This window comes from Ochotona princeps, chromosome 23 (assembly GCF_030435755.1).
Source record: "Ochotona princeps isolate mOchPri1 chromosome 23, mOchPri1.hap1, whole genome shotgun sequence".
Taxonomy (NCBI): Eukaryota; Metazoa; Chordata; class Mammalia; order Lagomorpha; family Ochotonidae; genus Ochotona; species Ochotona princeps.
In genome coordinates, this window is record NC_080854.1 from 5374837 (window position 1) to 5446925 (window position 72089).

At 43.3% G+C, this 72089-nt stretch overlaps 1 protein-coding gene and 1 pseudogene across 1 annotated transcript; one reads left to right on the forward strand and one right to left on the reverse strand.

Annotated features, from left to right (window-relative positions):
* Positions 1 to 3703: 3703 nt before the first annotated feature.
* SHISAL2B (shisa like 2B) lies at positions 3704 to 24911 on the reverse strand. Its single transcript, XM_058680085.1, has 3 exons — positions 24575 to 24911; positions 19352 to 19509; positions 3704 to 5481 (listed from the first exon to the last, which is right to left on the reverse strand). Exons 1-3 carry the CDS (start codon positions 24763 to 24765, stop codon positions 5348 to 5350), a joined length of 483 nt encoding a protein of 160 aa, XP_058536068.1. The 5' UTR covers positions 24766 to 24911; the 3' UTR covers positions 3704 to 5347.
* Positions 24912 to 42414: 17503 nt separating this feature from the next.
* On the forward strand, positions 42415 to 42784 carry LOC101531577 (small ribosomal subunit protein eS25-like; annotated as a pseudogene).
* Positions 42785 to 72089: the final 29305 nt, after the last annotated feature.

Genomic DNA, 72089 nt, shown 5'->3' on the forward strand with positions numbered 1-72089 from the left:
ATGTACCAGTGGAAGTTTATATGAGTAAGCATTTTGAAACACCTAAGGTAGCTATAGATGTTTCTCATATTTTGAACTTATTGTTTTGGTAGCCCCTGTGGCCCATAAGTTAGATGCTTCCTGTGCTGTAGCCTTGGCAGCTGTCTGTCCGCTGATTATTCCGGCGTATCACCAGAGACTGCGGGTACCTCGTGTGGTGCTCGCGGACACGTTAGAAGTGTGAACCTGCACACGTGGCTGCGCGGGAGTTCTGATGGTGAGATCAGGTAAGTCCAATTACCTCGCAAGCCGGACGGGTGTACTGAGTTACTGAGTCTTCCTTTGTTGAGCATACCCTCAGTTAAACCTGGAGAGCCTCAGAACTTCTAACATGCTTGCATGTGTGAAGGCCGCACCCACAGCCCTCTCCTGGCATTGCAGCCGTGGAAGCTCTCACGCTCCCTGCTTACCTGTAACCAAGTTTAGTCTTTTGAATTGTGTTTCAACAGTTGTCTGCTCTTAGGAAAGAAACACAGAGCTCCTGGATTTTTATTTTGTCTTGTCTTTGCTACTAATGTTAGGATAGTATAGTTGTTAAGATTGAATACGTTTTTTAAAAAATGACTGTAAGGTGCAACATACAGAAGGATTGCCTCACCTCCCTGAGTCTATAAAATGGTTAAGAATAATAGTAATGGGTCCAGCGCAGTGGCCTGGCAGCTAAGTCCTTGCCTTACACCCGCTGGGATCGCATATGGGTGCCAGTTCATATTGCGGGAGCCCTGCTTCCCATCCAGCTTTCTGCCTGTGGTCTGGGAAGGCAGTCAGGGACGACCCAAGGTCTTGGGACCCTGCACCCACGTGGGAGACCAGGAAGAAACTCCTGGCTCCTGGCTTCAGATCGGCACAGCTCCAGCCATTGCAGCCTCTTGGGTAGTGAATCAGCGAACAGAAGGTCCTCCTCTCTGTCTCTCCTCCCTGTATATCTAACTTTACAATTAAATAAATCTAAAAAAATGATAGTAATTGCAATGAAAGTCCAATTATTTTGTAAATTTTATCGCTGTTAACTATAATTATTTTAAATTGGTTCATTTGTTTTAAGAATGGCAAAAAAAAAAAAAATAAGGATCCACAGATTAAAACCTTCATTTACTAATATTTAAATGGCAAGTGTCAAAGGTCAGTATGTTTTTCCCCAGATATAATTTTGGAATTTGGTTTTTTGAAAGAGATCAAAAGAATTGCCATCTGCTCCAGCACTCCGCAGGTGCCCCCAGCAGCCGGGGTTGGACCAGAAGGCAGCAGGGCAACCTGAGCCTCACATTGTGAGGGGTCACTGCTGCCATCAAGCACCTGACTTAGCAGGACGCGGAGACGAGGAGCCAGAGCCTTGGAGTTATTCCTAAGTAAATTGTCTTTACTGTTACCATAACTGATGATATTATCTGTATATGCCGCATTTTTACTAATCCTCTTAATATCTTATTGGAATTGAATGCAAATTCTGCTGGCATGTTTTAGGATAAAATTCATGAAATTTCATCCCATGCACCGTTTGGGAGGAAAACTGAATGTATTCATAGAAATCTAAGTCCTGTCCATTCCAACCACTGTGACCTGTAACAAAGACATTTAACTGCCCTGGCCTTTTGTCTTTTATCTATAAAATATTGTACAGATTATCTCTGTGCTCGTGTCCAAATATGATCATGTCTCGGAGATCATGTCCATATCACTATATCTGCTTATTGGTGTTTCAGTGAGATTGTACTAATAAACTAATTTTAGAAGTTATAAATAAGCAGCTAACAGTTTATAGTAATAAAGACAGCTTTATATAATATGGAATCTGTTCAACTGCTTGAAACAGATGATAGGCTGTTTTTTGCCCCCTGATGTATTTCGTTTGTGCCAGATGCAGAAAGAATTTGTATTTTGATGTCATCAGATCTGAGCACTTTTGGAGCTGATGGACTTACTCCCATCGGTTTTCCTGCTTCCTTGTTTCTGTATCATCGATTGGCTGAGTCTCAGAGATTCCTGGTTCTCCATAAGCACATCTCCATTTCTATGTTTGGTTATCTAAGGCCAAAACGACAGTGAGAATAAAACAACTGTGTGTGTCTGCACTTGCTCCTTTCTGAAATAAGGTAGCTGTAGGCCAGCTCCAGTGGTAACCAGACTGAAGAGTTGGATAAGACTGTCTCGGAGTCCTAGCCTCACTAAACCAGAAACCAGGGCACTGAGCTCAATTAGACACATTTGTTTCCCCGAAAGAGATCCCAGTTTCATTAGTGGAAGAAATATTGGGACAAGTTGTATTTTTTTTTTTTTTTTAAGACTTGCTTGTTTTCTCTGAGAGAGGCAGGTTTGAGAAGGGGGGGATACATCCTCCATCTGCTGGTTCACTCCCCAAATGGCTGCAATGGCCAGAGCTGAGCTGATCCCAAGCCGGGAGCTTCTTACAGGACTCCTACATGAGTGTAGAGGCCCAGCAAGTTAAGCCATCCTCTGCTCTTTTCCCAGGCCGTAAGCAGGGAGCTGCATCAGCAGTGGAGCAGCCAGGACACACACCAGCTCCCATATGGGATGACACTGCTGCAGCTGGGGGTTTACTTGCTACGCCTCCACATCAGCCCCAGCACAAATGTTGAGATAAGCTCAATACTGACATGCACATGAGTTGGTGGAAGCCTAACCTAGTCTGGAGGCATTGAACGTGATCACCGTGGGGAGTAATGACTGAGTTTTGATTGAAAGTGAGGGTGGAGGTCATGGCAGTTCCAGGCAGAGTACTGGGAACAGAATGCAGCAGAGGCTGTGCTGTGTGCCTGTCAACAATCACGCAGTCCTGCTGCAGGTGCATGACGTCAGGAAGGAGGCGCTCAGAACTGAGGATGCCACCCTAGGTTTAGAGCAAGGGAAAGAAGTCTTGCCTTCCATGTTTGGGAACTTGTGTTTTAATCTGTACTTAGTGAGATGTCATTAACAAGTTTTAAGAGGAGAAATTACTTGTATCAAGATTTTATTTCATCTACTTATCTACAATTCGAAAAATAAAAATCACAGAAATTGTTTAATTCCTAGTTGCTCTTCTTCTGGGTCCACTTTTCCTATGATCTGTTATCAAAGATTAAGGGACTGAAGTGGTCTGAAGCCTCATAAAGGTACTGTCTCTCCTACATCTAAACAGCTGGCGAATGTGTTGCTGTTGACTTACGTCAGATTATTGTTACCTGGCTTCAAACAAACTTGATCACTGTGTTAGTATAAGGCCACACTGTGTCATAATTCAATAATACTCGTTGCTTTTAGTGTGTGTCCTGATCTGTCCCTCACAGAGGGACATGGCAGTGCCCTGGCGAAGCCCTGTGGCTCTTCCCCAGCTCACCTAGGGATGGACTGCCACAGTAGCAGCACTTCAGGGATGCCAGCTGATCTTGGTTCTGGTCTTTGAAGTTTCTGAGAAGTTGGCACCCAAGGACAGTCTTCATAGGCCAGTGTGACAGTACCACAGTTTTGAAGCCTGGCATTTTGTGACCTCCCCTGTCTCCTCCCAACTCCTCTAGAAGTAACTGCGGTGGCAGAAAATTCGGGTACACCTCCTGGTATGCAAACCATGACACATCCAGCCATGGCCAGCTGCATTATCTATGCCTCTCCCACATGTTGGGGAATGGTTTGCAGTAATGAGTATTTTGTTGGCCCTGGATTTTTAATTTTGATTAGTACACAGAGAACAGACTTCATGTGGTTCATACACAATTCTAAGAATTTCTCCCTCTTTTAATGTTTGTGATAATATTTAATTTATAATCATAGGCTTAATGCTTCACTAAATGATGAGTTAAGTAATTATAGTAATGTAAGCAAGCCCTATCAACAGTAATTAAATCGAGAGATGTCAATTTCACTTGTATACATTAGAAGTTTTTGGTCCTGAGTGTTAAGTCCCTTTCTGTTGTCAGATGTTGCAAAGGCTATTGCCTTTCAGGCACAAAAATAGACTCTCGGTGCCTTCATTTCTACAAACCACATTTTGACCTCAGGCAATAGAGTAGTAGAATTATAAATTCCTTTTTATGAAGATAGCAACTTTTCTGTGATCATTTTTTTAAAAACCCAAACTGTATAAAAGATCAAATACCTGCCTAGGCTGTTATGACCACAGAAAATGTCATCTCTCTAACAGTAATTTCTCAGCTTTAACACTTCACAAACACTAAACAATTTTAATGTTTAAACCTTGGCAAATAGTACTCCTTTGAAATGTGGAATCCCACTTAGGCAATAGGACATTGCAGTCATGATCAGATATGAAACATGATTATCTGAATCTAAGGTAAAAGCTGAGTTTTCATTTGCCTTCGCCACATTTGAAGTACCAGTGGACACATGTGGCAGGTGGCTACTGTTCCAGATGAGATGCAGATAAGGAGCATCTCCATCAGAAGGAGTCTTGAGAATGCTGCCCTAGAAGGTACTCACTGTTCTCTGGAGGAATGTGCTGCCTCAGGAAGTTACCTTCCAGGAACTCTGCGTGCCCAACAAGAAAGCCTTCTGCATCAGACCAGGGAAGCTGTGTTCAGCACCTGTGTAGTCCAGAATCCTGACCTCAGGGACTATACCGAACAATGGATATGTCTAGCAGAGTTGGCTCAAAATTACTCCTTGTTTGCTGATGAATTCTATTGAAAACCCTGGCCTAGGTTCTTACAACGGAAATCACATTGTAAGAATAAAAATCTTGGAACAATTTTAGTTTGCAAAAACCTTTTATTTCAAGATGACTAACTGGTATTGATGTGAAAGCAGAAAATGGGACTGAAGAAATTATTTTGTCTTCTAACTTTACAAAAATTCTTTAGGAAACTTATCAGTGAAGAAATTTTGTTGTGATTATCACTTGAAATAATACAAAATATTTATTATGGGAACTATACATGTTTTTTTTTTGTTATTGAATGTCAGCTTTTGTAAATACAGTGGACTGTGTATGGGCTCATGGATCATAAAACAATTCAGCTATCCAAAACCATCTCTTATTAAAAAATAATTGTCTGCCAGTACAAAATATTGCAAAATGCTAGTAGTTTGAGATAAACTCAGATAGGTTTAGTTATATTACTGATCTGTTCTGTAATTTTTCCTGAAGAGTTGGCATAATTTGAGGTAATACAAAACCATTCTAATTAGCAGGTGAGAGTAAACTCACATCCTGAATGAATACTGAAAAATGCAGTTGGGTCTCACTTTCGGGAGTGATGAATGCTTGAAAAGCAATGTGCCGACTATATTTGAAATGTATTTTTTATTGCTGCATCTCTTCCATGAGCCTTAGCTTTTTGAACACAGGGCTTTTTAATTAATACACAATGTTGATTTGTGCTGTATCCATGACTTTTTCTTGAACTACATCATCAGCTTCGTAGGATGTTTCATTGGTTGAATTGGATGCTACGTTTGAGTTGACGGCTTTAATCTCTCTGCTTGGGTTGCCTGCAAATGCACAAACCAGAAATGAGCTGATTATTTGAAAAGATGACAAAATTGGAGTTATGAAAATTTGTGCTTCAGTGATTTTGCAGCCATATTGAAGATATATCCTAAGCATTTTGTGTGGACAACTGAGAACTGAATCATTTCAAAGCTGTTTTTCTTAAACATATCCTGCTGAAGGTTAGATAAGGAAGATAGTCGAGGCGAAATTTCATTGCAATGCTTATCTTTCTTTGTCCATTTTTCAGGAGAAAACTATACATTTGCTAAAGAGGTGACAATTTCTGGATCATTTCATGAAAATGTGATTATATCCATTATTTGCATATTAGTGAATAAGCCACAAATAAGCCAATCACAACAATATGCAACTCTCTTAAGGCTTTGCCATCATAGCCATTTAAAACACACACACGCATCTGTACCACAGGGCCATTCAGTCACTGCGTTGAGAAGAACGTCCAACATGAGCAAAGTACAGGTGTACAGATCTTTGCTTAGCAGAGGCAAAGAAGTGGATTGTTACTCAATTGTATCAGAAAAGTTGAATAATCATGGAAAGAATATCTCATTTCACCAGTGTAAGATTTCAGCTGTAGTTAAGTATCATGTAAACACATAGAATGCAGTGGGAGAAGCCACTGGTGTTGGGTTGCAAAGCCCCTGGATTCGTCTCATCGTGTCAGCAGCCTTTCACCCTGTTCTTTCCTTGGCTTCTGGGATGCCACCCTTCTGCTTCCACTCCTCCCTCGCCGCTGCTGCTTCTCCATCTCATTGGTTGATTTTCTTCTCCCAGACCACCTAGGGAGTGAGTGCCTCCCGGCTCAGCTTCCTGTGCCTGCTCCACTCCCTAACTGGGTCTTTTTTTATTTTTAAAGAAGGTTGCAGTACATTCCCTTTACTCTTATTGCTGAAGAAATACTATGTCTTCATTTGTATGTGTTCCAAGAGATAGAGAAATTGCTGATGGAAGTGGAACTCTACCTCCTACTAACAGAATTCCTCTCCCTGGTCCAAACCTAAGCTAATTATGTTGCAAGAAACTACACCACTTCAGGGTTGTAGTTCTTTTTCACTGTCTTGGGACCCCATTTCTTCCCTATATAAAGTTGTTAGTATCAAGTTTAAAATTGGCAGTCCTTTTGAGTAAGTAAAATTCCAATAATAAGAAAGAGAAAGCCAATTCTCTTTCCAGTAGTGAACAAACGGCTTGGGTGTGAACAGGGTTGGGGGGTGGGGTTCTAGAGTGTGCGATCATGACCACTAACAAAGCTCTGTTTGTCTGGGTTCTCGGTCAGATCATGTGAAAAATGGCAAGTATAACGTGCACGTGACACACACACACACAGGCGTGCACAAAGCCCCCACACTGCCTTTGGTCTCTTTGACCCTCACATGTGTGTGAGCATCTCCAGCCCAGACATCTTCTGACCTCCAGTTGATGTCTCCAGTTTAACCCAAACCTGAAGTTAGGATTATTCCTAGGGAAATTCAGATTAAACAAGACCAAAACTCCACTGCACTTGGAGGCTTCCTCTTCTTAATTGCTGGAAACTCCAGTGCACCAGTAACTTCATTTCTCTTTGACTGCATTTTCCTCTCGCGGCCTACAGCCAATTCTTTAGAAACCCTGCTAATAATGTTCCTATGTATTCCAGAATATTCAGACCACTTCTTAGCCATTCACTGCTGCCACCATCCCATGTCCAATATAACAGACTGATCCTTTGGAAAAGTATAAATCGTGTTCTCCACTCAGAACTCTACGTTTCGCCCAAGCCTTCGCAGTAAGGAGTTGAAAGGATCTCATAACACCGTGTATCTTCTTGATTGCACTTTTTTTCTGCTTTTCTCCCCAGTTTGTTCCAGCTGCTTTGACAAAACATTTCTGGCGCGTTCCAGACACGAGCCCTTTGTACTAGCAATTTACTCTCTCTAGTGTATTCTTTCCCACGAGCCACATGCAAAATATTTCCAAGTTTCTGCTTAGCTTTTTTTTTCCCCTCTAACTTTGTGTATTTAAAAAAAAAAAAAAGATTTTTATGTGAAAACAGAGAGCTTCCGTCTGCTGCCCTCCAAACCCCCTCCCCCACAAAAAAAAAATGGCCACAAGGGCCAGAGCTGAGCCCATCTGAAGCCAGGAGGCTTTATGGGGTCCCTGACACAGGTGCAGGGACTCAAGTGCCTGTGCCATTCTCCGCTGTCCTCTCAGAATATTAGCAAGCAGCCAGACCAGAAGTGGATCATCCAGGATACAAACCAATGCCCCAGTGAGATGCAGGTTTCGCAGGGGAAGCTTAACCGGTACACCACACAGCACCAGCCCTCTGCTGACTTTGTCACTGGGCCCCCCCAAACACTATTCAAAATGGCAACCTACGTTCTCCCAACTCCAATTCCTTCTGCCCTCCATTTTTTTCTCACAGCACCTTCTTCTTAACAAAATTTGCATATTTATCAATCTTATTTATTGCCTGTCTCCACTAAACGTAAGTGCCACACAATAAAGGATTTTTATGGCTGTTTTGTTCGCTGATGATTCTAGAAAAGAAATGCCTTACAGCAAATATTCAACACATTTGTTGAACAAATTAATTAAATGATGTGCTTGACAGTTTGTCTTAGTTTAATATTAGCATCATGGATGACAACAGATAAGATTGACAGTCAACTGGGAAAAAATGTCTCACAACTGACTCAAAAATAGTATGAGATCTTTTTTATTTTTTTAATATATTTTTAAATTTTGTTTTTGATGATGTTTACGTAATTGATCAGGGTAGGAAGGGTCGAGGATCAGAGGAAAGTAGGCAAGACTATTGTTTATACATTTTCTTTTTCTTCTTGTATCTGGGAAAGGGGAGGATACAATGGGAGAGACCACGCCCAGCCTTCCCAGAACCCAATGTCATGCCAGGGTTCCCAATGTGGAGCATGTTCCGAGGATTCTGCTCAAGTGGTTTCGATAGTTCTGAGATACTTTTAATATCGGTGCTCCAAGAATGAGGAAACCCTTCCAACGTCAATTGCCTGACATAGTCCACCTCACAGTCTCCATTTACCCAGAAGTGTGCTGTCAAGCGTCGCTGGGGTAGTTGATCAATTTGTTCTGCCCTCCTTCCTCTGCAAACCAACGGGTGCTGCGGCAGAATGAGATCTTAGATAGCAGTATGTGAAACTTTATCACCTCCTTGTGAGGAAAAAGATGGGGAAAAAATGGTGTATAATAAACATGAGAAAATCCTCAAGCTCCCTAATCAGAGAGAAATAGAAATTCAAAAGGCAAGCTGCTATTTTTCCTTTCCCAACTAGACACAGATAAAATGTTCTTAGTCAATGGCATCAGCTGATGGAAGTATACACAGGTACACCTTTTTTTAAGTCTGAAATATTCCTACTCATAATTTCATCAGAGCATAAAAGGCTGAAGGATACCAACATAGGAAATATCTAAATATTTTATGCATACATAAATATGTTCCCTGGTTGTTTCAACATCAGAAATACATAAGTAACTCAAAATCCCAGTAACAGTGGCATTGCTAAATGATGAATGGGGGTATTTGATAGCCGCTTAATTTTAAAAGCTGATTTCTGAGAAAGTTTTTCATTAACAAAAACTTGATGAAGCAAAGCAATCAACAGCATGATGTAGTAAATACTTACCTTAGCATTTAGCCCTAGTATTTGTCATCAGCCTCTCTCAGCTTTAGGCTCTGCAGGGTCAAATCTGACCTTGATTATGCTGGGGCTCTGGGCCTGCTTGCCTGCCCTAGCTCAGGCCACTGCTCCAGACCTTGCAGGAGGCATTTCTCACACACACACAAATACCCAGCTTCCAAAATGGGCTGCCCCGCACTGTGCCCCAGATTTCTTCCAGGCCCTACCAACTATATCTTATGCTTCAGCCGCCTTTCTTCAACACGGCTACTCGTTCATCGTGTGTTTGACATCTGCCCCAGAACTGCCTGAGTTCTTTGGGCAAGACTACACTTTTGGAGTGATGTCTCTCCTTTTAGCCAAGCAGCCTTTCTCCAACATTTAATTGTTTTTCCCCTCAAAACATGTTCACACACATAGGAGTTTATCCCTTCTCCCCCATCCCTGGTTCCCTTCACTCCCTATATCCCTGTCTTACGACTTGTCCCCAAGTTATTACAATGGCATTGTCATTCATTTCACGATTACAGATCTAATGTTCTGACATATAAGTGTATCATGACAATATAAGTAAAGGAAAAGGGAAAAATAAAGTAACATAAAAGTATGATTAAAATAGTAATTTACATAAATATAGTTTTGTTTTAAAAAAATATTTATTTTTATTGGAAAGTTAGATATACAGAGAGGAGACACAGAGAAAAAGATCTTCTGTCTGCTGGTTCACTCCCCAAGTGGCCGCAACAGCTGGAGCTGAGCTGAGCTGATCTGAAGCCAGGAGCTTCTTCTGGGTCTCCCACATGGGTGCAGGGTCCCAAGGCTTTGGCCATCCTCCACTGTTTTCCCAGGCCACAATCAGGGAGCTGGATATGAACTGGTGCCCAAAAGGGATCCCAGCAGTTGCAAGGCAAGGATTTAGCCACTAAGCTATCATGCCAGGCCTCATACAATGCTTTTCTACAAGTGTACTGCTTTCTTGGGTCAGTTCAGAACATCAGCATTTTGGATCAATTTCATCGGTTGAGTGTAATATTATTTACTAGTTTAGAAGGATGACATCTCACTGCAGCTCTGATCTTGCCCATGTAAACATCCAGTCTTAATGTACAATAGCTGGAAAATAGCTCTTGACCCAATTAGCAAGCAGAGTTGTATGCAAAAAGTTTGCATGAAAACGATATGAAACTGAAAAAAGTTGACTATTATTTACAGGAAACTTTTAAAAATATTTAGCTACCAAGCACTTTAATGCAAAATATTCTATAGTGAGACCTTAAAAAATTCTTGTATAGCATTTGAAAGCCGAAGCGACATTTATAGGTTATTTATTTTTCCCTTGCTTAGTATGGTTTCACTCTTCAATATCATAACTGGTAAAGATGAAAGATAAATAATATGAGATGGAAATCAGTTCTACATTATCTACAATAGATTAGATACCTGTCTCCATTTTCATCTTACATATGCATTGTTTTAAACACCTAAACTTGCAAATAATGTATGGAATTCCTAGACACCTGAAAACAGTAATGTTGAGTTGTTCAAGGTTTTCGTGTTTTTTAAGCCTACCATACTTAAGTTCATCATGTTTTAATTGCACAATAGGCTTTGTCACAGAGTGGTTGGTTGGTTGTTTTATGGAAAACAAATTCTGGAAGTGAAGTGATAACTTAGTTGTTTGGGGGGCTCCTTCCAAGGCATTTCCAGTCTGATAGTCTGAGTTTCCTTTGTGTTTCTCTCCGGCAACTTAAGCAATTTGTCTAACCTGCCTACTCCTTCTGAGGTTTAAATGATAGCAAACTCCGTTCCAATATCGCAGAATTTTCTTCACGTAGGACTTGTAATGACCTTCACTCTCCAGCCCTGACTCTGTAGTTACTTGGCAACTGAGTCTTTCAAATAACCTAAGGACGGAGATAATTTCTTGGATTGACTTCCTATGCCAGAGCAATTCACCTTAAAAAAAATTGCTATGCGAACACAAGATCTGTTGCGAACATCAGTATCACCCATGGAGATGGCTGTAGTTCTGCAGCTTATAAAATTCCAAACGTTTTTTCATGCTTAACCCTGTGGTTGAGACTAGTTGGATCCGTGGAAACCCAGCTGCAATGGGTGGTCAGACCAGATAGCATTTTTGTGAGATACTTTTAAAAGGAGAAAGAAGGAAAAAGTTTTCCTAGAGTTTAATGAATAGAAAACAAATTTCTTAACCAGTAAAGTCAGGTAACATAAAACAAAAACCACCTGCCTCTTTTCTGTCAGAAGGGTTTAACATGGATTTGATTTTAAATAAGAAATCAAGAGTGCCATCCAGCTCCCAAGGGATTTGTTCCTCATGAAGTTTTCCTGATGTAACGCACTTGGTAGCTGACATCCTGTTTCTTTTCGGGGTTGACATCCCTTGCTCTTTCTGCACTTCCTGTTTCTTTTTGGGCCATCTGATATAAAGCTTAACCTTCCTTCAATCCTATTCCTCCCAGGCTAGCATTTAATTTACAGTTTGGCTTTTGCCAAAATTTAAATCCAATTCGTCAAAAAAAAAATTCATTTTCTACTTGTTTTCATCATGGCTTGCCTGATAGCAATTAAAAATTGCACATTTTATGTTCAGAGCCATTCATCATAAATCTATGTATCCTACACGCTTCTGAAGACGCTGCTATAGCCTGCTATCTCAAAATATCAAGACAGTGGGCGAGGGAGCCGTTCTGCAGTTCTTTATCTCCTGGCCATGGGCAGAACCATCTTCAGTAGTTTCTACCTGTGTTGTCCTGGCTTCTGTGTTGCCATTCTGAAGTCTTAGTACATCTTCCTAATACTATGTCTCTGGATCACTTCATTACAGCAGAAAATCCACACGTTACATTCATTACACAAACAATCTTAAATTTGCACCCTGAACATGTGTTTTATTTTGTAAGAAGATGTTTCCCATTCAAGTCCACCTTTCCCTCGAGTGTATATCAGAGAACTTCAAACTATTCATGAGAAATAAAGCTAAAAGATACACTGGGTTTGATGCAATAAAACTTGAGATCCATGCACACGAAGTGTTCTTCAAAAATTTATTAAAATGTGTGTTTGGAAAACACTGCATGGATCTCAAAACTATTTTGCATTAAATACACTTACATTTTAATTCCATACTTTCATGGATTTTTAAAAATTGCTCTTGCGTAAGAATCATAAACACTGAAAAATTCAACATGAAAATAAGAATCTTAGACGTGCCCTTTACCTATCCATCACTGCGTGAGGACCATTCTATTAAGAAAATTTTTCCTACTCTATTTTTTTCCATAATTCATCATTTTCTCCCCTTTCTGCATTGTTAAATTCTTCCCACCACTTAATGACTAACAAAGCTGACAAAGGGAATTTGCTAATACTTTGAGTCATTTCAATGAATACATCACAAGGAAAGCCTGGCTTCTACTATTGGGTCCAACATCAGTTAGGATTGCCTGTCCCTGCACCCTGAGGATTGTGTTAGACATTCAGCAATGCTAAACGTAGCAGGAGCTGTGCTGAGCAATGTGGTTTTTTTCACATTGCAAGAACAAAAGCAGTCACAGGAAAATTGAGGCTCATTATTTTTAAGGAGAAAGTTCCTTTCAGGGTGGACCCAGGTAAACCTTTACGCCACTAAGTTCAAATTCAACCAATTTTCTGGTAGGATCTCAGTAGATTCTTTAAAAGCCATATGAGACATATAATGGTATAGTTAAATAATCTGGCTGCCTAATTAATAATTTTTAAAAGAGTTCATTTAGAGGGTTATTAAGGCATTTACAATTGTACCTCATAGGGCCGAGCGTAGTAACCTAGTGGCTAAATCCTCACTTTGCATCCACCGAGATTTCATATGGGCACCAGTTCTTGTCCTGGCTGTTCCACTTCCCATCCGGGTCCCTGCCTGTGGTCTGGAAAAGTAGTTCAGGATGGCCCAAAGCCTTGGAACCCTGCACCTGTGTGGGAGACCCAGAAGAAGCTCCTGGCTCCTGACTTCAGATGGGCTCAGCTCCAGCCGTAGTGGCCACTTGGGGGGTGAACCAGCAGATGGAAGATCTTTCTCTCTTTCTTTCTCTCTGTAGAGCTGCCTTTCCAATAAAAATAAAACAAAAACCTTTAAAAATGTATCCCATAATATCATCTAGAAGTTGGACTTGAAACATGTTGAAATACTACTTGAATTTTTAAAATCTGACGATATGGTTACAATATTCAGAAAGGTAAGCATTTCAAGAATACCTAACAAGTTTTGAGGAAGAAATATAATGGAAGGGAGAGCTTGGTCTCTTTCCTAATCAGACATTAAAATAAACTATATAGTGATAGTAATTTCAAAGCAGGTTAGTAGCTTGAAATAATCACTGGTCATTTTAAAGGAACAGAAAGTCTATGGGTCAGTGTTGTGTCACAGTAAAGTAGGCTGCCATTCGCAACACTGACCTCTAAGAACAGAATGCAGATTCAAGGTCCAGCTATGCCTCTTGACCTGGCCATATGCTTCCGTTGCTCTGGCCTCACCAGGACATGCAACCCCCTGAGCGTGATCCCTGTGTACTGTGTAGGTGGGACAATGGAGATAGCCATGTTATTTCTGGTCTGTGTGCTGCTGGGAGTTCCAGGAGAGGCAAGGCCTAGCAGTAGAAGAATGTGGGGAGAAAGGCCGGTGGAGGGAGGGGTGAATGTCGCAGCTTTGTGTGTCCGGGTTATTCATTGCTTGTCACTTAGGATAACTTCTATTGTAGGGGAAACTGGGACATAGGTCCTCAGCTTAATGGATGGAATTCAGGGTCATGACCATTTGTTCCTCTTGGAGTTTCCGGATTGCTGTGATTTGCTCTTTCTAGTGGCCCTGTTATTACCAAGCTTAGTTAATAAAGACTGCTTAATATATCTTAGACTTGTTTGGTGTGATCTCGCTTGCACCCCAACAACAAGAAAGACTCCCAGTGGAAAAGAAAAAAAGATTCAGCTATTTCTCTTCTAATCCATTGTTCCTCCTAAGGTATCTGGCAAGACAGTGTGTGATGTTTCAAGTTCTTGGTCCCTGTCACCGACATAGGGGACCAGATGGAGTTCTCAGCTCCTGACTTTGGACTAAGTTATTTGGGGTATTTGGGAAGCAAATCAGCATGTAAAAGATTTTCTTCTTCTTCTTCTTCTCCTTCTCCTGCTCCTTCTTCATCTTCTCCTTCGTCTTCTTCCCTCCCTCATTTCCCTCCCTCCCTCTTTCTCCTGCCCCTGTCCATCTCCCTTTCCTTCCTCTCTGCCTTTCAAATCAATCAATAGATCTATTAGAAAATAGTGTCAAAACAGACCAGCGTCTGTAGTAGTTTACGACAATTGACATTTAGTTTGGCAAGAGAAAGCTGTTGCAATCAATAAATATTTGGACAACTAACTGACTATTTGGGGGAAAAGAAAAAAGGTGAATCTCTACTTCACATTTTACACCAAAATTAAGACTCCAGGAATATTAGAGTCTTACGTGTAAAAATGAATGATCTCTGGCCTTCTAATTTACATCCCAAACTTGTGCTTCTCCCATCAAGCCCCACCGGCTAGAGCTCTAGGTGTGGACATTCAGTGTCACAGGATGACCAAGCTTCCTCTCCCTCTGTTATCACAGGGAGATGTTACTAGATTAAATCAAGGCATTATTTTATGCAAATTAAAACCTCTCCTACATTTTAATATGGGAAGTTTCTGATAATTTTACATTCACAGTCTTAATGCAGGGCTGACCACGCTCCCCCTTTGAATTCTAGGGTCGCAAATTCTCTGCTTTGACACCTTCAAGGAAGCTCTGATGGAAAAGCGTAAGAAGCAGAGCCTCAACACTGCACCCGCTAATTGTGTCTCTACCAGACTTCCATGCTCTCGCAACCTTAAAGTTAGCCCTCACCCCAGGTGGTTAGTGCATAGCAACTGGATGTCCTTATACAGGCCAAATTTATAAGCCCCAGGTTTCCTTTAAACCAGCTTTCGAAATGTGTATAACCCAGAACACAAAAGTTACACAAAAGAAGCAAATGGTTACAGGACCCAATTTTAAAGGTCATTGGTTGTTTAGCAAAGATCTTCTGCACAGAGTGAACCCTGGAGGTAGAGACCAGTTAAGACTGATGGCTGCTACCAGGCTTGGCTTCATCGCACAGTCCAAAATGGGCAAACCTTACACGGTGCACATTTTAAGAAGTGAAATGCAATAAACCTTCACAAAATAATCCTAGCTTTGGTTATTTTAGATTATTTAGACTATTTTTTGTAGAAAAGTATCTAGTGTCTGCTTGGAGTGTGTGGACTGAAAACTTGTTTTCATTTATGCCATTCGAATTGCCAGTGATGCAAGCTGTCTCAATTCTAAAACTTAGTCTAGAGAACTAGCAGGTTTACTCTTAAGAACACATAATTTTGATAGAGAAGAGCCATAACTGGTACAACTAATTTTCCTCTGACATAATGTTTATGTGCTTGACTTATTATGCAAATAGTTACTTACATTCCTAACCTTTAAGACATTCCTCAGATACAATAAAAAAAGAAAAAGCCAGACTTGTTTTCTCAATAGCTTAAATACTAGTGTCTCTAGTCAGGTGGGAGCATGACCGTGACGAAGCGTGCATTTCCAAGGGTACAGCAATGTTTAACGGGCAGACTGAACTATCAATTGTTTTCTCTTTCTATTCCAGTGGCACTTGGGGCGGGGGTGGGCAGGGCAGGTGGGTGGGCATTACTATGTACCAGTGTCTGATTGGGTTAAAATCAACTGAAGGGATGAGAATTACTGCATTTGAAAGCAGCAGGAAGGCACTCATCATGTTGAACCCTACCTTCCTGACAGCAAACACTCAGAAAGCTATATTAAATTAGCTTAGTGACTTGATAAAAATGACATTTTTGAGAGGGACAGAGCGAGACTGTTTCATTGCAAGAGAGCAGTGTCGTCTAACTTTACAAGGAGCACATGAGCACTCTTCCTTAGGTATAAAGCAATAAGGCCGCAAGACACGAATCAACACACTGAGTAATTCTGGTGCTCAGGCTCTCACAGCCAACATGCAATGAGATTTTGCAGCAGTCCTTGAGCTAAATCAGTAAAAAGAGCCAATTCTTATTTAGCACAATGCATTGCCTAGAGGAAGGTTTGCTGACTTATATTGGTGACAGCAATTTGTGTTTCTCAAAATATTACAGACAATGGATACCCAATGCTATTGTGTTCAGTTCATTCAAGGAATACCTGTTAAGTGTTCTAGGCACTGGAGATCGGGTTGTGAACAAACAAGGCAAATCTACTTTCCTGGAGCTTAGTTTATACTCGAGAGAGGAGAAAAACTTAGACATTACGTAAGTAAAATTATGGTATGGTAAATGGGTGAGAAAGAAAGCAGGGAGGGGATATGAACCATCGAAGGGAGGGTGTTGTTAAAACGCAGGTAAGCAGGGTCCCGCGCCATGGCCTAACAGCTAAAATCCTTGCCTTGAATGCGCCGGGATCCCATATGGGTGCTGATTCATGTCCCAACAGCTCCACTTCCCATCCAGCTTCCTGTTTGTGGCCTGGGAAAGCAGCTGAGGATGGCCCAAAGCTTTGGGATCTTGCACCCACATGGGAGATCCAGAAGAGACTCTGGGCTCCTGGCTTCAGATCAGCACCGGCCGTTGCACTCACTTGGGGAGTGAATCATCAGATGGAAGATCTTCTTCTCTGTCTCTCCTCCTCTCTGTATATGTTTGACTTTGCAATGAAAATAAATAAAATCTTAAAAAAAAAAAAAAAAGCAGATAAGTAACCAGAAAAGAGCTCCTGGGGAGATGACTTTTGAGTAAAGATTTGAAGAAACGAGTGTTCGCTTTGGCAGCACATAGACTAAAATTGGAAAATTTGAACAAATGAAAGCTGTACGTCGTGCAGATATCTGAACTAAGAGCAGCCCTGACAGTGGTGACAGCATGTGCAAAATCCCAGAGTCAAGGGCATCAAGGAATCACAATGGGCCAGTACAGTCTGGTATAAGGAGACGAGATAAAAATGAACCAGTAGATGACCAAAGGCTTTGTGAGCGGAGGATGGACTTGACTTGACTCAGGTTTTCAGAGTCTTGCATTGGCTGTAGCAGGAAAAGTACAGAACAAGGCAGCAAGAGCAGAAGCAGGAAGAGCAGCCACCTACTTAAAAATGCAGACTGCATTGGTGTTTTACCACAGTCCCTAAATGATTCTCTGCGCAGTAAAATGTAAGGACTGTGACTTCAATTGATCTAAGCAAGTGAAACGAAATTTGATCTTATGATCGGGTTCTTTGATGATCACTAAGGCACAATTTGCCCGTGGAGAAACCTGTGTAAGTCGCTGTAGCTGAATTCAACCAATGATCTATGGATTCAGCCAAGGAATCTGCAAACACCGCTTCAGGAAGAAAACTGCCAAGGGATTTGGCGCCTGACTCTGTGACAGAGGACATTTTCTGGGAGAGTTGAGCTCCGTAGGGAAGGAAACTTGATGGATGTACAATTGCATGGTGGTGGTATAGTCGGTTATGCACTGTGAGCGTGGTAAGTTTCAGAATTCAACTAAAATATATCATTGGACAAGAATGCTCCGTGGTACCTTAAAGATATATATGTGTGTGTACGTATATATATGTATATATATGTGTGGATATATATATGAAAGGCACAGTTACAGAGGGAGAGAAAAGAGAAAGAGATCTTCCATTCATTGGCTCAGTTCCAGGATGCCAGCTACATTAGCACCAGGCTGAAACCAGGAATCTGGAACTCCACCTGGGTCCCTCGTGTGGGTGCAACTTAGCTCCATGGGCAACAGCACCGTCCTCTAAAATTTGTTAATGTATTTGGGAGGGTGTAGGTGAGAGAGAGAGAGAGAGAGGTTAGTATGCACCCTCACCTAGTGATTCATTCCCCATCTGCCAGGGTCAGGGAGATGGATCCAGGTTGCCCAGTGATTGGCAGGGCAGTTATTGCTGATGGCTCTCAGAATCTGCTGTGGTGGGAAGCTGCACTCAGGGGTCAGAGCTGAGTGTGCAAGCTGAGCACTCCAGGGCTGGAGCCGGGCATCGTAACTGGTGTCTTTCCAAATAGAAGAAGATCAATAATTATGTGTCATTCCTAGTGTGTGTAGATATATTTATATATGTGTATATACATTTATATATTATATACATAGATTCTACACTCTATAAAATTTGATATTTCCATTCTCTATATAAACATATACGTAAGTATCTTACATATACGTACATACCAATACAGAATATTCACAAGCATGAACTAAACATTTACTTTGCTGCAAACTTTTTAAAATACATACATAGTATCTTCATAGTATACATTTTCTGTAAACTTTTACAAGACCCCTGGTATGCATGAAGTCTGAATTTTTTTGCACCAAAATAAATTTATGTTTTAATTTCATTTTCATAAGCTTTTCAAAATGTTTTAATGTTCTATGATGTGTATTCTAAACATATATCAAAATCTGAAAAGTCATATTCATATTAACAATTCTGATTAAATTTCATAATTATGACCACTAACTCTTTATAGTTGAAATAATTAGACCCAGTTCCATAGACCACACATGACAATTACTTTCTAGTTTATAATTATATTACATGTATATACATGCACCACTGTTTTAATTTTGCAAACTATGCAACAGTGGAGAACAAAGACTCTTCTTTTTTTGTTTGTTTTATATGCCTATGAATTATTTTATGTACTTCCTGCAAATTCTGCACACAGTAGACACAAAGGTAAATTCTTAACTGGCCACTGACTAAGCAACCTGAAGACGCGCCACACTGAGAATCAATTATCAGGTACTTTGTTCCTCTACTTGACTTTTTTGCCTCTCTCTAAAAATAAAATTTCAGAATTTGAAGAGGCTAAGCTTTGATAACTGAAACGTACAAATATTAAAAGGAACTTAATGGACCGGCTCTTACAGGCTGCCATTTCATCTGCTTGAACATAGTTTCCCTAAGGTATTTTATCATTGAAGTTTGACTCAATGTGTACATTTACAAAGGCATGTAATAAACAGCATTTTCAGAAAGTGTTTATTGTTAGCAGCATGTTCTGCTGCTCAGGTACTGGTTAGTCTTTGGGCAGAGTTCAGTTAATAGCTGACCAAAATCAAATCAAATGAAATAAAGAAGAATACGGATTACCTTCTCGAAAGGAAAGCGCCTCCAGGTGTTGAAGTTTAAGGCCACTGTCTAACCTCCGAGGCTTTGTATAGAGAAATAAATAGCAGAGGACGCAGACGCTGATGACAAAGGCCAGTAAAACGAGGGCAGCAATTCCCAGTCCAATCAGAGCGCCCACACTGAGGATGGGGAGAAACAGCACATCACGTAAACCAGAACTGCTTTAAACGTCGTTCATTCTTGTTCTCAGTCATCAATAAACAGATTCTATCTTAGCCTAAACCATAAATGATTGAAATATACAGGTCCCCTTTTCTTTCTCTCTCTATTTTTTTCCATTTAAACATTTGATTGACAAAGTGTACATGCCAACAAATGTACACAAGTGCTTAGGTAAGTGAACTTTTTTCTTCTGGTCACAGTCGTAGCCAACCCACAAATGAAATACAACACACTATTAATAGAGTCTTCACTATTGCCCCTGCTCTACATTGCATTTCAAGTGTACTTTGCTATTTAGACAGTATGATTCAGTAAAACAATATAACTAAGTACAAAATGATATGCCCTCCACGTGATTTTAATACTCTTCCTATATATTAGGTTGTCCGCATGGGTCCTAGCATAGTGATCTCTAGTTGCCTCCATTTTGTCCCAGATATCAGGATATCATTCTTTTCTATGGCTCAGTATCCCATGGTGCATATATAAATATTCATCAGTGGACAGACAGCTAGATTGATGTCATGTCTTTGCTATCGTGACTTGAACTGTTATAAACATGGGAGTGCGTGTGTCTCTTTCATAGGAGTAGTACAGCTAGGTCATATGGTAGATTTTTTTCTTAGTTTCCTGAGAAATCTCCATGCTTTTTTCCATAATGGTTGTACCAGTTTGCATTTGTTTGCCTCCACAAGCTCCCCAGCATGAATTGTTTGGGAGTTTTGCACACTAGCCATTCTGACTGGAGTGAAGTGGGACCTCATTGTGGGACCTCATTGTCGTTTTTATTTGTTCTTCCTGGATGGCTACTGATGCTGAGCATGGTTTCATGTCTCTGTTGGCCATGTATATTTCATGCTTTTAAAATGTCTGTTTTTATCCGTGTCCATTTCTTAACTTGATTGTTGGTTTTATTAAGTGCCTTGAACTCCTTCCATAGTCTAAATATTAATCCTTTATCACATTTATATTTTGCAAATATTTCCTCTCATTCTGTTGGTTGCCTCTTCATTTTGTTAATTGTTTCATTCGCTGTGTGGAAGCTTCTTAGCTCGCTGTAAAACTCATGTATCTAATCTTGCTTTTAATATCTGTGCTTCTGGGGTCTTACTCAGCAAGTCTTGACCTAGGCCAATTTCTATTTGTACCATATTTTCCTGGAGGGTCTCAAAGTCCTCTGGAATGTATCCGTTCATAATAATAGGGATAAGTATAAATTCATGTTATACGTGGAAGGTCAGGTGAGCATGAGTGTCTAGAGATACCTCAAAAGAATCTCAAACAAATACATCCATATTATTAATATCTCTTGCAAGGAAATACCACCGTCACCAAACAAGAGTAAACAATAAATATTTGCTTGTGCAAAGGCAATGAAGAAATGTTGAACTTTTCCTTTAGAAATATAGAAGAAAGAGCATTAAAACTTTAGCTTTCTCTTTACTTGAAAGGCAGAGAGAATGAGAGACAGACAGAGGCTTGCCGTCCACAGATTGGCTCTCCAGATGCCCACAATTGCCAGGGAGAGCCCAGGTTGAAGCCAGATGCCTGCAACCCCATCCAGATCTCCCTGCTGAGTGATGGAGATCCATGCTATCTTCCCAGGGTATGCGTTAGCAGGAGGCTAGATGGAAAGTGGAGCTGAGATTTGGATGCAGGCAGCTAGTCCCAGTGTAGGACATGGGCATCCCACATGGCATTTCAGCCACTGATTTCAATGCTCAAAAGACACTGTACGCTGATACTCTAAGCCACAACAAGGCATTACAAAAGAAAATGGACCTCTCGGGCTGGCAGCGTGGCCTAGCGGCCAAGGTCCTCACCTTGAACGCGCCGAGATCCCATATGGGCGCCAGTTCTAATCCCGGCAGCTCCACTTCCCATCCAGCTCCCTGCTTGTGGCCTGGGAAGCAGTTGAGGACAGCCCAAAGCTTTGGGACCCTGCACCCGTGTGGGAGACCTGGAAGAGGTTCCTGGTTCCAGGCTTCAGATCGGCGCGCACCGGCCGTTTCGGCTCACTTGGGGAGTGAATCATTGGACGGATGGAAGATCTTCCTCTCTGTCTCTCCTCCTCTGTGTATATCTGGCTGTAATAAAATGAATAAATCTTAAAAAAAAGTAATGGTTAGAATAGATTAATTTTTTAAAAGTCCTTACATCTAGCAAGGACTCATTTATACTTGTTTGCACCAAAGCTGACTTTTATGGATCACAGCAGAGAATCATTGCACTACACACAAACCCTTGGAAATCGAATCCACTTGGTATTATTGGATGCCCAGGCAGACAGAAGGCTAGCCATCTGGAATGATTCCTGAGATATGAACCTGATTATTTTAAAAATCAGTATAAAAAAGTTTATTCAATTTAAAATTCCTAATTCAGTTGAACATATGAGAAATCTTAATGATGAATGCATATTCTTTTTAAAAAAAAACTATGGATGACTTTGAAAAACCTTTTGCACCAAAATAAACTTACTTTTCAATTCCCTTCTTCCGTGAACTTTTGGATATACCCTTATATACATCGCAAAATTTCAGTGTGCAAATTCAGAAACTAGATCATGCAATGTGAAGGAAAAATAAAACACACTAGTTCTGTTTTCTCATAAAAAGCATGTTCTTCATAATCTTGGCAATCTGTTTCAATGTCACATGGCAACATTGCACGTATAAAAGAGAGCTCTAGAAGTTTCCTAAAATCCTTATCTCAACAAATGTTTATTGGAAATCCACTTATGTGGAGTCCTTTCAAATGGACTCTGGTCTTCCTAGTTTCTGAAGACAGCTACCCAAGAAAATCTTCAGAGCTTAGGAATGCATAGCAAGAGGAAAGATGGGTTGGGCCAGAATCGGAGAAGAGGAATTACGCACCACGTGGCAGGTGCTTTTCACCATGGGCAGCTGCTATCGCACTAACACAGCCGATCTGTTGGTGCCTGTTGGCTCTGCAACTCTCCGGCAGCTGCTGATTCTCAATATAAAGGGTAGCGAGTTCGGAATATTTTTCACAGTTGGACTATTTTAAATTAGAAATGGAAAGCGGAGAATAGGAGGCAAATGAAGCTGTAATAAATGTACTTCCCCCTGCCGTCCCCAGTGCTCGGGAACTCAACTGGGTCTAAGGGCTGACACTGGTACCTGGCACTAGCAGTTACCTTACTTTTCATATTTCCCAGGATTGAGCTGCACCATCCCTTCCGTCAGTGATGAAAGAAGCCCCAAGCAAACCCTGCACTCCTCTGTACCTAGGAAGGGTTTCTGTCCTCTGCTGCTTATCACTTCAGAATCATTCTGGAACGATTGAGAAACTATGCTGAAAATCCCAGGCACATTTTCCAATTGAGTTTGACTTAGGAATTTCCAATCTCTGGCAGAGGTGTTTCTGCCATCATTAATACTTCCAAAGGTTGCACACAGAGAAAGATGATCATGGTTTTCTTTTTCTATCAAAAAGCCAAATCTTCTGCTCCAAATAATCTATTACGGATATGGTGGCATTTTCTTCTGACATCTGCCCCAGCTTGGCACAACTGAATTGAACTTAGTGGGAGATAAACACTCCTTCTGGGCCTTTTTTTATTTTTAAAGAAGGTTGCAGTATATTCCCTTTACTCTTATTGCTGAAGAAATACTATGTCTTCATTTGCATGTGTTCCAAGAGATAGAGAAATTGCTGATGGAAGTGGAACTCTACCTCCTACTAACAGAATTCCTCTCCCTGGTCCAAACCTAAGCTAATTATGTTGCAAGAAACTACCACTTCAGGGTTGTAGTTCTTTTTCACTGTCTTGGGACCCCATTTCTTCCCTATATAAAGTTGTTAGTATCAAGTTTAAAATTGGCAGTCCTTTTGAGTAAGTAAAATTCCAATAATAAGAAAGAGAAAGCCAATTCTCTTTCCAGTAGTGAACAAACGGCTTGGGTGTGAACAGGGGTGGGGGGTGGGGTTCTAGAGTGTGCGATCATGACCACTAACAAAGCTCTGTTTGTCTGGGTTCTCGGTCAGATCATGTGAAAAATGGCAAGTATAGGGCCTGGCGGTGTTGCCTAGTGGCTAAAGTCCTCGCCTTGAACGCGCCAGGAGCGCCAGGATCCCATATGGGCACTGGTTCTAATCCCAGCAGCTCCACTTCCCATCCAGCTCCCTGCTTGTGGCCTGGGAAAGAAGTCAAGGACGGCCCAAAGCTTTGGGACCCTGCATCCGCGTGGGAGACCTGGAAGAAGTTCCAGGTTCCCGGCTTCGGATTGGCACAGCACCACCGGTCTTTGGGCTCACTTGGGGAGTGAATCATTGGACTGAAGATCCTCCTCTCTGTCTCTCCTCTCTGTATATCTGACTTTGTAATAAAATAAATAAATCTTAAAAAAAAAAAAAAGAAAAATGGCCAAGTATAACGTACGCGCGACACAAACACACATACACACACACACACACACACACACACACACACACACTGACACTCAGGCGCGCACAAAGCCCCCACACTGCCTTTAGGCTGTTTTGAAGAACAAACCTAATTCCTTGATATCCACACACACAAAAAAGTGTTAAATTGCTCTGATCTTTGAAAACATCTCAAAGCGGGTCCCAAAAGAGCCTCTTTGCTATTCAACTGCAGCAAATGAGCAAATTAAACCCAAAGAGACATTAAAGCCTGCGCCTTAACTTACATGTTTGTTCCCTGTCTGCCAGCAGAGCCACCTGCCGGGAAGCGAAATGAGAGAGCGACCGGGTCCCACCAGGCGTGCGGGGACCGAGCAGAGCCAGTCCTGGCGGACCCTGCGGTGCGCCCTGGACGTGGAGCCCGCGCTCTTGCAGTGCCCGTCTAGCCGGGGCTCCCGGTTCCCGGGAGGAGTTTCCAGTCAGGCGAGATTGCTTTCCCATGCCCTCACCCATCCTGGGAGGATCCGCGCTTTGCACCAGGGACCCGACCGGGAGGGTCTCGGGGACTCTACCTGGACCCAGCCGTCAGCCGCACAGGCTGGCTCCCCGCCCCGCCTGGCCCGCCCTGCCCACCTGAGGCTCCACATGTAGCTGTGTTTGTAGGGGAAGTAGCTGCCCGGCTCGCTGCAGCAGTACTTGAGGTCGGCGAAGCCACAGCAGTAGCGGAGCGCGGCCCCCTCGCCGCGCCGGGGACACTGGAAAGGCTCCACGAAGCTGTGATTGAGGCTGTAGTAGCCGGAGCACAGGCGACTGGCCTCGCTCATCGTGCGCGCAGGCTGGCAGGGGCACGCCAGGCTCCCCTCCTCTGAGTCGCTCCGTGCCTGCCCGAGCACCCCCAGCGTCTGCTGCGATCCGGGTCCGGCTGCTGAGCGCACAGGCTCCTTGGGCCGGCCGTGCCTTTCCCTCCCCGGGGCACACAGCGCGGTGCGCTCGCCTCTGCCTCGCGCTAGAGAGAGGTCCTTTTATTCAATGCTCTCCGCCCTCCTCCACCTCCCCTCCGGCAGCCCGCGCAGGCTTTCTGCGGGCGCTGCTGACTCCCCGCCAGTTTCCCTCACTTTGTCAACAGCCCGGAAGCCGCAGGCTTGCCCTCTCCTCGCCAGAGACTTGGCGGGAGGCAAAGCGGAGGTGTAGATCAGGTGTGCGATTCCCGTCTCCCCCATCCCTCGGGGCAAGGAGGTCCCGGGTTGTTAACAGAGGGCTGTTAGGAACCTTCAGGGACCCCTTGATCCCAGTAGTGGAAAAGCGGGCGCGACGGAAGGCAGTGGGACCGCTAGATTGCTGTTTTCCTCCTTTCAGAAGTAGGTGTGAGACACTAAGATCAGCCCATTTTAAAATAAAAGAAACAAGAACTTCTCCAAACAGTAGCGGCTGGTGTTTTTCATAGCTGCTTTGGTTGCAGGCCAAGAACCCCGAGAGTAAAGGAAAGGCAGAAAATGAAGGAAAAAATATATATGCTTTTCTAGAAAGGGAGGCACAAAGCAAAGGCGCAGAGTCCAAAGAAAGAATGCTCTAGGCAGTTTAGAAGGGCGGTGTAAACTTCTTGCCCAGTTTCTCACGTTCTTGTTTGATTCATTCACCAATTCTCTTTCCGATGGCCACAGTCAAGGCTTGTAGTGATGAGACAATATCCCTCAGGGTGTAAAGAAGAAAAAAATAACCGCTTTAGAAGGGAGAGAGGGAGGGCCCGGCGCTGTGGCCCAGTGGCTACAGTTCTTGCCTTGAACCCGCTGGGATCCCACAAGGGCACGGGGTTCTAATTCCAGCAGCCCCGCTTCCTCTCTGTCTCTCCTCCTCTTTGTGTATCTGACTTTGCAATAAAAATAAGATACTATAACCTTCTCAGAATACCCACGAATATCCTTCCTCTTGTTTCCCGTGTCTTTCCCTTGATCGTGGGCTTACTGGATGCCGCAGGTCTTGAGTTATACTGTTGTGTGCTGGGCGGTGCCCTTGAATTTGCCTCTGGATGCAGCAAGGTTACCGGGAAGCCGTTCAGATCGTGTCGGGTTCCTGTTGAGCTCTGTTGGGCAGGATCTCAGGATGTCCATTTCCCCCACTTCAAGGCCAGTGGCCTTTGGAGTGTTCCTTCTGGCAGTGCCTTGTGAATGACAAAGCTTACTATTGGGACCGGTGGCACACAAAGGACTCCAAGCCTTGTGAGACACGGCTTCTGGAACTGTTCCCACTCTTTCTTTCAGATGGTTCCTTTCCTGGCCTTGAGTAATTGCCAGCTAGCACACACTGATCAATTCTTTACTGAGGACTGATGAGCTCCCAAACACTCCCTCTCTCTCCTGCCTTCTGCCCTCCCTCATGCTCCTCCCTCCCCTCTCCAGCTCTCCCCTCTCCCTCTGTAATGTCCTGCTGTGCTTCCTCCAGCCCCCACCCTTGTCGCCCTGCACAGATTACTCAACTGCACATGCGCACTCCCTGGCTTGCGGCTGGAAACCCTCCGGCCACAGAACTGAGGTTATTATAGGGCTTGCTCACACCTTTCCCCCTTTTCCAGAGAACACGGTCTTGGGTTCATGGACTTCTCTGTTTCGTTTCAGGTTGTAGGATAACTGACTAGATCTGATCCAAGTGAGGTCGGCTGGGACTGCTGGAATGAGAATGCTAAGACTGGTTGGGAAGCTGTAAGCAACTACAGTGCCAGACAGAGGAACGCGCAGCCGAGTGGAGCAGACTTGTGGCTCCTGCCCAAGTCCCACCCTGAGGCCCACGATGTTCCTATCTGTTTCGTGAGACACCCTGATTCCTTCAAGATTCCTGTTTTGGCTTACGTCACTCCAATCGGAAGGTTCCACTGGCTCAGATGGAACATCTTCAGGCAAAGGTGGGGGTAGAGACAGTTGCAAGGGAAGAAGTGAAGCTCTTTAATCAATGGGGAAAGTGATCTTAGACGAACCAAAGTGGACAGCACACACAGTTTTCCCACCCCCTCCCTCGTTGTACAGGAGAAAAGGAAATCTGAAGATAAGAAGGTAAGGAAATCCTTCGACGCAGTACTGGTTGCCTACATAAAATGTGAAGTGGTCTGTGGCGCAGGAGGCAGCAAGATAGAAGTTGGTACTCGGTGGGAAGCAGGCAGGGTGAAGCAGAGAGACCAGGTGCATCCCTGCAGCCTCTGCCCTAGTTAAGAACTACTCTGGCAATGAATGTACATGTTCCAGGACTGGGGATTTCTAGGGAGGTGAGCTGTAGGGTTTGTGAGGATGACTCTTGGGGCGAGGGGTGGCTATTATGGCCATTCCAACAATAGCTTGCTACTCTCCAACTCTCTCATACACAAAATCACACAGAGAGGCAGCTATACCCACAGTAGACAGCCTCTACCAAGCTTGGAGGATCTGGAGGCCTCTGAAGCCAAAGCCAACAAGAGATTTCTTGGGCTTCTGGCTCCCTGTCTCCAGATAGGAGGAGTGTTCACAGGGAGTGCCTGGGGCTGGTCCGATACCAAAAGACAGCTTCAATTGCATTTTTTTTTTCTTTCCTCACCAAAGTCAATACGCCTCCTTAGAGAGTATTTTGGAAATAGAAATTTTCAGTTGTCACGATAAATAAAGGTGTTGATGGGCCTGGTGCAGTAGCTTAGTGGCTTACGTCCTGGCCTTGCACATGCCAGTGCTGCTCCAGTTCCCATCCAGCTCCCTGCCTGCGGCCTGGGAAAGCAACTGAGGACGGTCCAAAGCCTTGAGACATTGCACCTGCGTGGGACCCAGAAGAGGTTCCTGACTCCTGGCTAGGGATTGGCTCAACTCTGGTTGTTGTAGTCACTTGGGGAGTGAACCAATGGATGGGACATCTTCCTCTGTCTCTCTCTGCTCCTCTCTGTATATCTGCCTTTCCCCCCCTAAAAAATCAATTTGTTAAAAAAGAAATAAAGGTGTTGAGCCATGTGGGCCAGGGATGCTAGACATGCCAATACCCCGAGATGTGCACAACAAATCAAAGAACTGTCAGGGACTTTCTAATGATTTGTGCTTAGAAGCCATCCCTGTGTCGCAAATGAACACAGCATAGTTGGTGACTTTTCCAGGAATGAAGCTACCATGTAAATTGAAGGAAGATTGTTCTTTATTTTGTTTGGAGCTTGTCCAAGAGTTGTTCACTCTTTCAGAAAATCATGGGCCTGTTGTGAGGAACCTTGAGGTCTGCGTCTCTGTTGCTAACCCCACACAGTGTCAGCCTGCGTTCCTACTGTCGCAGCACAAGACACGTGTGGTGCAGGTGCCAGCCTGATTGCCTTCAGGAAAATTGCATTTAAACACTGATTCTTGGAAATACGTGTTTTATTATGAGTTACATTACACTTACTTGTCTGTAATAAAGGTGTTGTATATATTAGTGTGTCCACTAGGGCCACTGTAGTAGGGGAACGCAGCTGGCTTGAACAAAGATCTATCTCGGCTTCAGAGGCTACAAGTCTGAGATTAAGATGCAGACAGGGTTAGAAACTCCTTGAGACCGTGAAGGAGGGGTCTGTGCCAGGTCTGGCTCCTTGGCTTGCGCTTGATTGTTTTATCTGGCTCTCTGTTTCGTCTTCTCGCTGAACTTTTTGTCCGAATCTCCTCTTCTGAAGACGTCAGTTCTGTTGGATCGGGGTCCACTGTAATGAACTCTTCTGGCTCGTTCCTCTCTAAAGCCCTGCCCTCAAATACCATGCGGAGGTGCCAGGGGTACAGGCTGAACATGCAAGTTTGGGAGTAGGGAGCTGTAGGACACGGTGATTGGCAAAGTAGATCTACACCATAGTAAGTATGATTTTTTTTTAATTTCAAGATAGCAAAGAAAGAACTATCAACATAGAAATGTTTCTTATAAAATGGAGATACAGAGCACATTGAGAAGAGCTGGGATCATGTGTTGGGATAGTAGGAAATGATATGCTTCACAAGCAAGTATGGCCCTTTCTACGAATTTTTATTCTAATAAGGTTTGTCCAAAACTGGCATGAGAGGACAGGCAGGCAGAGGCAAAAGTGGTAAGAAATCTCTTTCTATTCGGTAATGGAAGAAGAGGGTTTGAAGGCTTCTGGGGACAGTGGCACCTCTGCCCTCTGAAACACTTTGGGGCTCAATGCCCCTTAGCATGTCTCTCCACAGCTTTCTCATCTTTGCTTTTTGACCATGTGAGTAGGCAGAATTTTCTGAATTGACAAGTTCTGGTTCTTTTGTACTTAACAATTCCTTCTTCAATGTTCTCTCTCTCCTCTCCTATTTTTACTCTAAACACCAAGGAGAAACCAGGAAGCACTTGTAACACATCACTTCAAAATCTCCTAGGTTGTTTAGAAACAGGAGGATGCTTCAAAACTTCATAAAGGCCTGGGCGTTTTTCACAGTGGGAAAGATGGCATTTAGGATGCCCTTAGCTGGACCTCTGCTTCTGGTCCAGCCCTCTCCTGAAGCACAGCCCAGAAGGTGGCGAATGGTGGCTGCAAAACTTGGGCCCATACTACCAGTGTGGGAGATTTGGTGTGTTCCAGGCTCCAGCTTGATCTGGCCGAGCCCTGGTCATTGGGCCGTGAACCTGCTGATGGCAAACATCTTTTGTTTTGTCTCTCTCTGACAAAAACAAAACAAAACAAAACAAAACAAAACAAAAAACTACTTTAAAAAATCCTTAGAAAATGGAATTTAAAAATAAATTTGTTTTTAAAGATGTATTTATGTATTTGGAAGTCAGAGTTACAGAGAAAGAGTTCTTTCATCTGGTGTTTCATAGCCCAAATGGTGACAATTGCCAGGCCTAGACCAAGCCAAAGCTGGGCGCCAAGAGCTTCAACTTCGTCTCCAATGTGGTTGCAGGTGCCCAAGCATCAAAAGTGGAAAGGAGAACTCAAACTGATGCTCATGTGATGCCAGGATGGCAGGCAACTGTGCCACCTGCTATATCATTCTGCTGGCACAAAAACATTTTGAAATACATACACAGTGTTTCCATAACATTCCTTTTTATTGCTCTTGATTTGAAGTTCTCTCACTTAAAGTCGACAAAGTGGTAGAACACAAATTTTCCAGGTGCTTTGAAAAAAAGGTTCAGGGCCAGGTGCTGTGGCTTAGAGGGTAAGACTGCCTGCTGTGACAACTGTAAGCCACGTGGGCATCAGTTCGAGTCCCACCACTCCAATTCTGATCTCTCTCTCTGCCTCCCTCCCTCCTTCTTCCCTTCTTTCTTCTCTTCTCCATCTCCTCCTTCCCTTTCTTCATTCCTGTCTCTGAAAAGGAGGTGATCATTGTCTCCACCTTCCTTTTTCCTTTCTTCATTCTTTGATTGGAGAGGGAACATTTTTTTTCCCATTAATGCTAGCATCTTTTCCTCTCATCTTCTTGTGCAAGGTTATCTTTACTCCATCCAAACCCTAAGCTGAATGACCAACTGCAGTCTTTACTTAAGGGATTAAGAATACGACCTAAGTGTTACCAGAAATGCCCAGTGGGTTCTTTCCTCAGCTTAGTATAAAAATAAGAAGCCGGGAATCTGTTGCAAACAGATAAGTTTATTTGTGAAGGGACCAGGTGAGCAGGGAAGGAAGAAGGGGAAAGCACCTCCAAAGAGCCGGGAGGTGGGGTGCCTCTCGAAAGAGGAGGGAGAGAGAGACACCAAAGGTTTGAGGAAGGGTCTTGGGATTTTATGCCTTCCCTGACCCCTCCTTGTTGGGCGGGGAACCTACAGGTAAGATGTTCCCCATTGGTGGTCTCTTAATTAATTAGAAAATGGGTGGGCAATGCTGGTGCCGCCCATCTGAAGGTGTGGCCAAGACCTCAGAAGACCTGGATGGTCTCATAAGCTTGTGAAATTACAGTGATTTCAAACCCTTGCTTAAAATGCTAGGCTACAAACTGCCTGTCTGCTGCTGGGTATGGATGGACTCACTGACCTGAATATAGGCAGTCAGACATTCTGGAACCATGATGAAAATCCATACACACACACACACACACACACACACACACACACACATTCATTTTTATTGGAAAGGCCACTTTACAAAGAGGAAAGACAGAGAGAAAGATCTTCTATTTGCTAGCTCACTCCCCAAATGGCAGCAATGGATGGAGCTGAGCCGTTTTGAAGCAGTAGCCAGGAATCTCTTCCAGGTGTCTCATGCAGGTACAGGGCTCCATGACCATCCTTCATTGCTTTACCAGGCACATTAGCAGTGATTGGATGGAAAGTGGAGCAGCTGGGGTATGAATTAGTATGCATTTTGGATCCTGGTGCTTGCAGGTAGAAGATTAGCCAGTTGAGATACTGCACTGGCCCAGCAATCCACTTTGGGATGAATAGGACACGGCAGCTGGCAGAGTTGAGAGGCAGGAAGAAGATGGTTTCTCCTTCAATGTTGACTCAAGAGTTCAGGCATCTCCATGAAGTTTCTGCTACGGAAGGCATTAATGACCTTTATTGTTTGAACTTTCTTGAGTTGGAGTTTCTACTGCTTTTCATGGACAAGATCCTGACAAGCCCTGTGTGCCTTTGATGCTCCTCTGTGCCGGTCAGAGAGCAGCCTGTTCCCTGCACACAGTGATTCAGAGAGCTGGGCAGGAAGGGCTGCACAGAGGCTACCATGACCCTGTGCAGGGAAACCTGGGTTGTGAGCTTCACTTGGGAGTCTTACCGCTTTAGTTTCCCTGCAACGGGCAATGGTGACAGTGGCTCTTTTAATCCATCCCACATTAGATTTCAAGCCATGTGCTAAATGTTGGTAGCTGGCACACGGAAGCTGACAACAGCAGCAGAAGAAGAGACATCAGGCTGCGAAGCAGTATTGACACGCACAGGTGGTGTGGAGAATGTCTACAAAGCTCAGATGCATCGAGAGAGATCGGCGGAGTGGCTTAGGAAGTTTCCTGACACTTACTTCCCTGAGTGTCACCTGTGGCCTTACAGTCTTCCTTCACTCCCAGACTCTGGCAAGAGTGATTCTCTGTGCCTTCCCTCCAGGCTGTCCCACCCACATACAGAAAGTAAGTCTAAAGGCAACTGATGATCGCTTACCACGTGCCAGGCGCACTTCCCTCGCCACATCTCGCTCATCTCAACACATCCTTGGGGGCAGGGACTGTGATTGTCTCTGCTTCAGAGACAAGGAAACTGAGGCATACAGGGGTTAAGGTTTTAAGGCCGAGAAGGAATTTAACCTCTGCTATTGGCCTTTCTTTCTTTTGAAAAGATTCATGTAGTTTTATTTGAAAGGCAGATTTACGGGGGACAAAGAGAATCAGAGAGAGAAAGGTATTCTATTCACTGGTTTACTCCACAAATGGCAACAAAAGTCAGAGCTGAGATGGTCTGGAGCCAGGAGCAAGGAACTTCTTCCGGGTCTCCTGAAGGGTCCCAAGGCTTTGGGCCATCCTCAACAGCTTTTCCAAGCCACAAGCCCGGAGCTGGACGGGAAGTAGAGCAGCCACCATACAAGTCGGTGTCCATATGGGATTATCAGCATTTGCACGTGAAGGATTAACCAGTTGAGTCATTGCACTGGCCCTTGACTCTCATTTCTTAAACCTTGATATTTTATGGTCTTACCTTCTGTGTCATAGTTGCTTTTCTTTCTTTTGTTTTGAAGATATTTGTATCTGAAGGGCAGAGTTAGAGAAAGAGAGAGATTGAGAGAGAAAATTTTTTTCTTACACTGGTTCACTCCATAAATGGCCACAATGACTACAGCATTCTACTATCTCTCCAGGCCTAGTAACAGGGAACTGGATTGGAAATGAATAACCCTGGACCCAAAGCAGCATCTGTATGGGGATGCCAGCACCACGGGCGGCAGCTTAACTCACTGTACCACTGCGCCAGCCCCAATATTTGCTTTTCTACTCATAAAACTCTGTAATAATTTATGAGAAACTCTCACTTTTATACTCTGAAATTGGGTGTCTTGCATCTGTGTGTATACTGCAGCTGAGTCTGTGAGTCCTTTGACTGTGGACTTTCCAGTGTCTACAACCGTAACAGGTACATCTCTGTTCTTTCCCACTTGCCCGGGAGCAGTTATTTGTGCAGTAGTCCAGCCACCTCTTGGGACAGCCATCTCCTGGATCAAAGTGCCTGGGTTTGAGTATCAACTCTGCTTCCCTTTCCAGCTTCCTTCTCATGTACACTCAGGGACATAGCAAGTAATGGCTCCAACTATTGGGTCCCTGCCACCCGCAGGGGGCACCCAGGCTGAATTCTGGGCTCCTGGCTTTGTTGTGGCTCAGCATAGCTCTTTCAGGCTCATTTGGGTTATCTGAGAATAGAAGAGATCTCTCTGCTTCTCAAATAAAATAAGCCGAGCCAATTTCAAGTATTCTATTATAGCAGCAATAAAACAGAACATCAATGGAGCCTCACCCATCCAGATATTCAGGTGTGGTTCAAGGAGAGAGCAGTTGCTGTCTGCCAAGGTTCTGCTTGGCATGTATTGCGGGAGAAGTTAGCGTCCACTGGTGTTGACTCATAGATGTTGCCTCTCTCCCTGCTGGATTAAGTGAGTCTGGGAACTCTATGGGTGGATGCAGCTGGCCTGAAAGTGTGACTCCTTCGGGGAGTGCTTCCCCTGCTGAGAGGAACCATCCAGTTGTCCATTCACCCCACGGGGCCTGAGTCATCAGCTGTGCCATCTCTCAGGCCATGGGGAGCATCTTCTGCTGCTCTCCTCCCAGAACAAAATGTCCATGTTCTTAACCCAGTGACGACCTCAGACGCTGCTTCCAATTTTCAAGTGTCTGCAAGGGCCCTAGGAGCTCAGGCTTTTACAAAAACCTCCAGATTGCTAACTTATGGTCACCTGGGGCACGAACCAGCAGATGGAAGATCCCCAACTCTCCCTGTCTGCGATTCTGCCTTTCAGATACAGAAATAAACCATTTTAAAAAAATGAGAATAGGGGATATTTTTATTTAGAAGAAAACAAATGTTTAAGCATGTACTATGTCATTTGTGCTAGCTAGGTTATGGAAATAGGATAAAATATGCAATTTCAAGAACTGGGCAAATGCCCCATGATTCCCAGAAGCAGCCTTGATAGCATCAGCTTTGTGGCGAGCCAGCCATGCGGGCACTGGACCTCAGGGGGGCTCCAAGGGCTTATTTGTTGGCACAAAGTATGTGCCCCCTTCCTTACCCCCTTAATTTATCTCAAGCAAATGCAGGTAATTAGTAAGGTGGAAAGAGACTGGAGTTCTGCAGCAGTGGGTGTGTTAGAACCGAAGAAATGTTTTTAATTACTATTTGTACAACATGATTTTACTCCGAGAATGGTGTAGCTTGGAGAAACATAGGCTGAGTCAAGGCAAGCCTGGAGCGCTCTTAGTGATTATCAAGTTGGTGAAGGAAAACGAATTTTTTAAACCATGCCAATATATAGACTTTTGGTATTAAAATCATCTGGGAAAAATGTACAAAGTTCTATCATTGATTTTTTTTCCATAGGTTTATTTTTATTTATTTATTTATTTTTATTGCAAAGTCAGATATACAGAGAGGAGGAGAGACAGAGACAAAGATCTTCCGTCCGTTGATTCACTCCCCAAGTGAGCCGAAACGGCCGGTGCGCGCCGATCCAAAGTCAGGAGCCTGGAACTTCCTCCGGGTCTCCCACACGGGTGCAGGGTCCCAAGGCTTTGGGCCGTCCTCGACTGCTTTCCCAGGCCACAAGCAGGGAGCTGGATGGGAAGTGGAGCTGCCGGGATTAGAACCTGCGCCCATATGGGATCCTGGCGCGTTCAAGGTGAGGACTTTAGCCACTACGCCATGCTGCCAGGCCCTATACTTGCCATTTTTCATGGATTTTTTTGGGGGGCGGGGGGAGAATTGCTCATCTCTACCCATATTTTGCCAGTGTAAAAAAGAAAAAACAGTCCAAGAATTTTGGGGAGGGAATGGTAATGTGGCCCAAGGGGTTAAGCTGCTGCCTGCAGGGACAGGCATTCCAAGCGAGTGCCAGTTCGAGTCCTGGCTGCTCTGCTTCTGACACAGTTACCTGCTGATGCACCTGGAAACGCAACAGAGGATGCCCAAAGTGCTTGAGGTCTGGCTGGCATTGTGGGAGATTCAGAGGAAGTTCCAGGTTCCAGCTTGTGGCCATGTGGGGAGTGAGCCAGTGGTTGGAAGAGGTCTGACTCTCCATGTCAAAAAAATTGAATAAACCATTTAAAAAAAATACGAGAAGATCGGATTTTTTATTTGGAAAAGAACAAATGCTTAACTTATGACAGCATTGTTAATAACTGACATGAATGGATAATTCCAGCTGAAGAAAAGACACATTAACCATTTTTTAAAATTATATGAAATCTGGACCTGGAGCAGTAGCATAGTGGTTAAATCCTTGCCTTGCATCCACTGGGATCCCATACGGGTGCCTGTTTGTATCCTGGCTGCTTTACTTCCCATCTAGCTCCCTGCTTGTGGCCTGGGAAAGCATTTTAGGATGGCCCAAAGTCTGGGGAATCCTGCACCCTTGTGGGAGACCAAAAGAAACCCCTGGCTCCTGGCTTCATATCAGCTCAGCTCCAGCCATTGTAGCCACCTGGTGAGTGAACCAGCAGACAGAGGGCGTTTCTGCATGTCCTTCTCTCTCTCCTTTGCAATAAAAAAATAAAATATATTGTTAAAAAATGGTATGAGATCTATATAAGTTTGAACTATTTTATCTGAAAAGCAAAAGAAAGCGAGGGAGAAAGAGCTAAAGAAAGAGTTGGAGGAAAGAAGGGAACACAATTATGTTCTTAGGGTTATTTCTGAAAATCACCTTGAATCGATTAAAAACGAATTCAAAATGAACATAAAAGTCAGTACAATTTACAAAAATATGGACTCTTTCACCCACACCAATCTAACACACGTCAAATTCAGCCTCAGTTGTTGAAGGGACATTTGTTCTTCCCCCTGGTCATGCAAGTGTCCTAGAGAGATAACGCAATCCACAACGACTTGTGGGGACTGGGGAGATAGTCCGCCACTGGTGACTAGAACTCATACTGAAGTCAATTTAAAAGTCACTCTGCTTTTTAATTATCACCCAGCACTGGCAATTTTAAACAATGTCAGTCTTAAAATATTCCACCCCGTGGACCTACATTCTAAGCAATTATTGTGAATTCTGTTGAGTTTTAACCAGCACTTTTTTCTTTTAACCTGTTCCTTAGTAGATATTTTCTTCTACATGGACTTGATTTAGAAATGCACTCGTTTATTTAGTTAGCTCTCCCTGCCTTGCCCACGCCCACCCTGGCCATACATGAGTCATGAGCAATTGTTTAGCAGTAATTTCCTAAAAGTTAAGGAGTCATTGGCTTGCACCCCATTATCCTACATACAGATCTTGCCCCCAAACAAGTAAATCCCAAGGGAGCAGCGACAACACAGTGAGTGCGCAGATGGATAATCAGAACTTCCACGGCCTCAACCTTCCTGTTCAGCATGGCAACTTGGAGTTTTTATCTTCATTTGTGTTTCAAACTTGAAACAGTTCACCAGAGGGCAAACTCCCGCACCTGCTGTTTTGGCTTTGGTTGCCATCTTTGAGCTTTACTGAATTTTGCATAACAGTTTTTCCTTGAAATTTTATATTGTGTTTGTCAACTGTTTAAGACTAATAACCAAGAGAGCAGTTATTACCATGTATTAATTCCAAAGGTGATTTTGTTTTGTGAAAATAAAGGTATTGGTAGATAGCAACATTGCCTGCTGGTGTCAAATGTGCCGGCTATGTCCCCGTGGCTCAACAGGTGCCACAGCTCTTGATACTAGGGCCTGTTTTAAGATGGCAGGTCTACACAGCTCTGTCTCTGGGACCATTTCCATGACTCCTGAGCATTCCTGTGGTGCCCATTCATAAAAGCATGTCTTTCTACCTTGCTGAACACTTTTCTTTTTGCCTAGTTTTTTTTTGCAAAACCAAACCAAAACAAAACAAAACAGCTAGCCTGGGGTAAGGAAAGCTCAATTTTTCATTTCTTGTTTGCCATTAGAAGGGATGGATCAGAAAGGGGACAGGAAATTTGCAGTAGTACATCTCGTTTTATGTTGACACCGTAGAAATAGAGTATGGTGGGTATTTTATTAGAATTTTTAAAATCTATTTCAAGGACAAAAGGCAAAACAAAGAAAGACCCCCCTAACTGCTGGTTCACTTTCCAGGTGCCTTCGATAGCCAGGGATGCAACAGACCCAAGCTAGGAGCCGGAAACAATCTGGGATTCCAACGTTGGTGTCAGGGAGCCAAGCTCTCAAGCCATCCTCTTTTGCCTCCACAGTGTGCAATATCAGGAAGTTGGAAGTGGGAGTGAACCTGGGACTCAAACCTTGACATTCCAATATGGGTTATGGGCTTCCTAGGTAGTATTTAAAGGGCTACACCAAACATGCACTCCAGCAATGGTTAAATCTACTTGCCAACTTTACTAAATTAAGTGATGCCTGGATAACTGGCAAAATATTATTTGTGGATATGTTGAAGATGTTTCCAGAAGAGAACAGCATTTGAATTAGAAAGACTGGTTAAGGAAGACTGCTCTCACTAAAGGATGATGGGCAGATGGCCAGGAATATCCACCATCTGTTGAGGACATGAGTGGAATACGAAGGTGTGGTGTGGGGCAGGCATTTGGGGCAGCAGTTAAGTCATCTACATCCTACACTGGAGTTCCTGGCTTCTCTGCTTTTGATCCAGGTTCCTGCTAACGGGCACCCTGGGAGACAGCAATGATGGCTCAAAGACCTGAGTCCCTGTCACCCATGTGGTGGAACTGAGGTTGCATACTCCTAACTTTGGCCTGTTCATCCCTGTCCGTGTGAGCATTTGGTGGAGAGTAAGCCAGTAAATGGAAGAGCTCCCTCTCTCTCTCTCTTCATTTGAAATGCCTGTATGCCTCTTAGGTCCAAAGACTGGACAACGCAAAGCTGCTAAAGTATCGCTGTTGGGAACCCATCGTGTAGGAAGGATGAATTCGCATGCTGCTTGAGTTCAGACAATCATCTTTTCCTTCCCTTGGATGTCAGTGCTCCTGGCTCTTAAACCTTAATGCTTGGACCAGGACATACAGCATTAGCTCCCTTGGTTCTCACATAGCTGGGCTTGCACTGGCCTCCTGGGGCCTCCAGCTGTAACAGGTGACAGGAGTGGTACTCTTCAGCCTCCTTTGTCCTATGAAGCAGTCTCTCGTTGCAGATCTCTTCCTTTTTCTCTGTGTGCATCGTATTGGCTCTGTTTATTAAGAGAAATCTAATACACACAGTTTTTCCTTTTTGTTATTTTCCCATATTAGTCAAGAGTAACATGGACTTGTACTTAAACAGTAATTTGTCTAAGTACAGTTCTATCAATTTTGAGAAGTAAGAGTGATTGCATTTGTAGTGCCCTCAAATTGCTCCAGCTTGGACATATTATACTCCACTTGAGAAACCAAGCTCGTTCCTACAATTTGGTTTTATTTTTTTTTTTTTTGTGGGATATCACAGTACTCATCCCTGATGACATATTGTTCTGTCAGTTTTGTCAGTTTACCGTGTTATTATGTGTGATGTGGTCACCAACCAAGGACCACATTTTTGTTACCTAGAATCCATCAATTAAACCGTGAGGTTCAACCATGAGTGAAGTTCAGGAGCAAGGTGCCAGCCTCAGGATGCTGTCTTCTTCACACTCCCCTCAGAACAGAGTGGTGGTGCACTCCCCATGGTGCATGGAAAACGCGTTGCTAATTCTCAGAAGTTACCGATAGAGGTTCTCTTAGCTCTGCAACATTCAGCAAGAGAAGAAAAATTGCTTTGTTGGTAGGATGGGGGTTCCTAGTTGGATACACCCCCCTCTAAAAATGTCAGCATGGTTCTGCAATCTCTGACTCCAGGTTGTGACACCCTGTTTTGCACACAGTAAACACTATTTGCATGTCAGTTCTCCTTCTATGCCTTTCCCTTCCCCCTCATGAATACATGAGTGAGCAGTTGCAATAATTCCTCACTGTCTGAAGCCCATTTTCTTTCCTCTGTGACTACATGCTGACACACAGGAGCTGGGTGTTTATATTTGGCACCAAGTATATTAGGATTGCCTTATCTTTTTTGCCTTCTTTTGAATTGTTATTATCATAACATTGTAGGCATAAACAGTGGTAGAAAGCCCAGCCTTCTATTGCCAAGGTATATTTAACAGTTCCATTGGCAGTCCATCTTTTATTCAGAACTAGAAACGCACAATGCAGTGTTTCTTCACTTCACGCTCTATTTGCTTCCATTATACACTTCCTCTAGACAAATATATGCATATACATGTTAACCTGCATATATTTTTAACTTGCATTTTGCATGAAGGCTGCCTTATATAACAGAGAACATACAGTATTTGTCCTTTTGAGATTTTTGCTTATTTCACTGAGTGTAATGGTCTCTAGCTGGGACTGTTTCGTTGCAAATGGCTGAGTAGTATTCCATGGAGTAGGTGTACTACAGTTTTTTATGCACGTCTCTTTTGATGGGCATCTGGCTTATTTCCGTGTCGTTGTTATTGTAGATTGTGCTGCTGTAAATTTGGATATAATCCCAAAAGTGGGATAGCTGGGTCACACAGTAGATCAATTTTCAGTTGTCTTAGCACTCTCTATACTTACTTCCATAGTGGTTGCACTAGCCTACACTCCCACTTTTTTTTTTTTTTTTTTGGTAGACATCACCCATTTACAAATAGCAAACCCTCTGCTAATTCACAGGCCACCTGGATCATGAATTGTAGGTTATGCTACAAGCACTGGTGGAGCTCTGTGTTCAAAAACAGACACTCAGAATAGCAAACTCTAAGCCTGCAATAAATAAATGGTAAAACCATTTCTTGGAATTTACCAAAGAGCTGTGCATGCTGGAGTTTGGGTGCAAATGGGAGAAGGATTGCAGGTGGAAGTGACAAAGAACAGCTCCCCAAAACTGACTGGAAGAATTACTTTGTAATTCTTAAAACTGGATCCACTTGCAGCTAATCCTGGACATCACGATGGTGGAAGGAAGCAGCAGGTCAGCTCAGGCTTAATCCCTAGACTCTGGAGGGGTTAAAAGTGAAGACTATATGATGGACAATGTCAATCAGTGGATTCTCCAACGACCGCATCCTGTCTAGAGTGGTGAGACCGGCAACAATACAGTTCTGTAGAACTATCAAAACCACTTTGCCGGCTCTGCCTTTGGACCAGAGATGGTCTCCCCAAGAAACTGATGGACATTTTTGGACGGTGGGATGCGGGACTTCTTGCCTGGTGGATGCGTGCAGTGGGGGAATCCCAGCTGAATTTGGTCCGTGGTGGTGCAACAAGGTTGAGGAATACATTATGGTGGTGGTGGGGGCGAATCTCAGGGCCTATAGAACCATGACACATAATGCAATGTAATCAAAAAAACAAAAACAAAAAATAAAAAATGTAATATGGCAACGGGGTGGGGCGGTCCACCAAGGGGGGAGGGTACAGGGAGGGGTTGGGCAAAAAATAAAAAAATGAATAAAAGAAAAAAAAAAGTGAAGACCTTTTAACTGAATTTGGAATAAGTAGTTCGTGTTCAGCATGTGGCCAAGTTCCCGGTCGGTCAGTGGTACTCACAGCCTTCCTATGATCGGCTGGTGATGCTGTATTCTTCAGGAAATTCTTATGATGGCCAAGTTGGAATTCAGTCACTCTGGAGACCACATGTGGTAACAGTTCATTTCTGCCCCAGACTAGGAATTCCTTGCAAAGAAACCCTGGAAATAGTATAACCAAGATGTTATTTATTGGAGAAGTTGATGATCTGATGCCTCTGGTGATTAGAACTTTATAGATGCTGTGATTTCAGTTTAGGAAGTGATTGTTTTGCTCTCAGAAAGGCAGGACACGAGCATTCTCAGGTGAAGGAAGGATGCTAGAGGCTCGGGCCTGATGGTATCTAGGTGTTTGGTCTCAGGAGGAGGAATGAGGTTCAGGTCTGACATAAACCTTCCTAATTGGGCAAGGCAGAGACTAGGGTGGGGCTCCTTACGGAGCCAGGAAACAGTCACTGCCAGTCACAAACCAGAGGTAAGATAGGGACACCTCAGCACGTAGAGGCTCTGTGATAATGAAGCTAGGGCAGGTGATAGCTGGAAGACACAGCTGCCAACGTCAAGGCATCTGTCAAGGGCTAGGGTTATACTTGCAGCTGTAAGCAGGATATCATGAATGAGGTCTGATCTCCCACGAAAGCCAGTGAGAAGCTGAGTGCTAGGAACTCAGCTGTTTCTGGAGGAGAAAAGAGAATGTATTACAGGGAAGAGATATTTCCTGAGGTACAGTAACCTAGCTATCAGAATAAGACGTCAGGGGAAGGAGCAGCAGCAGCTGCAAACCAGGATCTGGGAAAGAAGCCAGATACTAGTACTTCATTTCCACATTCAGACCAACCCTGCACCTGCCTGCTGAACCGGTCCCCTGAGGACAAGCAATGATTGGCAGGTCTTCTTTATTCCTAGCTCACTGCCAAGACCCAAGCATAAGGCATCCTTGCTTGCCTCCCCGTTGCTTGGCAACAGCCACCTCCTTGATTACCAGAGTTGTCATAGTTTTTCTGAAGACATCTACCCTGAAACCAAGAGCATGGAGCTTGCAAGGAACCAAGCTTGGTTGTTCATCCAATTACTAGCTGACTTGCAGCTAGCAGCAGGCACACTCTCAGGATGACGGGTAAGACTGATTTTACGTGGTATCCAGATGAGGACTAGGAGAGGGAAGGAAGGAAATTCTACTGGCTCTATAAATCCTAGAGTTATCAGAGGTGGGAGATAGAATCAAAGAAATAAGATGTGGGGGCAAATTTTTAATCTCAGAATATGTAAGCTTGCATCCAAGTAAAATGTCTTCATCATATTTATTCTAATATGAAAGTTATTTAATTACATCAAGCACAAAAGAAAAATATGTAGCCTGCCATTCAAAAATTTCCAGAATCAAATGATCATAGAATGTTTCTCAAGAATTACACTAATTACGTGGTGACTTTTAGAGCTGTTGGAAAATTCTGTTCTCTGCAAGACAGGACAAGGACTGGGTCATCAGCCAGAGACATAAAATGCCAGAATCGGTTTTGGAAGGTCAGGAACAAATAGCTAAAAGTTCAATGAGAGATCGTCACCTGGAAAACATCCTGACCCCACTGATTAAGTACAAATTTGGTGACACTGTGCTTAGGGGAAGAGCTGCAAATTCAATCTCTGGATCTTGGCCTTGAGAAAGTGCCTAAGCTTGGTTTTCCTCAACCGTAGCCTGTTGTGCCCAGTCATTTGCTTTCTTTTAAATCAGGGATATAAAATCTTTCATTAGTAGATACCCCCGATATGCTCATCCAAATTAACAACAGTTCTCGTATACATATAATTTCTATTTATTTGAAAGGTAAGAAGAGGGATTTCTCTGCCCCTCACCATGCCACCCAAGGACGACAAGAATACCCTGGGAAGTCAGCCAAGAAGGATAAAGTCCCCATGAACAAATCGGGGGACAAGGCCAAGAAGAAGAAGTGGTCTAAAGAGGAAGTTTGAGACAAGCTCAGCAGCCTGGTTCTGTTTTACAAGGTCATCCACGACAAGTTCTGCAAGGAAGTACCCAACTACAATCTCAAGACACCTGCTGTGGTCTCAGAGAGAATCAAGATCCATCGGTCCCTGTCCAGGCAGCCCTGCAGGATCTTCTGAGTAAAGGACTTATCAAACAGGTTTCAAGGCACAGAGCTCAAGTAATGTACAGCACAAACACTCAAGATGGAACTGCGGCAGTTGCTGGTGAAGGTGCATGAGTGGGTCCAGTGAGTTGTGTATTTTGTAAGAATAAAACATTATTAGATTTAAAAAAAATACACAAAAGAAAAAGAAATGTCAGAAGAAAGAAAAGAGAGAGAGCTCTCCCATCTGCCTGTTTAATCCCCCAACACCTGTGAGAGCTAGGGCCAGGCTAGCCAAAGCCAGGAGCCTGCAGCTCAGCCTAGGTCTCTCCCATGGGTAGCAGGGATGCCTCCTGCTGCCTCGGAGAATATGAGGGAGCTGGAAGCAACAAGAGCCCAGACTTCAATCTACACACTCCAATGTGGGAATCTTGCCCCAAGGGGCGACTTAACCACTAACTCAAAAGCCCCTGGTTTTCACATAACTAATTCGGAACCAGAAGAGAGGAGTTTTAAAGATTCTCATCACACACATACACACAAACAAATGATAAATACTTAAGGAAATGACAGTGCTTTATGACCTGGATTTGTACATCACACATGGCTTACCCATGTGAAATTATCACATTATATCCCATAAACACATACCATTACCGTGTGCCAGTTAAAAAATTTAAATGGAGATATTTTTAGAAATTCACATAGTTATTTGGGTCTGTGATGTTTTATGTTAAAAATTTTGTTTAATCACAGGCATTTTTACCATTTCATTGACCACTTCTTTATGTTTAAGATGTTCCTAAAAAAAATGAAACCTTGGGAGTGCTATTATGGATAGTGCTGGTCTAGGCTGCAGCAGGAGAATGCAGTGGGAAAGAGAGAAGGCTTCTGGAAGGAGTGGGAGAGGGGTGCGGACTAGAGGTTGGGGAGGAGAAAGGGCTCTGAAGACTGGAGAGGCTGAGCAATCACTTTCTGACTCCACCCACAGCCTCCCTAAGTTTGAGAAAGTGATTGTATTTTCCACTCGGATGACGTTGCTATATCCCTGTTGCGGTGGAAATGATTGCTTGGTTTTGTTTTTAAGCTTCAAAGTTTATTTTTTTCCAGAAATTTCTATGTCTCACTCACCCCAAAGTCCTCTTCCTGATCTCTTTAGAATGGGGTTTCTTTATTTAAAATAGTGGGAGAACTGGTTGATTGACACAGCTCTCAGACCTGGTAACTGTAATAAAAAAAAATAAACCGAGCAATGACAACTGAAGGATTCCGTCTGGAATTTTTTTTTTCATTGAAGTTGTTATTTCTTATCTAAACTCCATACATAGATAATGAAAAATTCAACTAGCATTAAGACTATTAAGACTGTTAACCAAATGATGACGGCAAATATCTGGGCGAATGGAGACTCTGAGGTTGGCTGTGTCAGCCAATGGACCTTGGAAGAGATTCCTCACCCGTAGATTAGTGAGATCAAAAATATTTCATAACTATCGCATCCACCTGGGCAGAACCCTCACAGCATGTGCCACATTGTGACCTAGGTTTGTATCAGGTGCCCGTTCCCCATCCCCAAGTATTGGGATGGTTGGGAGGCTGCTTATGGCTTTTCTCCTATCTCCTCCTTTCCCCCAGACATGGGAAGAAGAAAGAAAATCTGCAGACAATGATCACAGCCACTTCTCCCTAACCTCGGATCCTTCCCAGCCTGATCAACTATGTAAACATCATCTAAAATAATAAAACTTGAAAAAGAAAAACTGAAAAAGAAAAGACTGTTAACCATGTTTGTTCCCTTTCCTGACTCCACTCCCTCCTAATATCCTCTCACTTGCTGTAGACAGTCTCATGCATTTGGTTTAGCTGTTAATTTTCATGCTTTTCTCCATTTCACAAAAATATTACTCACATTTTTGTATTTCCTATGTATTAATTTACCACTTTTAGATCTTATTGATTCACTTCTGCTATACATGATTTATCTTTCTTAAACATTTCTCCATCTTCTATACTCCTCTTAATATATAGACATGAGACAGCTGAATAGTACCATATTGCCATTTAAAGGTGTGTAGAGCTGGTTGTACATAAACTAAAACCGAAATGTCAATGAAGTAGTCACAGGATGTGGTTAAGAACTTGCATCTTTTTAACATATTGGTTACTCAATATCATGTCAATTAATTCCATAATGTTGTAAATTGTTGTTGATGTTATGTTGGGGCTTTTATTTGATCAGGATGATATTCTGCCAGCTCTGCCTTCAGACCAAAGATTTTCTCCCCAAGAAACCGATGAATTTATTTGGACAATGAGATGCTGGACTCTATGCTTGGTATACACTTGCAATGTAAGAATCTTGACTGAATTTGAACTACAATATTGCAACAAGGTGGAGGAATCCATTGTAGGGGGAGGGCACCAGGAGGGGATGGGGGAATCCCAGAGCCTATGAAACTGTGTCACATAATGCAATGTAATTAATAAAAACATATATATATATAGTGACATCATCATATTTAGTCTACCTTTATGTTATAGCGATCATTGTTATATATAATTTATTTACAATTATAATAATTACAGTTGTTCACTCCTGAGATGAATCATCTTATGTGACTCTGCTTCCAGTCTTGAATAGCACTTTGTCCTTTTTTTCTGTGTAAAATTATCATTTTTATTACAAAACTCTTCATGACTATACTTACAAATTCAAATAGCAAGTGAAAATGTAAATGCTGTTTCATTCCAAACTCATTGTTAGATATACTCCCTTGAACAAAGAAATTAAACCCAGAACCAAATTTGCAACGTTATGGACACAATCCTGCATTTAAAAAAATTTCTTTGATTTCCCAAAGCCATGCATAATTTTCTCTAATAAAAGGAACACATCTACAAACCTCATTCTCTTTTTAAAAAGATTTACTAATTTTATTGACAAGTAAGACATCCAGAGAGGAGAAGAGATAGAGACAAAGATCTTTCATCCACTGATTCACTCCCCAAGTGGCCTCAATGGCTGGAGCTGTGCTGATCCAAAGTCAGGAGTCAGGAGCTTCTTCCTGGTCTCCCACATGGGTGCAGGGTCCCAAGGCCTTGGGCCATCCTCTACTGCCGTCCCAGGCCACAAGTAGGGAGCTGGATGGGAAATGCGGCTGCTGGGATTAGAACCAGTACCCATTTGGGATCCTGGTTGATACAGGGCTAAGACTACAGCTGCTAGGTACTGCATTGGCACACAGGCGTAATCAGGATTCAGAGCTAGCTGTACCGTGGGACGTGGAGTTCTTAACTAGTTCTTAACTAGTGTTCCTAACAGCTACACCAAAGACCTGCAGACAAAGTTCCATTTCTTAATACAATTCACTGTGACAGTGATTGTTCCCAGAGAAATTCAGCAACAACAGGACAAGCATACAGCCTAGTAACTAATATGACAAGGTTCCCTATGAGAATGACCGAGCTCCAGCTCCTGAGTGCAGCTTCCTGCCAGTGCAGACCCAGGGAAGCACTGATGATGGCTCCAGGAACTGGATCCCTGCCACCCACCTGGATTCAGGCTCTAGCTCCAGGCTTTGGCCCTGACCCTGTCCCAGCTGTTGCAAGCATTTGGGGATTGAACTAACATGTGGGAGCTCTCTCCGTATCTCTGCCTCTGTGTCTCTTTTTCTCTCTGTGACCCTCCAATCAAAGAAAATAGAATACTGTAATGATGAGGATAACCAGTAGTGTTGTTACCACACATATTCTGTAATAAAAGACACTGCCTTGTTTTAATCCCTTATTTTATAAACCATGGCTTTAAATAACTATAGAAAACACATTGTAATGAGAAATCATGCATAAGAAAATGTAATAAGATATGAAATCTTGAAGGCAGTGTAATGAAATCTTCAAGCTGCAAAACATGTTTTGAAAAAAGGTCCATGTCATAAATATATGATCAAAATGAAGTGTAGCGAAGACTTCTATTTCTTCCTAAAAAGAAAACCAGAAGATAAATCACAGAAACGTTTTCAATCTTTTAAACCGTTAATTAGGAAAACAGAAGGATCGAAAAGATGAGTAACAGAAGGGTGTTGGTGTTAAAATGGTAGAAACATACATTTGTGATTGATATGGGGAAGCTAGGCAGGATGATTAGAGCAGAGTAGTTGAGCTGAAGGATTTTTCTCATAACTGCTATGTTGCACTGTATTTTAGCTCTGTCAGTCCAGCGTTTTTCCATGGTGCACCTGCGTCTCATCCAGGACCAGCAAAGAGAAGACAGTATGAAAGTATGGAAGTTAAGCTCCGTCTGGAAGTGTCAGGAAATCCCTAGAAAACCTTGCGTCCCCTAAACTCCAGCCTGTCTGTATGTGAGGGCAGCGCCCAACCTCACAAAAAGGACTGATACGTGAGGAAATCTATTTTTGCTTTTCGGTTGCTGGTCTTTGCCTTTGGTCTTTCTGGCTTCTTCTCCCTTCCTGTTCTCGTGGGCAGTGCTCTGCCCCATCCGTGGTGAGTATTTCTAATTCTTTTAAGTAGATCTTGTCTACTTGTGCACTGACTGTGTTTATGTCTCTGCATTGGACTCTGATCTCCGTGGAGACATGAAGTTGGAACAAAAACTGATACACTTGTGCCTATAATATTATAATTTGGATAATAGTTTGAGAGTCCTCTAAAGGTTCATGTTATGGGAGCTTGACACCCAAAGTCTTGTGTGAAGAGTTAACAATACTAATAACCAGTGCGATGAGAGTATAAATTTGATGGCTAGCATTGTGGGGTAGTGCATTAAGCCACTGCTCACTCTACCAGCATTCCATATGGACCCCAGTTTGAGTCATGGCTGCTCCACTTCCCATTGAGCTTCCTCTTAATACACCTGAGAATGCAGCAGAAGATTGCCCAAATACTTGGGCACCTGCTTCTCCATGAGAGACGCAGCTGAAGGAGCTGGAAGGGAAATGGAGCAGCCAGGGAATAAACTGGCACCCATATGGGATCCTGACACATGCAAGGCAAGGATTTAGCCACTAGGCTGCGTCAGATTCCACCTTTCAGATTCTTATCACACTGCAAACCCTTGGGGCTACCCCATCTCTGTGACTATAAGATAAGAAACCGGAGCACAAAAAACAAATCTCTCCCTTCCCAGGTAACTTCTCTCTGCTATTTCAAAGTAATCAAAAGCTGGGGCCAGCCAGCACAGTGGTGTCACAAGCCAATCCTCTGCCTGTGGTGCCAGGATCCCATATGGGCAACAGCTTGAGTCCTGGCTCAAACTGATGGTGGCCTGGGAAAGTAGCAGAGGATGGCTCAAATGTTTGAGCCACTACATCACTGCGAGAAACCCAGAAGAAGAACCTGGCTCCCACTTTTGGACTGGTCCAGCTCTGGCCATGGTGGCCCTTTGGGGAGTGAACTAGAGGGTGGAAGATCATGCTCTCTCTGTGTCTCTACGTTTCTCTGTCTCTGTAATTCTGACTTACGTGTAGAATAAATAAATCTTTTTTTTTAAAGTAATGAAAAGCTGACTAAGACAAGTTAAAAAGGACAAAAGCACAGGATTTCACATAGAAAATGCCAACTTCAAATGAGAAAGACTCATTTGGTCTTAAAGATTGATTCTAGGTGATGAGGCAGAAATAGCCACAGAGCTCAGCCTATGACTCCCATAACTGGTTCTCTTGGTTCTCAGGATTTCAGACTCAGACTGGAAGTATAGTGTTGGCTTTCCTGGGTCTTCAGCTTACAGATGACAGATCATAGATGATTTAGCCTCTGTAATTGCACAGACCAATACCACACAAAGATCTGTGTATGTTCCCATGTATCTATCTGCCTACCCACCTGTCTAATCATTGTGTTGGGGACCCTGATCAATATTGTTCCTGTAGGAAGAGGTTAAATGTGTACCTGGCTCAGAATCTAAGGAAGCTGATGATGGAAGAGATCTGGTGGACCTGGAGGAAGCTACAGGACTGGTTTTTCCCCATCATGCCATCATGAGGTTGAACCTTCAGGTAATGGCTAATGTGTGTGAACCTAGGTATAAAGTAAATGTGGTTGCTACTGTACTTTCCTCTTCTTCAATGTAAAACATTGCTGGTGGCTCACACAACCTGGAACCATGTAGGAAAGAGATTCTTAGACATGTCATTCGAGCTTAACGAAACCGAATCTGTAAACCAATCATGAGCATAAATCCCAAAACTGTCTTGTGCACTCCTTACAAAGAATGTTTCTCCATCTTTTGTGTGTGTGTGTGTGTGTGTGTGTGTGTTTTACTTGGTCATTCTGAAATAGGACCCACTCATGGCCTTTTCCTGACACCTCTGTTAAGAACCCCATGGTTACATACTGGGTATTAGAGCTTCAATATATGCATATGTGTGGGGAGGTGCAGGGAGAAAACACTTTAGCACATAGCTTTTTGCCTGACGGCCTTCCAAAATTGATGTCTTTCTTGCATGAAAAAAACACATTAGCCCCATCTAAAAATCTCATTCTAGAATCAACGAAGGACCATGCCTCTTCTAAAGTACTATCCAAATCAAGCAGGGGTGACACCTGGGGTATGATTCACCCTGCAGCAAAATTCCTCTCCAGCTGTGAGCCCATAAAACCAAACGTGGTGTCTGCTTCCAAATGGTAATGATGACGCAGGTGTTGAACAGACATCCCCTTACTAAAAGAGAAATCAGAAGAACACGGTTATGGGTCTCAGGGAGTCCAAAACCTAACAGGACAAGTTCAAGGCTCAAAAAGAACGCCTTTTGACTTCATCTCTGCCCTCTGTGCCCATTGGTGGCAGCTCAGCCTCCTCTGCTAAGGGTAGCATGTGCACATGTTGGAACCCTGGAAGTAGCCTGTCTCTCTACCCCACCACTACTCCATGACCTGGGTTTTCTGAGGCTTATGGTGGCGGTGGCACCTCTGCCCTCTGAAACACTTTGGGGCTCAATGCCCCTTAGCATGTCTCTCCACAGCTTTCTCATCTTTGCTTTTTGACCATGTGAGTAGGCAGAATTTTCTGAATTGACAAGTTCTGGTTCTTTTGTACTTAACAATTCCTTCTTCAATGTTCTCTCTCTCCTCTCCTATTTTTACTCTAAACACCAAGGAGAAACCAGGAAGCACTTGTAACACATCACTTCAAAATCTCCTAGGTTGTTTAGAAACAGGAGGATGCTTCAGAAATTCACAAAGGCCTGGGCGTTTTTCACAGTGGGAAAGATGGCATTTAGGATGCCATGGCTCTGCTTCTGGTCCAGCCCTCTCCTGAAGCACAGCCCAGAAGGTGGCGAATGGTGGCTGCAAAACTTGGGCCCATACTACCAGTGTGGGAGATTTGGTGTGTTCCAGGCTCCAGCTTGATCTGGCCCAGCCCTGGTTATTGGGCAGTGAACCTGCTGATGGCAGACATCTTTTATTTTTGTCTGTCTCTGAAACTTAAATAAATTTAAAAAACTACTTTTTTTTTATTACGAAGTCAGATATACAGAGAGGAGGAGAGACAGAGAGGAAGATCTTCCGTCCATTGACTCACTCCCCAAGTGAGCCGCAACGGGCCGGTACACGCCGATCTGAAGCCGGGAACCCGGAACCTCCTCCAGATCTCCCACGCAGGTGCAGGGTCCCAATGCATTGGGCCGTCCTCAACTGCCTTCCCAGGTCACAAGCAGGGAGCTGGGTGGGAAATGGAGCCGCCAGGACCAGAACCAGCGCCCACATGGGATCCCGGGGCGTTCAAGGTGAGGACTTTAGCTGCTAGGCCACGCCGCTGGGCCCAAAAACTACTTTGTTTTAAAAGTAAGTTCTTAGAATAAGTTTGTTTGGGTGCAAACTTGTTTTTTTAATAAAGTGTATTTATGTATTGGGAAGTCAGAGTTCTTTCATCTGGTGTTTCACAGCTCAAATGGTGACAATTGCCAGGCCTGGACCAAGCCAAAGCTGGGCACCCAGAGCTTCATCCTGGTCTCCAATGTGGTTGCAGGTGCCCAAGAATTTGGGCTATCTTCTTGTGCTTTTCCCAGGCCCTTAGCAGGGAGTTGCATCAGAAACAGAGTAGTTGGACTCAAACTGATGCTCATATGGGATGCCAGTATGGCAAAGAACTATTTTCCCTGATACACCATGCCCCTGGTGCAAAATTTTTTGATATCTGTGAATAGTCTTCCCATAATATTTATTTTTTAAACCTTATTTTCAGGTTCAATCACTTAAAGTTCACAAAACAGTAGAACACAATTTAGCCAGGCTTTTTGTTGCTTTCCAAGGTTGACTCAGAGCCAGGTGCTGTGGCTGAGAGGGAAAGACTGCTCAGATACCAACATCAGCTAAGGTCACTGCTAGGCATCTCGGTTGCTCCCCTTCCGATGGAGCTCCCTGCTTGTGAGCCTGGGAAGGCATCAGAGGATGACCCACCTGCGTGGACTCTTTCTTGCACTCCTGCTTTGGGAGACTCAGGAGAAGCTTCCATCCATTTGGCCATTTGAGGAGTGAATCAGAAGATCCTTCTCTCCCATCTCCTATGTGATACAAGATAATCTGCTTTACAGAGATTTTACTGAAATATATTCTCATCTCATCCTTAAAAAACCTTCACAGAGGCATCTGACATAATGCTTGACCCAATATTTGGGTACCGTGGCCTAACTAAGTTGACACGTAAATAACTTATCTCAGTCGTTAGTTGAGGCAAGCCAGGGTTTAGCATAAGACAAACCTTGAGACAGAGCGAGGATTCTTCAAGGAAAACAGTTTTGGGGAAAAGCATTCTAGGCTTGGGGCCTGACAGAATTTGTTTTATGTAAGAAATGAAAAGCAGCTTGGTACAAGAGACCAGGTGATGAAATACCTCAGAAATCACCTAATACAGCTTCCTTTTTTTTTTCTTTTTCACTTTCATAGAAGCTACTAAATGATGGCGATCCTATATCCTGTTTAAGGGTTTGTTGCTGCAAATTTAACTCACAGTCCATGTATAAGAATTGCATCCTGCATTGCTTGTTGATATTTTGATGACTGAGAATATTAGCTTTATCTTTAAAGTTTATATTATTCTTCTGAAGAGTAGTAACTTACAAAAACAACTTTGAGCCAAGACGATTCCAGCAACAAATTGCCAGAAAATAAAGGAAAGAAAGTACTGAGAACCAGAGAGAAAATGATCACAAGTGTTTCACTGGATGAGCGTCCCAGTGTGCAAGGAGTCTTTGGAATAGAAAGGAAGACACACTAGGGCCTCATATACATAGTGGAATGGTGAGCACTACTCAGAAAAAAAAAATTCTATATGTGGTTCAATTTTTACAGTGTATGGCGATCCAGGGAGCCTGAGAAGTATGTTTCTTTAAAGAGAAAATGACTCCTAGCTAACATGTCACATCAGTTTTCACGATCAGTCTTTGAACTTCAGTTCCTTCATTTAGACATCCATGAATTCTTAACTGGAACCGTTATCGAGCACAAATATGTCAGACACAGCCTGTAATGCAAGATAAGAGGGGGAGCAGTCGAGGCATGAACAAGGGAATACCCAACATGTGTTATTCATGTAGTGTTGCTGGTGACTGAGCCTCAGTAATGGAAGATGGACAGCATCAAAAATCCATCTAAATGCTAAGACAAGCACAATGAAATCAACTACCAACTTATGTAGGTTTGTTGGCTGAAAAATAACTTTTTAAAAATTTGACCTTTGATGATGTTTACATGGATGATTAGAGTGGGAGGGGTCGAGGATTAGGGGAAAGTGGGTAAGGCCACATTCTTTTTCTTCTTCCTGTCTCTGGGGGAAAGGGAGAAACTGACCCAGCCTCCCAACCACTGCAGTATCTGGGGATGGAGAACAGTGACCCAGTGTTATCCCAGGGTCCCCAATGTGGAGCCTGCTCTGAGGGTTCTGCTCAAGTGGTTTCGATGGTTCTGAAATGCTGTTGATCTCACCACTCCAAGAATGAGGAAATCCTTCCAAGGTCCATTAACTGACATAGTCCACCTTAGAGTCTCCATTTGCCCAGATACTTGCTGTCCATATGTGGCTGGGGTAGTTGACCATTTCGTCTGCCCTCCCGTTTCTCCTATAGCACCGGATGTCCCCTGCAGCCCCCAGTGGACTGCCATATCCTCCGTGTGCATGTGGGCATGCCATGCACTGCTCCATCTAAGACACTCAGGAGGCCCAATTCCGACACATGGACTCCACAGTCAGACCACGGATTCTGTGATTCTCCTGATGATTGGAGCTCTGAGTGCAGTGGTTCAGCTGGGGGGTCTGCAAAGAAACCTCTTCTGAAGTGACCCTAGACCTGACTCTTGCGTGTCATTGCAGAATGTGTCGGGTTCAGTCTGTCACTCACATCAGCCTACTCGTACTAATGGTTGTAGTCACCTGGTCAGTTCTGTCTCACACCCATCTCATACACAAACCAATGGATGCTGCAGGCCAGCCCAACACTGTCAACCACACACTCGGCCCTCATATACACCAGCGGGAACTGCAGTCTAGTTGGAGCGACCCCCAGGAAAGGGGGTCCACTAGGCCTGCCCTCAGCCTGCATTCCTGTGTATACCAGTATGTGCAGCAGATTGGTCCAGTCTGTCCCACATTCTATTCAGGCTTGTACACATCAATGGGCATCGAAGCCTAGCTCAGCCCATCTGACCCCACTATTCAGCCACACTCATGCTGGTGGGTGCCACTGCCTATGTAGCCAGGCCTGCCCCCAGTCCTGGTTCTGATGCTCAACAATGGGAGTTGCAGTCCTTCAGAGCTGTGCCAACAGTTTCCCTACTGGGCCCACTCCCAGTGTCAGATCTTGCACTCTCCAGGTGTTCTACGGTCTAGCTTGACAGAATTTTCCTCTAGTCTAAGCACATGCCAGCCCATGCTGCTACAAAGCCCTACTAGCCTGTACTTACTCTGGCTTCTGCATGCACCAGTGGGTACCGTTAGTTAGCCCAGCCTGCCTCTCCCCCAACCCTGTTCACATGCAGCCCAACAGGTGTTATAGCCCTGTTGACCTGATCAGCCCCCTATCCCAGCTCTCACACTTACCATGGTCTAGCAGGGGAACCCCCCACAACCCACCTACCAGTCATGCACCACAGCTTCCCCAGGTCTCAAGTGTGCCAGTGGGTGTTAAGGGCCAATCTGGCATTGCCTGCCTCACCTTGACATTTTCTGATACATGCTGTAGCCTAGTCCAATCTTCCCCTAGTTCCAGTAGATGCTGGCAGGTGCTGAAGCCAGCTCAGCCCAGTCAGCTCCCAGTTCTGGTCCCAATGTGAACTGGCTGGTGTTTTGGCCAGACCTGGCCTCCACTGCACCCTTTCCTGGTTCTCAGATCTGCCAGTGAGAGTTAGAAATTGGCCCAGCCTGGCCCGTCCCCAGATCTGACCCACATATATGCTGGCTAGTACTGGCCTGGTCTGGGCTACTCCCAGCCTTGGTTCTTGTGCTCACATGCAGGGACTGCGTCCTGAGAGAGGAGTGCCCCAAGCTTTTCTATCAGATCTCCTCCCAGTGGCAGATCTCATAAACACAGGTAGGTCCTTTGCCTAGACTGACTTGGCCCACCTCCTGTTCTGGCAGGAACAGTGGCCTTGCTGAACCAGTCCACACCCATTCTGGTTCTTACTTTTGGGAGCAACAGCCCAGCCACATCTGGTCCATGGCCAGACATAGCTCTTGCATCGTTTGGTGGTTACTGAGACCTAGCCTAGCCTGCCTTATATCCTCCCTGATTCTCATGAACATCAGTGGGTGCTGGAGTCTAGCCCATTGTGGCACACCCCAGACCAGTCTACACCCATCCCAGGGGACACTGCAGTCATGTCCAGCCCAGATTGCCTCCCCCATTCTGACTCTCATGCTCACCAGTGGGAACCACCACCCTGCTGGGGCGTCCCTTTAGTTCCTCCCCAACCAGGCAGGCTCCCAGCGTCAGATCGTTAGTGTGCCAGTGGTTGTTGTGACCCAGCTTGGCATAGTCCAACCCTGTCTTTGCCTTTGCCTCAGATGCTGCAGCCTGACCTGTCCTGGTCTGCCCCCAGTCCCAACTCTAGCTGCTGGGTGCAGCAAGCTAGCCCTGCCAACTTTGCTCCCATCCCTGGCTCATACAAACCCGTACGTGTGATAGCCTAGCCAATGAAAACTCCAATCTGGCTCCTGCATATGCCAATGAACTCAGGTTGACCCAATCCTGCCCCATTTACCTCCCTGCAGAACCAACCTATACACTTGCTGACAGGTAGAGTTACCCTGCCCATTCTCACCAACACTCAGGCCTGAATCACATGCTCACCAGTGGGAGCTACAGCCAACCAGGAGTTTCCCAAGTTCCCCTGGCCCCATCCACACCTTCTTTGGGTATGCCTGCAGGTGGAACAGCATGGGCTAGCCAGCCTGTTTCCAACCCCCTTACCCATGATTGTTGGACGGGTCCATGGTCATGCCAGCTCAACCTGTCACCACGCCCAGCTCTTTAGCAAACCAGTAGAAATTTCAGTTCCACAGGGGTGGTCCTATATATTCCCCACAGAATCTGTCCCCAGACCTGGTTCTTCTATGTGCTAGTTAGTATTATGGCCCAGCCTGACATTACTCATTCCCTGTACCGACTGTCATTGGTGGGTACTGTGATCTAGCCCTGCCTTTTAGGGCCCCATCCCTAGCTTTAGTGAGCACTGGTGAGTGGTGGTCAGCTACGATCTATGCTAATTAGCCCAGCTCTGGTCTCCCATGTGAGTTGATGACTCATCTGACCCAAAATAGTCCTGTGGCTTTCCCCCTCCAAACTGCTTATCTTAGGCTTCTGTACTTACCTACAAGTATAGTGGCCATGTCAATGGGAGTCCCTCAGAAGTCATTCTTCACCTACAGATACTCCTTCTGTGTTCCTTCCTCCCTCACATCCATTTTTCCCTTTCCCTGATCAATCCTCATCCCTGTGCCTAGGAGTGCATGGGTTCTCCAGCCTGGTCCACCAGCACACTGTGCCAGCATGCTAACCCACAGCTTCCCCAACCTTCAACCCTGGGTCAATTACATGATGAAACCCCCCAGGCTTGTTCTGTCTGTCTGGGCACCAACCCTCATGTTCCCGCATGCCCCCATTGGCACCAACCCCATCCCCCAATCACCCCAAAAGCCCACACCCCCAGAACCCTAAGAGCTTGGCTGAAGGGATGGCAACAGAAGCCTAAAAAATAACTTCTAAAGATTTGCAACTATGTGGACTAATTTTCAGGATAATTTAAGGAGCTTTATATACCTAGAAATGAAATATTAAAGAAACATCAGGTGTGATACATTCTAGCATGATTATAAAATATTGACAACTTTCTTAATGCTACATGTTACAGTTGTCACCTTGTCTTTAACATCATCGTTCTTTGCACCAAAGTGAATGGAACTAGAGGTCATTACGTTTAGTAAAGTAAGCCAGACCCCAAAAGACAAGTATCATATTTTCTCTGATTTGTAGTAGCTGATAATAGAGTGTTCTTTTTTTTTTTTTTAAATTTTTACTTGGAAGATCAGAGTTACAGTGAGAGAGAAAGAGAGAAATAGGTCTTCCATCCAGTTCCATCCCAAATGGCTGCAATGGGCAGAGCTGGGCCTAAGGCTGGCAGCCAGATGCTTCTGTCAAGTCTCCCACATGGGTGCTGAGTCTCAGAGACTTGGTCAACCTCCTGCTTATTGTTTTCCCAGGCAATAAGCAGGGAGCTTAATCAGGACATGGAGCAGCAAGGACTCAAACTGGTACCCACATGGAATGCCAGCACTGCAGACGGAGGACTAGCCTGAATGCCAACTAGCCAGTCCCAATAATACATTTAAAAAATAATTAATCAGTATTACTGAACTTGACATCTTTCTAGCTGCTATCTATATTCCTGCTGAACAGTGGACATTTCATTTTTTAGTTTTGAATTCTTCAGTGGAGCAGCAAGCTTTTGACTTTAATGTAATGTAAAAATGTTATTGAAAAAATTTGAATAGAAAAGAAGGAAGGAGGAGGGAGCGGGATAGGAAGGAAGGTGTCATTATATCATGAATTGTATCTAAGAACAATACATGAAATCTGTTCCCTTTACATTAATAAAAGCATACGTTTGCCTCATTAACTCATAACAAAAACAAAGTACTAACAAATCCAGCCAATTTGTTTGTATTTTGATATCATGTATCATTACTATGTAAGAAATTATCCTTCAAATGAACATATTTTGTCAAAAATATTTACTGTTTTCCAGTTCCTGTGGGCAAGGAATCTCAACAGGCTTGGCTGTGTGCCTCTGACTCAGAGTTTCCCAAAGGCTGCAATCATCGTCTTGGTCAAGGCTATGGGCGTCTCAAGACCAAACTGAGATTGAAACATAGTTGGCAGTCCTCACTGCTTGTTGGCAAATGGCATTAGTTCTTCGTAATGACTTCAAGTGACATAAGCAAGCTTGTTTTCCCCAGAGTAATGAGAGAAAGAGAGAGAGAGAGCAAAAGAGAAAGAGAGAGAGAGAGACCGAGAGAGAGAGAACTACAACTGTCTTGTGGCTATCTGATCTTAGAAAGAGGACATCCCACCGTGTTTGCTGTTGGCTGAGTCCACCTGTTTTGAGAGAGGGTTCCACCAGCTGTAAACACCAGGAGGCAGGGACCACTGGGCATGTTTTGGAGACTGCCTATAACATGTGGTAGAGCAAGTCCCGTTTGTTATTCATGGGTTCTAATGGTAAAATAATACACCACATTATGATTGTGCTAATGATTTTCGAACTGAATTTTTATGTTCCAGCACTGATGAATATTTGTACAAGTGCTCAGCCTTGGCGAACGTGTGGAGTGCTGGAGACCAGCTCCAGCTGAGTTTGGAGCTCACAAAAGATGTGTGGAGTCAGCGTTTAAAAAAATAGATAAACAGAAAATATGGACCACTGTAATTTCATGATCATAATGGACAATGCAAGAAAGCTGCCCTCTTTATTTATACGTTGGAACTCACAAGCTTTGGCACAGACTTTTTACGTCATGGTCAAATGGGTATTTCCAAGGAGAAGTCTGCAAATTGTTTCACCTTAAAGCGGGGCATTATCAATTCTGACCTTGCAACCAGGAATTGCGCAGCTGGCAACACATATTAGTCAATAATGTACTCCTACTACATTTCTCATTCTACAACTTATCAATTAAAGGAGAAAATATATCACAAAGGGAAAAACATGAAGATCAGAAACAAAAAACTTTAGACATAAATTCCCACTACAACCACGGGCTTAATTAAACCCCTGAATTAGTTTGAAAGCATGTTTTACAATGTTAGTGCAAACATCCTTGAGCTCTTCCCGTCAAAGGGTGATGGGAGCGACCAAGACAACGTAAGTTGTTAAAGGCTCACCAAGACATTGTTAATGACATTAGTTCCTAATCTTACATTAGTTACAGAGACCATCTCACAAGGGCAAACAACAATGCATCAACAGGTTTCAGGGATAGTTCAGTGTCCATGAACTTGCATTGGAGTAGCTGGAGAGACACCTACCAGGCCTTGACATACATCTGGGAGCTCCTTGCAGCCTTGCGGCAGGGCGGCCATTGTCTTCGCACCTTTGTGTGCCCCAATGACACAAAAACTGAGATGCGCCCCCTCCCAGCAGTAGAGAAATAGAATGGTGAATCGTAGTATTTCTTACAATGTATTTTTCCTTGCCTGAATTAATCATTGTTCACTTGGAAAATACATGACCCCCCCGCCCGAGCTTGAGGGATGTGATTTGCTTTGGCCGGTGGCTCTTGAGGGAAGGGACACTATTTCAGTTCAGAGCAGACACTTTGAAATGCAACCTGTGTTCCTGCTTCTCTCCCTGTACCTTTGCCTTCCAGAAAGCACAACGCAGGACAAGGGATACTGCACACAGACCCTCAGTCAGAAGCAGAGCTGAGCCAAAGGCTCTGCGGCCATCCAGTAGACCCTAAAGGCAGAAACATGGGTTTGTTGTTAGAAGCCTCTGAGTTATTTTATTCCATTTTTTTGAGGGATGTGTGCTTTATTGCTGCAGCCAAGTTTATGATGTGAATGGGTACTGCGTAGGCAAAACAAACATCCTGAAGAGTGTGTGCCACTTTCTGTAGTCTGTTTCTTCATTCTTCTGAGACTGATTGAAGCTCAGTCCCCAAGGGTATTTGTAATAAGCGATGCTGAATTCCTAGAATATTCAGTCCCCCCGGACTGCTGAATGACTGGCAAAATTCTCAGGGCTTCCAGCATATACTTAACCTGTGGAAATTTCTTTCCTACCAGTGATTTCAAGCTGTTGCGTTAAAGCCTGGCAAACATTCATCTATTATGTATCCTCTCTTAAAAAAACATTTCAATTGGGTTTATTTTGCAATCTAGATGGCTGTCACTGAATCAACATAATGACTTTAGGCAAGCTTTAAGCTGAAGTAATGTGTGTTCTAACTATTATTAACTCAGTAGGGTGGCTGCTGACATTTTTCTGATTGGGCATAGAGGGAGAAACATGACAGGGATTTGATAAACAACTGTTACCTCTAAATACGCTTGGGAACATTGCTGAGTATCAGGTGATTGTATTCCTCATTTGAGAAAGAAATTTTGAACAGTGCAGGAGACACACATTTTAGTGGCTTTATTGAAAAAAAGCTTATTTAATTGTTTTTTTTAATTCTTACCTGTATATAAAAAAAGCCAAAAATTGCAAAATTACTTAATGTTACCAGATCAGAAATGACCTTGCATACAGCAAATGGCTTACTTGGGTGTGTTTTGAATGTGTGTGTGTGGGCATGTATAGTCTAGACTGCATCATCTGAGCAATTGCTGGGGCACCGACAGCTCAGCCTCTCTTCTCTGTGTATTCTAATTGCTGTATAATATATTATTTAGAAAAAGAAAAAAAATGCGATCTTCAAACTCACATTAGGAAGTTGTTCAGATGAGAAATTAAGGACTAGGGAGATATTGCCACTGAATCCATGTGCTAGCGATGCACTGTGAATTCCTCTCCCTTCAATGGCTCCGACTCCCTTGCTTTATATATATAGTTGTTTTGTATGTATAATTTTTAAAGTTTAGTGCAGAAGAAGAGTTCAGACTCACTTGACTTCATCATCGATCCATTTCCCTGTCTTTCTCTGTCCCTTTCATTTCCTTTTTGTTCCACTGTTATCAGCCAACTTTAACAAACAGGTGCTTGGACTGATAAAGACATTCCTGGAGTGGTTTTCCATTTTCCTTTAGCTATTACCCTGTGGTTCATGGGATTCCCTAATGAGATCACCCTTCAATTCAGGAACCTGAAAATGAAGGTAATCTTGCTTATAAAGATCATGCGCTGGGAATCAAGATAGTCAGATAGCACACATTTAAACAAACAGAGAAAACATTAGAGTGAAGCAGAGAGGGTACATTCCAGGAAATAAGACGGGACAGATTGACAGCAGAGGAGCACCTGGAGACTGACGGATACAGGAAAGCAGCAGAAACAACGGTGTGGTGTTGCAGTGATCAGACATCCCAGCAGCTTTCAGCCAGTGGCAATTTGAACTGTACCAGCTGCCAGAACTCCACCAGCAAACAGGGGGGAGGGGAGTTCACTGGGAACTCAGGAGGTGAACCCATTTTGTTTAAGGAGGCAAGGGCTATGGGTCAGGACTGTGCATGCACTAATCTGGGAGTAAACTCATTTCTTGCTCAATAAATTGCAACAATGTGGCGTCCTACAGGCTCCACCAGAAATAGGTCCTGGTAGTGCCAAAGGTAACAGCTAGCAGATCAAAACTCCAGCAGTGACACATCAGGTGCCATTTTGTATAATGTGCCAAAGGTTTTAAGACTGCAGGGACAGGGCCTGGTGGCATGGCCTAACTGCTAAAGTCCTTGTCTTGAACGGCTCGGGATCCCATATGGGCACCGGTTCCAGTCCTGGCAGCTCCACTTCCCATCCAGCTCCCTGCTTGTGGCCTGGGAAAGCAGTCAAGGATGGCCCAAAGCCTTGGGACCCTGCACTCATGTGGGAGACCTGGAAGAGGTTCCTGGTTCCCGGCTTCGGATCGGCATAGCACTGGCCTTTGCGGCTCACTTGGGGAGTGAATCATCGGACGAAAGACCTTCCCTTCTGTCTCTCCTCCTCTCTGTGTATCTGACTTTGTAATAAAATAAATAAATCTTTAAAAAAAAAAGACTGCAGGGACAACAGGAAGCTGCACAAGTGCTGAGCTGGGAGAGAACTCACTGAGCTCAAAGCATTGCATCGGTCCTACATCTAAAATGATATCAACTTTGGCATCTTACAACTCAAAATAGGTCCACATGGCCCTCAGACGTAATGGCCAGCAGGTTCCAGCAAGATCAGCACCACCAACAACCTAGCCATATAGAACTCCTGGTGTCTCCCTAATCCTGAGAACTGAGTGAACCGGAAGTGGGAGAAATTACAGACAACAATGCAACAACAGTGCAGGATCACAGGAGGTAGAGTGCTGAGCCAGGAGCTGGGGTTACGGAGATCATGGTGGAAGTTTAACATCAGAGTCCAGATCTGAAACTCACTGGAGGGAGTGGCACAAGTGATTGTAAACAAAGAGCCGTGTACCAACTGCAATAAGTAAAACTGAATTGCAGACCTGTGGATGACACAACTTAGAAACCTGCCCTAAGGAGAAGAATCTGCTAACCACAAGTACAATGACCAAGAGCAGAAGAGGCAAAATGAATATTACTGAAGACGCCCCTGCAAAGCAGCAAAAGCCTTTGCAAACCTCAGTGTTAACTGAGCAATATGTCGAGAAAATGGGGGCTATAGAACTCAAAATACTTCTTACATAGCTTCTTATCAATGAGAAGCACATGCAGTAATTTAAGGAATATATCACACAGGAAATCGCAACACTGAAACAAACTCAAACCGAACTATTGGAATGAAGGATGCAATAGAGCAAATGAGAAATTTGGTGGAAAGTCTCAATGATAGAATGGAAGCAGAAGAGACAATGTCAGAATTGGACGATATTTCCTCACACAATGGAGAAACAATCAAAAAGTTGGAAGCAGAGCTAGGTCAAGTTAAAAAAGTATTCAAAAAGTAAGAGACACTATTAAAAGACCAAATATAAGAGCTATAGGAGTCCCAGAAGGTGCAGAAAGAGCAGCTGAGTTTTAAAATGAATTTAATGAAATAACAAAAGACAATTTCTGTACTATGGAGAAAGAATTGGAAAACAACATCCAGGAGGGGACAGAATTCTTCACCAACACACATTATAATCAAACTCTCTTCAATCGAATATAACAAAAAGATCCTTAAATGTGCTCAAGAAAAAAAAAATCAATTGACATACAGAGGAATGGCAATTAAACTCACAGGATATCTCTCACAGAAACTCTACAGGCCAGAAGAGAATGGAGTGGCATATCCCAAAACTTAAAAGTAAAAAAGTTGGCCCAGGATAACGTAACCAGCAAAGCTTTCATCTGTCTTTGAAAGTGAAATAAAATTCTTTCACCTCTTCCAAACCTGTCCTACAAAGGATACTTAAAGATATTCTCTTCACAAAGAGGAATAACACCCACCAAAACCAAAGGCAAATGTGAAGAACATCCCAGTAAAATAACAACAAAAGACTAAGTCAATGAACAACCGTTGCTAAGTGACAGGATCGAACTGCCACCTACTTATATTAACCCCGAAATAAATGGCTTAAACCCATCAATCAAATATCATAGATTAAAATACTAGATTAAAAACACAAACCCCTTCTATTTGTTGGCTACAGAAGATACATCTTACCAACAAAAATCAGTGGAAACTATGTCTCATGGATTTTGATGTTTTTAATTTCTTCAGAAACTTTTTCATAAATTCATTTTCTTTAAGAAGATTCTTGATATTCTTTTTCATCTCTTCAGCGACACATTAGTCATTCAGTAGCATGTTATTTAACTCCATGGTGTTGTTAATTTCTTTTTTCTTCCTGTTGATTTTATTTTGTGGCTTTTCATTTAAGGGTATGTATAGTAACTGTATAATGGAGACAATCACATTTAGTAGCATGTTGTTTAACTTCATGGCATTGTAAATTCCTGTTTTTCTCCCTATTGTTGATATTCTTATGTTTTTTTTTATTTGGGGGGATTTATAGTGACTGTTCAGTGGAAAGTGGCATGTCCAGATGTGAGGATACGGTGCAGTTGTACATGTATACTTCCGGATAGAGGATGGGCTCCCAGTTAAACCATTGGATGTGTTTTGACAGTGGGATGCTGGACTCTCTGCCATTGCCCATGCCCAAAATGATGGACTTACGACTGTTTATGAGGAACAATGCTGTTGCAATGATATGGGAAACCTCGTGTGTGTGTGTGTGGGGGGGTAGGATTTGGGAAGGACTAGGGGAAATCCCAGGGCTTATGGAACTGTGTCATAAAATGATATTAATAATAAAAAAGAAAAAAGAGAAAATGCAAAACAAAAAAGATCATGTGGATGGATGTCTGTGGTATAGCTGTTAAGACATTGTTTGGGACATCCTTATATCCTATTAGAGTGTTTGGGTTTGAGTGGATGGTCCACTTCCAATCCAGACACCTGGTAATAAACACTCTGCAAAGTAGCAAGTGACAGCTCAAGTATTTGAGTTCCTGCCACTTATGCGGGTTGGATATTGTGGTGTTAAGTTCTGCCTGACATGTCCCTGATGTTGGAGGAGGGAGCCAGTGGATGGTAGATGGATCTTTCTCTCTCTCCTTCTATCTCTCTGTGTGTCTTTCCCCTTCATCACTAACCCCATCACTCAACCTTTCAAATAGATAAGTTTCCGAAGAAGAAAAGTTGTGTGAACACTGTGTGAGATAGAGCAGAAGCTTACCACTGGTGCTAAATGCAGAATTAGGCCACCCTCTTAGAGGGGATTAACACGGCCAAGCAACGTGTGGAGCCAGCTGTGTGAGAGCGAGTAGGGCCAGTTATCGCTGGAAGCAGCAAAGGAAGGATTTCAGAAGTCTTCAAGAAGGATTAAGTCTCAATGACAGATCAGCAGGGGGGCCTCTGATGGCACCAAAGCCAGATTGGTGCTTGGGGACTTGCACTCCTCCCACTGAGATTCTGATTTAATTCACCTGGAGTGGTGCTAACCCTAGCCTTTTTGAAATGGTCTCCTGGAGATTCTAATTCACATTTAGAAGCTCTGGAAAACTGTAAAGTCCTATCCGAGCTTTTTTCTTTTTTTCTTTTTTTGAATTATGTTAAAAAAATTGGAAGACATTTAAAAATTGAACATATTTACAAGGTACTATGTGACCTTTCATTATATGTATATATTGTGTAATGTCCAGTTAGGGCAGATATATTTATTCTTCAAGCCATTTGAATTTTCTTTGTAATGAAAACATTAAACAAAAAAAAGTCAACCAAGAAATCCCAGAGAGAAGTTGCCCCAGATCACCTGTAGAACATTCCATGCAATAGATGCAGAATACACATTCTTCTCAACAGTACATGGGTCATACAGAAAGTGATAAAACCAAATCTTAACAATTGTAAGAGAAATTACATTGAGTATCTTCTCTGATCACAATGCAATAAAACTAGAAATCCAGAACAAGAAAGGCATTTGGTAATTACATAAAAATGTGAAAATTAAATGGCTTTATCCCAACAACTGATTGGCAAAGCAATACATCAAGGGAGTAGGTGGGTTCATTTTGGTCTCTTGAGAATGTTAATGGTCATGAATGTTAATGATTAATGATTTTTGTTTTTCACCTCTTCATGGAAACAAGGGTTGTGGCTGGGGAATTCAGGGGAGAAGGTGGGGATTGGCAGACTTTCCTTACAGACCATCACAATTCTTGAATCAACTGCTAGTGGCCACATGCTGCAAATGAATCATCTTTCTAAAGCACAGATTTGATCTTATCAGAAACTTCTGCTACCTCTGGCCAATCTTCCTCCATTCTCACTGCAAGCTGGGTCCTCTGCAGGGGCTTCAGAAAGTCCACAGAGTTTGGTGTCCAAAATTTTGAAATCCATACGGAAGCTTTTAATACGTACTTTTTCATGAACCTTAAAAAAAAAATCCCTCATTGAAACTTCATCCTTTCTTGCCTTTTAATTTAAAGTTTCAGTTGCTCCCTTCGCCTGACACACTTTTATCTTCACCTTCTTGTGCTCTCCACATGGTTAATTCAATCTACTTTTGAAATGTGATCTCATCCGTGGTGCCTGCCGGCCTCCTCCTAGACATAAATGAACTGTTCTTTCTGTACCTACTTATTCCCTCATTAAAAATTCCCTTCTTGCCCTCACCACTCTCTCCTATTTTATTTAACTTTGAACTTAAAAAATTTTGAAGAAGTTTTTTTTTTTTTTTCTGACACATATGCCACAGGCAAGTTTTCAATATCCATGAGAGATCCTAAAAATGTTCATGGAAAGTACATGTTGCGTTCTTAATTTGGATATTGGCTATGAATGATGAGAGGACAAAAAGCTCAGTTATCTGCACATTTATGGGCACTTTCTTGAGATGTATAATTTTTATTAACGAAATGTTTTTTGAAATGCATGTTACAAAAAAAACATGAATGGATTTCAAAAACCCAAGCACATAAACATACAAAATCTTTTCTTCTCATGTTCTAAGTAACCTTTAAAGCCCCTTTGTATTCTGGCAACAATCATCACATCGAGGTGGTTTGCTGGCTGGTCTGTGAGCTCCACAGTTGAGATGAAAATCCACCTCATTCTTTGCTGAGCCTGAAGCCACTGGTGTGGGGACTGACAACACTATAGATGCTAAGTGGATACTTCAAGTGGCTGTTGAATGAATTCCATTTCAACTCGATACCGTTCATTGTTTCCTCCACATGTCAGGCCCTGCTTTAGGTGCTGGAAATAATATCAGTGCATCAAGAAGACTAATCTCTTCCCTTAGAGAACTCAGATGCCAGCAGGAGGACACTGAGGATAAACACAGGTGTACAGCTTGTTAGGAAGCGATAAGCACTGTAGAAAAATCAAACAAGAAAATGGGCAAAGGGAGCGTAAATGGTAGGATTGAGTAAAGTGGTCAGTTTGCATCCTATTTCAGTGAGCACCAAGAATTGAAGTAACTGGGGCAAGTTGGTCAGTTGGACATTGGGGGACGGAGTGTTTTAGGTAAGGGGAGCTTCCAGGGCAGAGGCCCTGAGATGAAAGTGCTACCAGGGTGTGGGGGCATAGCAGGAGGCCGTGTGCCTGGGGCAGGGGAGCAAGGGAAGGGTAATGGAAGCAGATTACAGCATCTGGGGCTGTTTTGAGCAGTTAGAAGGAATCTCATGCTGCGCTACTGAACAAGACCCCAAACTGGAGGCATTGCTGCGGAACCTCTCCATGGCCTACTCTACATACAGAAAGCAAATTACTGACATACTGGTGGTGGAACAAAGAAGGCATTTATTACAAAGTGCAGAGTAAGAAGCTGCGCCGCTCTTATTTAATTCCAGGCTCCCCAAGAAGTTTGGGGTGAAAGCTCTTACAGTTTGAAATCGAGACTGAGAGGTATGTGATCAGCTCACGTCCAAGTCCCTGCTTGGTCAGTGGAGCTCCTGATTTTCTTTTGATTGGTCAACGATGCCATGCTCTTTAGAAAATTTGTGATGGACTGGTGGGCTCCAGTTGGTCTGGAGAGTTACATGAAGGTGGCAGTTGCCTGGAATTCTCCTAACCACATCACTCCAGGACAACACTGGTCAACAAGGTTCCTATCTATCGGAGAAGCAAAGGAGTCCTTGAGTTTGGTGATTAGCACCTTAATGCCAGCTGTGTCACTCGCTTGGTGATTTCCTTTGATAAACAGTAGGCAAGGACATGTTGGACTAAGGAAAATAAATGGGAGGCTGAGAGTCGTGGTTTTACATGATAGGAGTTGGGTTTTGGGAGAATCAGAAGAGTGACTATTTTAAGAGAATTACTACAATAAGTTTCCAGGAGAGTACAAGGGAGGGCAGGAAGTGGCAAAGCAGAAAGACCAGTTAAAAATCCAACTGGAGCAGGCTGCTTGGACTGGTGCTAAAACGAGTGAGAAGTGGTTACGTCTTGTATTTTTCAGAATGTGGAGCCATGAAAATTTTCTGTCATGTTCCATATGGAATGTTAGAGAAAGGAACAACAAAAAACCCATGGCTTTTAACACAAGGCAATGAAAAATAGTGTTGCCACAAACAAAAGTGGAAAGTTGTGGGTGAAGCAGGGTTTTGTTGTGGATGTAAAAGGGTGGCAGAGAATTCAAATTGTGGACTTGCTTAATATGAGGCATTTACTAGATATTCAAGTAGGGTTGTAGATAGGAGATATTTTTTTAGATTTTCAAGGAGGGATGTTACAAGAACCCAGTTGTGTGTGTGTGTGTGTGTGTGTGAGAGAGAGAGAGAGAGAGAGAGCGAGAGCTAGAGAGAGAGAGAGAGAGAGAATGAATCTCAATTTCAGCAAGGAGGTCTAATTTAAAGATGTTTAGTTATTAGCAAGAAAGTAGTTTGTATAGTGCTAAGTCTAGGTGAGATGAGAGGGTGTAACCAGGGTAGAGGAGAGGACCAGTGACAAATTTGAGACACTGACATGTGAAACAATCTAAGAGAAGGGGATGAATGAGTAAAAGATACAGACTTCAGAAAGGGGCAGGTATTTGGCCTGGCTTGGATACCTGTATCCTTTAACAGAGTAGCTAGATTTGATATCTGCCTCTGGCTCCTAAATTCAGATTCCTGATAATGTACATCTGGGCGGCAGTGGCGATGGCTCAAGAAGCTGAGTACCTGACACTCAATCTAGGAAGCACCTGGATTGAGTTCCTGGCTCCTGGCTTCTATAATCATGTGGATAATGAATAAACAGATGCGAGACTGTTTACTCTCTCCTTCCCTCCCTCCTTCCATCCTTCCCCCCACCCTCCCACAGCTTAAGACATCTATTAAGCCAGAGTGGGAGAGTGTGTTGTCTAATAAGGTGGGAGAGGACAGAATTTCAAAAAATAACAATAAATTGTGACAATACTGCTCACATGCTAGAAAAGGATTTAACTATCCATTGATTCAGTAGTTGGTCATTGATGACTTTCATGAAAGCTGTTTTGAAGGAATGATGGTGGTAAAAGCCTGTTTAAAATGTATGAGGGGGCTGGTGTTGGGCAAAACAGTTCAGGTCCCACAGTTGGACTCTCTGTATGCCATAATGGAGTGCTTGGGTTTGAGTCTAAGCTTTGTTCCTAATTTCAACTTCCTACTAATGTATTCTTCTGAAGGCAGCAAGTGTGATGATTCAGTTATGTCCTTGCTATCCCCATAGAAGACCTAGGACTGAGTTCCCAGCCCCTAGCTTTTTCCTGGTCCAGCCCCAGCTATGATGGGCTTTTGGGAATCATTCAGCTCTCCCTGTATGACTCATTCTCTTTATCTTTCTCTGCGTTTCTGTGCTTTTCAAATAAATAAAAACATACATAAATACATCAAAATAAAAGATACGTAAGAAAAATGGGATGTGAATTCAAGGATGAAAGGTGCATGAAGCCTTGTGGCCTTTGTCTCATACCAGTCTATTATTATTAAGTCTTCAGGGTGTCTCTTCTATAAACTCCTTGAAGGAAGCTGTGTCTTTGACAACTATGTAGTTGCCATGGAATCTAGGGGTAGTTCTAGCACAGAGCAGCTACTCAATAAATGTCGATTGAGAAAAACAAGCATCAGATGATGAAGTCTCGGGTGAAAATAAATTCTTTCTTAGCCTTTTGATGTTCCCCACTTTCTATAGATTCTTTCTTCCCTCGGCCATCCAGATAGATGTCCAATATCCTCGTGCTATCTTCTGGTTGCCCTTGACTTCCTTTCCCTTCATTCCCACTTCACCTGCTCCATCATCTACCTACACTGAATGTCTAGGTCAGGAAGGTGATGGAGGCAAGGGGAGATAATAATAAAAATCCAACTCGGAACCAATTAGTTGATGATAGATTCTATTTGATAAGGTCTACCTGAGAAAACTATTCTGATGTTGGGTAAGAAAAACTGGTAGAAGTCAGCTTTCACAATGCAGCATTAAGAACTTGAACTGTGAAATGCACTGTTTTTCTTCAATGGATCTGATTTATGCACATTCAATGAGAATATTTATCATTTGTTTCTAATAAAATGAAAAACATAAATAAACCAAGCACCACAGGGCTATTCTTTTTCATTATTTCCAAATTTTAAACTATATTTATTTTATTTTAAACTGTCATTAAATGAAATTCATAGGCTCTGGGATTCCCCCAACCCTTCCCCAAACCCTCCCCCCCCCATTGAATTCCTCCATATTGTTACAGTAGTACAGATCATAACCAGCCATGATTCCTTCACTGCGGGCATGGGCCATGCAGAGTCCAGCCTCTTATTGTCCAGATAAATTCAACAGTTTCATTGGGAAACCATCCCTGGTCTGAAAGTAGGGCTGGCAGAATATCATCCCCTCCAATGAAAAGCCCCTACACAATTTCAACAACAATTTACAACATCATGAAGCTAATTGACATGGTATTTAGTGACCAATAGGTTAGAAAATACAAGTTGTTAACCACTTCCTGTAACTACTTTATTGACATCTCAATTACAGTTTATACAAAACCGACTGCTGTACACCTTAAAATAGTTATATGGTACTATTCAGCAGTCACGTGTCTATTTTCATTTATATATTTAGTGGTTTAAAGTATTCAAGCATGATTTCTACAGAACTACGCAAAATTTAGCATAGTCTAAACAGGTTTATACCTCAAGCAAGCCATATGTTAACAAATGAGGAGCAGAACAGTTTTAGGAGACGTGTGAAGAGAACTCTTCAATACCTTAATGAGGAGTAACTAATCTTTGTGTCCCACCTAGTGAAGTGTATGGGAGTCCAAACTGATTGTTTCCTGTTTTAAGCTTTCCTTATTGTTTATCTGATCTAATTTTGGCGGTGGGGGTGTTCCAGAGCAACCCTGATGGTCACTGCAAGAGAGGGTGGGAAGCCAAAGTTGGAACTAAGTAAGGACCAGAGAAAGCTCCTTTCCCGAGTCCCGAAGGAAGTTTACTGTTCTTCTGTTTCTGAGGACTGCTCAGGGCTCCTGGCTGTTGTTCCAATGACATTAGATCCTGTGAGGAAGGATCTGGGCTTCTTCCATCCTGTGCGGGAGATTCAATAGGGAAGGGATGACCCCAGAATTCTCGGCCTGCGAGGGCACTCCAGTTCCCTGTGGTCTCCTTGGCTGATGGATATAGTCACAGGGCTATTTTTAATTGCTTTCTTTCAGCATTGGTTCTTAAAATTGTAACACAATATTGCATTTTCCCCCAAATGTAATAGGGCTATATGTCTAATTACTAAATGCACTTTCTTCCAAGTAATGACTATAACGGGTTATTTTTTGGCTGTCACATATTCTTTAGTGAATTTAGATTTGAACTGCTGGATTTTATCCATTCATTTATTTAATGAATACTTACATATACTAGACAGTGTGGCCTTAAAGATGAAACAGCAAAAGTGTATTTTTTATTTTTTATTTTTTTAAAAGATTTATTTATTTTCATTACAAAGTCAGATATACAGAGAGGAGGAGAGACAGAGAGGAAGATCTTCCGTCCGATGATTCACTCAAGTGAGCCACAAAGGCTGGTGCTGTGCGGATCCGAAGCCGGGAACCCGGAACCTCTTCCAGGTCTCCCACGCGGTGCAGGGTCCCAAAGCATTGGGCCATCCTCGACTGCTTTCCCAGGCCACAAGCAGGAATCTGGATGGGAAGTGGAGCTGCCAGGATTAGAACCGGCACCAATGTGGGATCCCAGCTCATTCAAGGTGAGAACTTTAGCTGCTAGGCCATGCCGCCGGGCCCTAAACGTGTATTTTTTAAAAAAAGATTATTTATTTTTATTGGAAAGGCAGATATACGGAGAGGAGGAATGACAGAGACAAAGATCTTCCGTCCGATGGTTCACTCCCCAAGCAAGCCGCAACAGCTGGAGCTGAGCCAATTCAAAGCCAGGAGCCTCTTCCAGGTCTCCCACGCAGGTGCAGGGTCCCAAGTCTTTGGTTCATCCTCGACTGCTTTCCCAGGCCACAAGCAGGGAGCTGGATGGGAAGTGGGGCCATCGGGATTAGAAATGGCACCCATATGGGATCTCAGCAAGTTCAAGGTGAGGATTTTAGCCACTACACTATTGCGCCAAGCCCACAGCAAAGCAAAGACCAGAAAATATAATTTTGAAAATTAGCAGCTTTTGTTGCATGTTAGAATAGATGGGTTAAAACTATGTTTCTTTTTGTTCTTTTTCAACCTTTCCTTTGCAATTCTGAAGCTCAGCTATTATCTTCCTTTGGACAAATCTATTTTGAGCAATTTAATCTTTGGATAAGAGCAATACATCATTACAAGTGAAACATTAAGGTACAAAGAAGGAAACTGACTTAGTTCAAGTTATTTGACAGCCTCCGTGCAAAAGAACCCAAGCAGCAAAGTTACCCAGGCGTGAAGTCTGAAAGCAGTTTGATAAATACCTCCACCAAGGTGAAGGCAAGAACAGTGTCAACTCAATAAAGCAAATTAATTCTACAGGGACAAAGCACACCGAGAGAGTACCAAGAACATTTCTGTCAGCTGAGTGTCTTCTTTTTCCAGACAATTAAGAAAAAGGGGCCATGTGATTTTTCCCCGCTCCTGGCTTTGCAAAGAGTACCCAGGAGCCATTTGGAGGAACTGATTGGTCTCAGTAAGGCGCATGGAACTGAATGTGATCCGTAACCAGGATGGCCACCTAAGACTGAAAGTATATACACATCATAAACGTGTTGTTGTTTGACTCAAAGGAAAGCGAGAAAAAAATTGAAGCAATGAATCATAGGAACTGAGTTGATTCCGGAAATAAAAGGATAATCAACTCTGCGAAGTATAATAGCTGTGGTTGAGCTCATCCCTGAAACTCTATGTGGTCCAGTTGAGGCTGCTCCAGCTGCGGCAATTCAAGCTGGCCCTTGCATTATTCAGCAATTTTACAATAAGATAAAGAGTTACAATAAGCTAGCCTTTTCCACTTCCCCTTGCACTCCTTCCCCCCAACAATCAAGCTATCAGAACAGCAAAATAAAACCCAAACAATCTCTCTATAAGGACATTTTATGAGTTTCCGCTCTGTCATTATTCTCTTTTGGCTGAGCAATCTTTTTTTGACAAGAGTATTTATCTTCCCTGCAAATGCCTGGATTCATAGCTTTATGCCACCCACCACAGTGATCACTTAGCTGCACAAAAGCCATAAAGAAAGTCTATTTTGAAAATCAGCCTGCAATTTTTGCTTTTAAATTCTCTCCCCATCCCCTAAATCCATTTTAGATGGAGTAAGAGATTGGCGGATAAAAACCCAGGGTTAGAGGTTGG

Bases quoted from the DNA above. Each gene is read 5' to 3' on its own strand.
- SHISAL2B (XM_058680085.1), bottom strand. From the start codon at position 24,765: ATGAGCGAGGCCAGTCGCCTGTGCTCCGGCTACTACAGCCTCAATCAC. The intron at 19,510-24,574 runs GTGGGCAGGGCG...CCCCATCCTCAG, and splicing joins AGCTACATGTGGAGCCTCAG to TGTGGGCGCTCTGATTGGAC. The intron at 5,482-19,351 runs GTAATCCGTATT...GTGCATTTGCAG, and splicing joins GGCGCTTTCCTTTCGAGAAG to GCAACCCAAGCAGAGAGATT.